We start from the raw sequence: 72,089 nt of genomic DNA, 5'->3' as shown, positions 1-72,089 counted from the left end.
GCATGAAAAACCAAAGCAAATTTGATTACGTATTCTACAGCAAGATTGCCTTCTTTTGATGCTTTTGTGTAGATGTTGAATGCCCCCAAAAGCAGAGAAGTTATCATAAAAAGCCCTCAATCAGTATACTGAGAGTTAGGACACTTAATTATGAGGTTAGAAGTAGTTATTTCTGATATTCTGTTTGATATCCCTTATTTTGTGCTTAAAACAACACACAATGTAAAAGTACTACAAACCTCAAAAAAAGGCAACAAACTTCATGGCGAAGAACTTGTTGCTAATAACAAAATGCATAGGAGATAATATCCCTGATCTTAGGGGTACAAAACCTTCTGGAAAGAGATTGTCAGAGCTGTGATGTAAAAGAGCATTCTACAATTCACCTAGGTTTTGGGGTTTTTTCCTCCCCTCTCTGCTGCCCAGCTTAGAAAGGCTGATTCTGCTATGAGATGTGCACCATGGGCAGCCCAAAAGAAAGTGTCAAACCCAGAACCTCTGGCTCAAATGGGGTGTTTCAATTCAAGGATGAAATATGAATGGGACTTCCAATGAGCAGAGAGCACAGGCAGTCTGTACCCTCCAGCAAAACCACATCCATGCCTCAGGTACCCCAGCTACATGCCTGGATGGATTGGGCAGGTGTTGCAGAGTGTTGGCACCAATGGTCGCCTCAGCAGCCCTGGGAATGGACAGCTGCAGCTGAACCTCTGTGCTGATGAAAGATATAGAAGACAAAATAAGTTTACTGAAGGGCAGATGAAAAGATTTTAGTCTTAAAATATTTACTTGTCCCTTCTGTCAGTGTTTCTCACCACTGGAAATGAATGGGATATCCCAATGCGATTTGGGCTGGTTGCAAGAGCAACTGATTTTCACCTTCTCTGCAGTCTTCATCACAGGGGCAGCAGCTCAGTGGAGGACAAGAAGGCAGTTGTGCATAGAATAGCCAGAAACAGTTTTTAAACCACTGAAGGCCATGAAACATCTTGTCTCTGTCCTGAATGTTAAAATCACAATCACCAGAAAGATGCCTGATCACTGGTAAATCCCTCTGGGGCCATTGCACGCAGTCTTTGCCCTTGGGTTTGGAGTGGTTGGTCAGACTGGCCACTGTTTTCCTGGTAAGGCAGCCTTTCATGAAGGTGCATATGGGCTGGAAAGGGGTTTTGTTCTCTGCTCGGTCCATTTGTTGTATAGCTACACAGAAAGCAGACCAACAAAAGATTCAGTAGTGTGACTTCGAATGGAGAAAGGGCTCTGATGTAGATGTATGGTTGCATCTGTTTAGTCTTCACGCTGCAGTGGTAATGTTCATCAGGGAGTATGAACTGCTTGGCAGATGCTGTTGTCTTGGAGTAAGTGTTAACACTGATGTCTTGCTTATCACTAGTTTTGATCAATGGTGACAGTAATAAAGCAATAAAGAGGAATCAGTATTTATCCATTAAGATTCCTCTGTAGGGTAAAGTATGACAGACAGATAATAGGCCTTGATGGGTAGTCGCCTTTAGTTTTCTTAATAAATGCAAATCAATTGTAGTCCTTATCCAAAGACAAACCAAGCAGATAACTACAAAAGGAAAGGACTTCTATCCTTGCACACCAAAGTATGCAGAAAACAGGTTGTGCAGAGAACACAAGCACCCAGGTTGCTCCTGGTGGGAGCAGGGAACCATGGTGTGGGGCCAGGATGGAGTGAGCATGTGGATTGCACCATCAAGATGGGAGCACAGAGGCCAAATTGGTAAGATCTCGTGGAGAGGGGGCGATTTCTGAGCCCCTCTTTTCCATGAGTCAGCTCTTCTGGCTGTTTCTGTCTTGGGGGTGGGGGGGGAGAAGGATGGTGGTCAAAGGCAGGAGAAATTAAATTATAGCAACTTGGGATAGCAGAGTAGCATTTGACTTGAATTCTGAGGCTGAGATTCTTATAGAGATCACAACTGGCATCAAAACGTCTGAGCTTGGGGAAATGAAAATTATTTGTGTTGCTTAGTTCTTTGTGACAGGGAGTTTACTTCCTTACACTCTAAAAATAGGCAAGACCTCCCCCCTCTTTGAACAGCATTGTTTTAACATATTTCCCTTCACATAGCCCTATTTCTCAATGGAAGGATCTTCTTCTATAGATGACATTTTAACTTTACCATACAAGAGACGTGTCAAGGCATTTTCCCTGTAACACTTATTATTAAATACGATTTGACTTGAGAAACCATTATGTGATCTCTTTAGCACTGAAACCTCCTATTTCTTTCTCACTTTTTTTTTTTTTTGAGAGGGGAAATACCCCAGGTCATTCATGTGTTATAATAAGATGCTCATTCAATGATTTCAGACAAGCAAGTGCTTCCATTCTGGGGTTTTGCTTTGATTAGCACCCATTAGAATGCTTCTGTGCATGAATGCATTGTATTTTTCTTTAGTCCTCAAGAATCTCATGCTGTTTGGGCAGTGCTGTAAGAAAGAAATGGACCTCTTCTTTCAGTGTGTGCATTGAACGAGATAGCAGTGTTTTAAAGCACGCTTTTGAAAAAGCAAGAAGTCAGGGGACTCTGTGAATTCCATTCATAAAACCACGGGACTGACACTTTGTGATGCTCTCTTCTGGGTGATCCACTGCAATTCCAGGCATAATCCCTCCTGCTACCAATGCCATCCTGTGTGACTTATCTAGATCTGCTCCTATACAGAGCTTGCTTCTGCCTGTGTGAGAAAGGAATCAGGTACGAGTGTTCGGATTTCAATATAAAGAGAGCAACGGGCTGATGCAGAATCTGGGTCTCAGTGCACGCTGTAAGGTAGAACAGCAAGCCACTGCTGGGATCCAAGAGGGATGGGGAAGGGGAGTGTGTGTGCGCATGTGTAGGAAACAGGGACAACCAGTTATTTTGTAGGAGGACTAATGCATATTCAGAACTTGCTGACCTTGAGATGCGCTAGAGAGTCTGGAGGCTTTCCCTTCAGAAGAGGTAGCACAGCCAAATAAAGGAACAGTATAAGGTTTTGTATATATTTCATCACATTGAGGCAGATGAATGGGTGAGGCATGCTCAAACCTCTGCAGCATTTCCTGCTAGCTTAATCCACAAAAAACAATATAGAGTTTTATCACCTTGTTAGTGGCCTTTAGCATCTCCTGTTTAAATTCCCGTATCTTACTTGTTTCTGTAATAAATGTGGTGCTGCATTTTCCAACCATGTTGGAAAACGTTCAGTGCACTGTTTAGTGCATTTTTTTACATCACAAGGAACAGTGCTTTAGACTTAAATATGTGCACTGAAATAATACGAACTATATATTGAGTCAATGACTCCTAAATAAATGAGGTTCTAGTTCCCACCACAGTAAGTGTGAGTTATTCAAGATTTTTATATTCAAGACCAACTGTATTCCAGGCTTCAAACTGAACTTAGTGCAGAATATTTTTGTTAGAGAATAGTGTTATTAGATAAGTTACATGTTAGCAATAGGCTGTCAGCTTAATTATGGTAGCTGGCTGCTCTTAAAAAAACAGTGATGTTTTGTTTTGGATGGAAGTGTCTGTGTGATAACCTTCTCCAACTTCTTGTAGTTCTTGAAATCAGCACTGCAAGGCAGGAAAATGCCTGTGGCAAAGCCCTGCTCAGATGCCTTATTTATAGGTTCCTATTAGCATTTTCTTTTTTGACACGTGACACAACCATTGACTGAATAACAGGATGAGCTCCACAACTACTGAGCCACAGCTCTCTGACATGGCACTCAGAGATGCTCTGCCATTCACTTGGCTCAGCTGTTCAGTTGTTGTTTCCTTTTTATCAACCATTGCATATCAATGCCCTATGTGTGAACATGAGGTTTAAATGGTCAGGAAGCAAGACTTGCATGAAGCTTCCTGGAGATATTTTTTGCTCACTGTTAGTTCTTAAATACATTGATTCAAAAGTGAATGTGTGGCTTTTTTTCATGGACTTGTGCTCTGGGATTCACTAGCTCCTCGATTCAATTGCAAGTCAGATCCTCTGTCTGCTTCTGCACAGTCTCTTTCCTTGCTTGCTTCAAGGACCTGAGATGGAGATTATCTTTCTGGTAGGAATAACTAGGCTCTCCAGTGAAGGCCATCACCAACACTGGGTTTCTCAATAGGACTGGTAGTAGAAGCATATTGCACAAGCGTCTTATATTCTAAAGCAATTATTATAGTGCTGTTTTTAATGAACCTTGCATACAGTCATCTCTTGCATTTCAAGACTAGGGTTAAGGCAATAACCAAGAGTCACAAAACCTGACTGGAACAGGGTGCCAGACCTGGGGCAGTGGGAAAGGCACTTGGAGGCTCCTTCAGGCAAAGTGCTGCAAAGTTTGCTCAGGGAATGACCTTGTGCTGGCTGCTTGACCTGCTACGCAACTACATGACCAGGCTAAATTCTCCTGACAAACTTTTACTTAATGGCAGCTTTGCTGTCTCCCCCAAACAGCGCTGAATGAAACCTCTCTGTCTTTGCCTCCTCTTCATTCCATTTGACCATCTATGTGAAAACATCGTGTTCCTCTGGCGTTGGATTTCTGCTTCTTTCACTAATGTTAGTTACTATGCAAAATAGGAGAAAAATCAGTCCTTTCCCCAAATACAATATGAGAACATTTCAATGTTATGTTCATGTTAAGTGCTGAATATCTAGGTTCCTGAAGGATGGATATATGAGTGACAATTGTGTGAACAGCCTGTAAATGCTAAGTAAATGACGTGTTGCTCTTGCCTTTAATATATCTGTCATCATAAAAAAGTGTTCTAGGACTTTTGTTGCTGTGTACTCTGTGTCATATAGTAGAGGAGTTTCCCTATGAAATCATACTTTACCTCAGTTTCAAAATACTTGTAAAATGCACATATATTAGTTAGCTGTGACTGGCATTTTTAGGGTAATGAACAAATTCGAAGTTTCACAGAGAAAGCATACTCAGATCTTAACCAATTACTTGTTTTGACCTGAGGAGAGACAAGAGGCCACTGAGACTCCCAATGGGTCCCTTGAATGTGGTGTCAACTGCTTTTATGTGGAGGATGGCACCAGGCCACTGTTTGGAAACATGAAATAATTTTTTTTTTTTGTAAGTAGAAGTTACAAATGATTAAAAGAGATTTCAAGTGTGAAATTTCCACTTTTCATTAATGTGTAATTCATTAGTTTCCTTCTTTGGTGGTAGTTTTCTTATAGAGGGCAAATTAAACAGAGAGAAGAAACTACTAGGAGAAGTTTTCAGAACAACCCAGCACCAAAGATTTTACCAGCTGAGACTGCTGGTAATCCTAAAGACTGGCTTCCAGGTAGCCAGTGGCTGGGTCATCCTGCGTGATGTGCTGAAGAGGAGCGGGTGCAGCTCTGTAGCTTGCCTCCTGCAGACCTGTGCCACACTGCCATGAAGCAAGGTTGAGTTCTGTCTTTGGTGCTGACTTTGTTCAGACACTGATTTTAGGTATGATACAGGTTTGGTGCATGCAGAGGGAGTTGAGGAGGAAATGGGGCATGTGTTGCAGTATTGTGGTTCAACCTTCAGCTTGCCCTTGGGATGCATTAGATGTGGATTTCTGGTCTAAATTCAGGAGATGGTACTTATAAGATTAAAAAAAAATCCCCCCCCTCCACCTCCATGTCCCAGAAAATACACATACACATAGAGAAAGCAAGCTGCAGTGGAGGAGTTTGTACAAAAAGCTCCCCAATCCCTCCCCAATATCTATATTAAAAAATATGATCTAGAGCTCTGTTTTTTTCCAGCCAAGCAAAAAATATATGTAAGCTTTACCTGCTTGGCCCAGCCCTGTTTCAGTTCTATATAGAATTTCTTCCAACTGACCTTTCCCAATTCAGCATTTAGGTTTTGGGAGGGATTTTATATCTCCTTGAATCCCTCACCCTTATCCTGTCTCCTTCTGTCACTTACATCACACTGAGATGGCTAAACCAGTATGGAGTCCTTTTTCCCCTCAGACTAATGGAGAAGTAAAAGTTGGAAGTTGTGCAAAATGGTGCTACTCAGTTTGAAAAGGCCCCACCTACCAGACCGTATGGGGAACAATGAATGATGAAGCGCAGGGTTTCCAGGTGGAAGTTCTTGCTCCTATCTGCCTGCTTTTTCAGAGGGCTGGCAGCTCGGGCTGGAGAGTTACTGCTGTGGCCGTGTTCATGGATGCAGGATGAGGCGCACTCCTCAGGTATTCTGTGGGGTTCCATGCAGGGCCTCTCAGTTTGTCTTCCCCAGTCCTTCAGTGAAAGTTCCAAACTACAGTTCAGCCCAGGGAATTTCCACATCCAAAGAAAGTCATCCCAAAGCATTAAAATATTTAATTTGCCCCTTTTTGTTTCAGGAGAAGAAAAGATGCTCTTGCTTTGAGTTTTTCCAGTGTGAATGGCGATGGAGCATATCCTGGGCCAGGAGCATTTTTATGACCCCAGCTTTACCCAAATGTAGCCAGGTTGAAGGGCTGTTTCAAAATAACTATGAGAAATATTTGTGGGTTTTTTTGTTGTTGTGGGGTTTTTTTAATTGCATCTACTGTAGAGAACCTTCCCATTGCCTGCCTCTGATACTGATATAAAGCTCCTCTAAGGTTTTCTAAATGTACAGTCTTTCACTTTTTATATAGTAAGAATTCTGATTGAATACTTTACTTCACTGAACCACAGATAAGATGAATGGGGAGCTGCTGGCTAAGAAAAGGCTCTCACAATGTGCTTTAGACCTCTATGTCCCTGAGCACTTGATCTATTGATGGGTTTTGTAATGCTGTTATCCTGCTGATATAGTTGCAGGATTTTACCTCATGCTACAGAGCACTTGCAGAAGACAAAAGGGAGGAAGGAGTAGTGGTGACCCAGTTTTTCTCACGTGTGTGCACACAGTATGTCCTGGATGCCCTACAAGTCATTTTGGTGGACAGCATTCTTTGTGCTGGGGCTAGTCTCAGGGTTTGTTACTCCTGCCTTTATGAGGAAAAAGTAGCAGGACAGAGTGGGATGGTATGCTCTGTGTTTGAAGTATATCCTGTAAAGCTTTATTTGGAAATATCCACAGGTGTGGCCCTTGTACTACCTTGTAGTAGGTGAAACTGGATCTTTAGTGCTGCTTTAGGAATGTCCTCATTGAGGACATTGAGACTTAATGCCCCTTGATGTGAGCTGTGCAGTGAGGGAGGGAATTGGTTTTAACAGTCCTCTTAAAAAAATTGTGGTGGCTAACCATCAGAATCCTAATATTGACATTACATTTAGTTTCTTCCAAATGCTTTCTCAAAGTATAAACTAAATATTCTCTTGGAGGGAAACCAGAAATACTTTTAACTAGAAGAAACCAGGCTACAGGGAAGGGGCATTTAACCCCGGGACTATGAGCACTTCTTGGCTCCAGCCTTCCTGAAGGGAATTATTTGCCTTGTTTTTTTACCAGTGTGGCAATACAGTATCAGTAACAGCCTCACTACATCCTGAAGTTCTCCCAGCCTACATATTTCTTTAAAACATAGACTTACTGGGCCAGATTCCAAGTAGAGTACCACTTATTAGATATGCACCCATATGGATCATTTACATTTCAGGCACTCTCATTATACATTATTCTTCATGAAACAACTGAGAAAAATCCATAACATTAACTACTATCATGATATCCAAAATCTGTACAAGTAATGAATGTTTTGGTCCTTAGAGAAATCTGGTCTCATTTCACAGGCAGGAGCTATACTGAGTCGGACCCCACTGTGCAACATTTGTGGAAAATTATGCGTGACTGACCCAAAGCAAGGTCCTGTTCACATTCATAGCAATCTTGCCATTTATGCCAGTGGTGAAAAAATTGCAGGGCTGATGTGTAGCTTTCAGTGTCTGTTAAAGTTTTTTGGGTTTTTTTTGTCAGATACAAAGTGCAGTTCATACCTATCTCAATGCCTTCAACAAGTTTTCACAGCTGGCATGTGAATACACATATATCAATCCTTTCTGGTAACCCTGGCTGACTGCCAAAGCAGCTGAACACAGATACGGCCCTGTTTGAATTTGAACACCCATCTTGCATCCTCTGAGATGCTAATAAGGCATGAGCAGTTGCAAGAGTCAAATTGGAATTTATCTACCCTCTTGAAAGCTGTGCTTGGAGTTCTTCACAACTTCCCAGCACTCTGTAGGTTTTCTGTAGGGCTTCTTGGTGAAATGTTTTTGGAGGGGGCAGAAAATCTCTACACAATAATTCTGGGGTAGTGCTGTGAGAGACAAGTATCTTCACTAAAGTTTTATAGTAGCACCACTGATTTGGTTGCAAAGCTGAACATCATTGTTGTTTGGTTTGGGTTTTTTTGTTTGTGGTTTGGGGTTTTTTTTACTGCCTCAATGAATTGATGCTATCTGGTCCTAAGGTAGATGGCCAACAAGAGAGATCTATCAGGAGTCACTGGCTTGCCTAGCCTTCCCTTCAGCAGCAGTGGCCTGGGACATCCAGATTTAGTGGCTCAGGACATTGGAGGAATTATATTATCTGCCTGGCTGGTCTGTCTGTACCTTAGACAGAAATACTTGCAACTAAAATTAGATGATGAGGATCACTAGGGTAAGTCTCTGTCATTGGCATTACATTTACATGTAGTAACTGGCCTTATTCCAGAGAATATGGACATATCATAGCACAGAAACAGATGTGTTTGAAAATATTTCAAAACTGACGCTTGCCAATATACATGTTCCTTTCTGATCTAGACATCAGCCTTTGAAGTTACCAAGAGAGCTGAATGAGCTTTTCTTCTAAGTGGGGCATTTTTTAGCTTGCTTCTGTGGGGCTTCCCTGGTTTCTAATCAAATGTATATTAAGCTAGAGCAAGAAAAGGTCTCTTTTGTTTGTGGCTATTTATTGTGATTATCTGTTTTTAGACAAGTGTAAATAGCTGAAAATTACTGAGACTGTTTAAAGGCATTTTGCTCTCTTGTCAAATTTTACTGAATTTCATCTGTGGGTTTAAGAAACCCATAGCACATACACACATACAGACAGTGATTGCACTGGTTGTGTTTCCAGGAAAAAATTAGACTAAAAAGATCAAGCTGTTTTTAACCATGAGGTCAAACATCATAGGTTGGAAAACGTGCTTCTGTTCTTGGTTTACTTTTAAATGAAAAATATTACTTGTTTCTAACTTCTAACAATTCCTAGCACTGCAGTGTTTCCCTACTTTATTTAAGGTTTTCTGCAATTAGAAGAAAATGAATAATGCAAAAATGATTTGCAAATTAATATGTTGAATTTATGGTGCTAAAAATGAGGCCGCATTATGAATTATTCATGTATACCTGAATAAGCATTAACTTTTCTTAACATGTTTGTGAAGTCCAGAAGATTCAGAGTTTCTTTCTTCACCAAAATAGTTTTCTTGGTAGACAAAAATAACAGCATCAAAATCGCATGAGAATAACAAAAAAAACCCCAGATGAAATAGATTTTATGAGTCACAGTCATTAAATATGTAGAAATGCAATGATCTGTTTTAAATACAGACTAAATTTGAAGGAAAAATATAGTCTAAATATCATACAAATCAACATAGATGTTAGTCTTTGTAGAAAGGAAAGGATTTTAGAGGGTGTCATGAGTTATTTGTTCAGAAACTTACGTTAGGAGATGTTTAAAAAGGTTCAGTATATTTTACAAAAGAGTAGAAGCCATATTGCAGCACAACTAGCTGAGTGATACAGCCAGGTTTGGGATCTGAGAGCAGTTATCTATACAGTTCTAGCACACCTGGCTTCTGTCAGTGCTGGAATCCCAGTCTGCCGTGTGCTGGGCAGTGGATGACAAATTGTTTTACAGCCTAATGAAGCCAAGATACTATGAATGGACAGGGCAAACTGTTGAAAAGAATGGAGAAGCATGAATGGAAAAAGCAGCTGTGGGAACAGACGTACACTTGCAGGCCAGAAGCAAATGTAACTAAGAGGCTTTGAATGATTTGTAGTACTTGCATACAAATATCACCTCTAACTTGCTTTGCTCACTTTTTCCCTAGATGTCAGCATGTGGCATATCAAATGGACACTGAAATGGAATTTTGTACAAAAGGATAGAGGAAGTTAAATATTCTAATTTTGTTACATCTGGGAGACTCCTTTCATCTGTTTTCTCAAACACTAATTGACAGGAGGTTTTCCAAGTAGGAAGAATTTGGTTGATGCCGAGTTATTGCTCTGTCAACATTTTGGGGATTTGAAAAACAGCTGTGGGTTGTATTTGAAGCTAGAAGGAGGGGAGAGGAGCAGTGTTAGCTCTGGACTGGGAACTACTGAGAAAAGAAATCATTTCTAAATCACTCCTTTTCTAAAATGGCTTCACATTAGAGACACTAACTCTTTCTGAAACATCTCTGTTCATTTTTCCCTTTTGTAATACTAACCCATTTCTGAGACACCTCTTCTCTGGTTTCCTCCTCTCTCTCTCTCTCTCTCTGTTTGTCAGTGCTTTTGCAGCCTTTGGCAGCTTCCCAGCCAGAGCAGGTTCCCTGCCAACGGACTCCCCTCATGGCAGCTCATTTTATAAAGGGCTCACCGCTTTGATGGATGATAAGGCTAAGTAGAATAAAGGAAAAAGGGATTTTTTAAATTTTTTTTTTATTTTTTTGAGAAAAAAGTCCCTCTCACTTGCATCTGAAAGACACATTGTAAATAGAGTCAGTCAAAACCTTGCATGGTTTTATCTAGAGGGAGCCCATCAGGGGTGAAAGCCATTCCTGTGATGCTCTGTGTGTGATCCTGGGTGTGGGAAGTAGAAACATTAAGGCAGGAAAGGTTAGGAAATTAAAAAGAAAACAAATTAGAATCTTAGGCTGTGAGAGAAAAATACAGTGAGTGGAGAGAAGAGGAAAATAATCAGTCAAGGGAGAAGACTGAAACAAAGAAGGAAAGAAGTTGGAAAGTAGACATGGAGAGAGAGAAACAAAGTCTGAAAGCAGAAGAGAGAAGCTGAAGAGAAGTGCTGGAGGAAAGCAAGACTGGTGGATATGCAGCCATGTGTGCATACTTGGTAGAGGAATAGGGAAGAGCTGAAACTAGGTCAAAAAATAAATCATTGGAAAAGATAAAAAAATCTTTCTGCTGATTTCCCTTCTCACGAATCTAGCTTGTACCATACAAATGGAGCTGGTACCCCTCAATGTTGAATTACTATTGATGTTTATCTCTGCAGATATCTGGTTGAGCCTTAAAGGTCTTGATTATATCCGTCTTGTGGAGATTTGCCTCAGTGCTCATAATTATCGCAGACACAGAAGGAAATACATGTTTCAAATCAGTTTCCTTCATTTTGTGTGTCCTGGCTGGATTCTGATGTTGGCAATTAGTTCAACTTTGCTTACCTTACCTTACCTTACCAGTTATATTGTTTACCAGTTATTCGCATCTTAAGAACCTCCAGTGCAATGCGAACGTCTCTTGTGGACTGTTTTTCACACCCTCTGGCTGTAGAGGGTAGGAACATAAAACTGCACGTTCCCAGTGTACATATGATCTTGCAGCAGCAGCATCAGTATGTCACCTCATTTCCTTGTTCATTCCAACAAAACCGCTCTTGAATGCGACTACTCGGGAGCATGTAAATTGCAACTGAAGGAAAAGACCTCTATAGATGTCTGGGCAGGGGCAAACCTGTCCTGTATGCTTGTTTGCTTGTGTAAAGTTCTCTCAGGTCTCAGTCTAGACTAGCTTACTACAAACTCTGCATTCACATTGCCTTTTCCAGAGGCAATGCACAGTATATTAATGGTTACTTTGTTAAGGACTTTTTCCTTTCCTGTCCTTTTTTTTTTTTTATTTCATTTCCCCCCAGCAGATGGGGACTGCAGGACTATCATTAATTCAGAATAGTGTCTAGTAATAGAGATAATTCTGCCTTTTGAACACCTTTTTTTATCTACACTTGTAGCTCCTGGTGGTATTCCCATCCCATTCACATTTACTGAGATAGCACAGACAAATGTTCTCTAAAAATGATGCATCAAGTCTTCTCTTTTTCATGGTAATTTTTCTCTCTTTGTCACTACTTGTTGTGTTCTCTATTTCCACACTAAGTCAGTGGTATTGCCTATCTGCCTGCTGCAGGTTGTGCTGTAGAGGTTGGTGCTCACTCCACCACTAGCCTGCGGCCAATGGAAATGACCACGGGCCCTGCTCTGCTGGAAATGGCTGTAGCATAAGAAGGGAGCAGTTCCAGTAGAGAGGGATTGAAACTGGGTTGAAGCAAGCTGTGCTTTTAAAGTACAGTGACTTTCTGACTAGTGTTGAATCTGGAAAAAGGTCCTGTTCGTTAAGTTTTGTTTCCCCTCGGTTACTGGTTGCAGTGTGTTACAGTGATCAGATAATGTGTTTATACCTCAGCCTGGTTTGACTCTTGTTACCCCCAACCCTCAAGATTTTGTCCCTGCTTCTGTCTTTGATCTATGCAAGTTTACAAACCAATTTCTTTAGGATATAGATAGGACTTCTGAGGTTTAAGAGGCAGTTATCTACTTAGTTGCCATTGAGGTTTTATGGGCCCAGGCACTGACCTGGGCTCCGGACTTCAAAACCAGTCCCTGGATTCTGATGAAGGTGGCAGATGCTCACCCTTTCATGCTGAAATGTAGGCATTCCAGCTTGTTCTCTGAGTGACATATACATGCAGATCCTTCCCACCACTGCCTGCATGCTGGAAGAGTCATGTCTTCTGGGATTATGCAGACTTCAGTTTCAAATGAGTTTGGTGTGAGCATCTAGTCTGACCTCCTATATTTCAGTCTTACTCCTGTAGAGTAAGCCTGGAATCATGAAAATAATGTAAATGAGTTTTAAAAAAAAATCTAACAGTAAAGGTGAAATTCTTTATATTTTGCCTGTGCTTATTTTGTGGATCTTTGCTTCCTCTATCAATCAAAAAGAGATTAAGCTTCCTCTCTTGCTTAATACTTGGTTAAACATTACACAGTCCGTCGGCCCCAGATAAATGTGTCCCAAATTACATGGGACTTCTACTAATAGAACTCGAGTTAAGTAGTAGTCATTAGAGTAAATCAAATACCCCAGTAGAGCGGCCTTCAGCTGAAGTTAGGTGCAGTGCAATCATGGCCTTGAGGGCATGGGGCTTGATTGCTCATAGCCTTGCATGTTTCTTTCTATAAGTGCCATTTTCTAAATGAAAAATGTCTTTGTTTATTTTTGCTGTGGATCATTTTGATTGATAATAAACAACCTGAAGTATGTTTTGAAGCCTCCTGGAGGGAATTCTAGTTTTACTGGGATTTAAGAAATGGAAATAAATGGGAAAACAGGGAGAATTACTGTGTTTCATCTTGCTCACCAAAATCTCACCTTGTTTGAACTCAGCAGTCATTGTATATTCAAGCATCAGAGAAGCAGAAAGTGTTCAAGTTTGTGGAATAATAGCTTTAAAAAATTCACAGAGTACTAAATATTGAATGATTAGCTGAATGAAATTTCCAGACCTAGAATGTGGAAAGATTAGTCAAACTTCCCAAAGGATATGAAGTTTGTGCAGCTACACAGTCTTTCTAAGCTGCCTATCCCTCCTCCCCCAGGTGTAAATTCTGAGCCCATCAATCACTTGAGCAGATCTGATAGAAGCACGAGGTTTCAAAAGACATGGAGTTGTTTCAGGTTCTGTGAAGGTGGTTAGTCAGACGGGAGGAATCAAAGAGGCTCTGCAGGAGGATAGCAGCTTCTCCATGCAGCACATAGGGCTCAAACCCCTTGGAGCAGGTTCTGCCCACAGTTCAGCAGCCCACAGCAAGCAGGATGAGGTGGGGGGATGTGGAGAGTTCCAGGTGCATGCGGGGAGGCTCCAGAGGGTCACTGTAGCTGAGGGACACCAGGCTGGAGGTGGAATGCTGTAACCAGGAGGTTGCTAGGACTGTAGAACATCAACCATCAGGAAACCAGCTTCATAAATCTTTTCAGGAATGGGACAACTTGTCAATGTTCTGTGAAGGAAGGGAGAGGGGGAATGAACCTAAGACCCTGAGCTCAGTTGTTTAGAGCCTGGTGCTAATAACACCAAGGTCGTGGATTAAATCCCTGTATAAGCCATTCACTTAAGAGTTGCACCTAATAATCCTTGTGTGTCCCTTCCAACTCAGAATATGCTGTGATTTTGTGATATGTGTACATTTATATGGACAATTTTAATGTGTATTTCAACATCCAGTGATGTAAAATATTACTTGAGCTTCCTTCAGTCCCTTCCCTGCTTCTGCTAATAAAGTGCTCGAGGAAGAAACAGGGATGTTAGAGCAGAGCAGGCAGGACTGGGAAGGCACAACTGAGACTATGCAGGGGGCACCCCAGGAAGGTCTGGGCACTGCAGCCCTCCTGCCTCTCAGTTCAATGCTCTAGGGACACTGCCTGCACCCTGCTGGGCCCGTGGCTGCCACCAGAGTTGTCAGCTGGTTACAGGGGTCACCTAGTCCCACAATCAGGACCTGTAACTGCCTCAGGGTTTTTTAAAAATCTCCTTCCTTGTCTTGTTTGTTTGTTTATTTGTGTTTATTTTGTGCATTTTAATTAGTTGGGGGGTTGTTTGTTTATTATTTTGGAGGGGGTGGTGGTGTATGTTTTGTTTGGTTTTTATTTGTTTTGTTTGGGGGTTTTGATTGGTTGGTTTTTTTCCAGGGGAAGAGGGTAGGATACTGCTGCTAAGCAGGAACAAGGTGCCTTCCAGTTACAGCTGCTCCTGCAGAAGCTCTGCCTGATGATGTTTTGTCTGTTATCTTCCCTGTGAGGATTGTGAGAAGCAAACCAAAAATACCAAGTGAGTTCTGCTTTAAGGGATAACCTCCATGATATCTCTACGTTTGCATCAGAAATGTGCAAATAGGAAATGACAGCATTATTTTCCTTCTCTTCTTGCTGCAGTATGGTTTCTCCCCCACTTGGCACACTGATTTGCTGGAGAATCCAGGCAGCAATCATTAAGCACAGGTAGGACTTGCTCAGCACTGCATCATGACTGGACTTTTACCAGCACTTAGTTTACCCCCACCCCTTGAGATCTCATAGCACTACATGTGTAAAATAACATGTGCTTTTTTCAACATTTAGCCAAGCCAAATGACAACAGCTAACAAATAATCTCATCAATGTTTTAGAGAACTTCCTCATCCTTATGTGTGCAACACACATTCTTTCTCAAGCATTTTTGCATACTTGAGACAGCATGTCACAGTGCCAGGATATTCTGGTTGCAAGGCCTTTTTTTATTTAAACTGAACTTTGCATAGAGCTTTACTGCTGCTGCCAAACCTTGAATTCATCAGGAGAGTAACCTAGAAGTTGTGAGTTAAATTAAAATTGTGATCATACTTCTTTTTGTTTGTGCTCTTATTTCTGAGCCCAGGAGGTGCAGTCAAGCTTGCCTCCGCTATGAACTTTTTAAAAAGGTACAATTCAGATAGAATTATAAAATTTTGGGGGAAGTAGCAAAGGAAAATTGTAGATTTAACACAGAACCTCAGAGGTGAGTTAATCCATAAAGATGTTGAAATTCCCTTACCGGAGAAATTTTAGTGCTTTTAGAAGATAATGTTGGTTCACCTAGCCCAGAGTGCTGTTTCTGACTGTGTCCATAGGTGAAGACCTATGGAAGAGTCTGAGCAAGACAAGTATGTGTGACACTTGATGTTCTCCCAGCCTTCACCTTTTTGAGCTCAGAAACTTCATGGCTAGATGTGGTCCCAGGGCAGTTCCCCTCTGTGAGAATATATCCAGTCTTCCCTTGAAGCCAGAAAAACCTGTATCATCTGCAGTGCCCTTTGTCGAGGAGCTCCTGCTGCCCTTTTGGCTGTTATTTAGGCTCCTACAAGCTTTAGCTGATGACCCCATATTACTGGTACTGTTAGGGAAGCAGACAACCAGTCTTTTTGCAGACTTTTTTTTGTATACCCAGAAGCCACCTCTTTCACAGACTGATGTGTCCTACCTCACTGATTTGTACAGAAGCTTTCTCTGCCTTTGATCTCTCCTGCCATTGTCTGAACTTTTGCCAGTTCTGCTATAAACCTTTTGAGTGATTTTCTTGCTCAGTCACATATGATTCCTCTGCAATCTTTCACAGCTGGTGCTAGTCCTTACTATCCTGAACAACTTTGTATTCTTGGTAAGCTTTCTCACTTCACCCTTTCCTAAGTTGCCTGTAAATACAATGAACAGCACAGACCCCTCTTGAACTGTTGCTTACTCTTCATTGAGAAAATGCTGCTACTGTATTTCTAATTGTACAAGAACCTTCCATGGATGCTTGGTTTCTTCTAATGCTTTGGAAGATGCCCTTTTTGAAAATCAGGGCAGTCAAAGCCAAACAAATCACCCTTATCTTCAGGTTTGTGGATCCCTTTGCAGATCTCCAGGGAGAGTAAGGGAGACCTTCTCATTATAAAAGTCATACAAACTCTTCCCGCTGTAATCATCCCAAATAGCTTGTGCTTCTCTAGCTGCCCACTAATTTTAGTCTCTATTACAACTCCTCCTAATTGTCCTGGTTCAAAGGTCAGGCTACCTTTCCCATATCTCTTCTGGTGATCTTCTAAAAATTGGTGTCACTTCCACCCACAGCCGTGACTCAATGTTGCAATTCATCCTGGAGCTGAAGAGATGGTCTCCAGTATCTCAATGCCCTGCTGGTGTTCTGGCCCCTTCTCTGGCCAGTATATGGGACACATCACACTGTTCTCAAGTGAAAAACTGTGTGCTCATAGACAAAAAAATCTTAAAGCATAGATAGGTAACATAGGCTGAGTGCTCATATGGCATGGGGGTGTTCAGTCCCTGCTGTGCCACAGCTTAGTCTCTCTCTGCCTCTCTCCCTGCATGTGCTGTGGGCATAGTGGTATTTTGCTGGCTCACAGGGTCAGGGTTGGATAAATAGACTGCAGACAGCAAGAGCCTTATTTGCTGCTGGAATCAGTGCCCTAGTAGAGCCAAAAATAGGTAGTTGAGTGTATATACAGCACCAGTGAAGTGTCGCTAACCCTGTGTGACAGAGCGAGGGCTAACATGCAAGAAATGAATGTTGTGGGAAGAGAGTGGGAAAGCCCTAGCTGAGCACAGCAGGGTCAGCCTCTCCTGATGGAAAAGGTGCTGAGTTCCCTTGTGAAAATGTTGCCTTAGGCAGGACTTTTTAAACAGGACATTTTTTGTCTGACTTGACCCTTTGTGTGTGAACTTTTGGGCCCTGCTTAGGACTGTAAACCCATACCTTCAGACATGCTGATGATCAGAAAGAAAGTTATTCATGGTCTGGAGGTGAAACTGTGATGGTAGAAAGGGCCATGCCTTGTGAAGTGCAGAGCAGCAGGAAGGGACTGTCACAGACGGGTATGTTGGCCACGAGTCTGCAAAGAGTAGTTAAAATTGGCTGGAGTACAGCTTTTCCTTATGTTGCACTACACCTCTAATTTAAAATTCCACTTCGAAATTACTTTCAGTGGGTAGTGATTTGCAGAAAAAAAAATAAATTTTTATATTTGGTATTATGAAAGTTATCTCAGGCTGTCTGAGGCACATCGGAGTGTGTGCTCTCCCTGCTTCATGGAGTGTGCATTAGTCCAGCCACACCTAACAGAGGCATTTGCATGAGTAATTAACTGCCATTTCCTGCAAATCAAATTACTTGGAATTAGAATTTAAAATTACTTTCTAATTACTGAACCATACTTGTTAATGAGAGAGAGAGCAATGTTTTTATCGTGCTGCATTTAGAAAGGGGCAGAGGCTCTTAACTCTTTCAAGAGAACAATTATTTCTAAAAAGCACAGTGTGTCTAGGGATCCCAACCTTATTTGCTTTATGCTGCTAACAACTACTGGAGCTGATGCTGCTGCTTTCACAACTGAGATAAATTAATTTGCTTCTTAAACTTTATGAGTAGAACACAATAAAATGTCCTTTATTAGTGTCATATTTCAAGGACAGTTTTATAGGCTTCTGTACAAAGTTGTTCTTGTTTTTAAAGTATACAGCAAGGTTGTTCAGAGCCTTTTCCTGACAGGCTATATAACTGTATATACAGCTGTGCATATAATTCTAAATGAAGATGTCCCTATTATCACTTATAGAATCAATTTAAATCACCAATGGGAATGTTCCACTAATATCAGAGAATAGTATTTCCTAAGAATATTCTCTGAAAAATTTACAGGCCCTTTATTTCCTCATGTCTTGTGTCAGACGATGATCAGAGAGATTGTCTGTCTTTCTGTCTACCTGAAACACAACTAAATAATAAAAGAGATTATGTAAAGCTGATGAAGCTAGGACATCTTATTTTGAAGTTGTGTTATGGGTTCTTTGGCTGGTATTCCACATCAATGCACTGAAGTAAATAAATGTATTCATGTTTCTTGGTTCCTGCAAACTAGATCTTGCATGTAACTTAAATGACTTCCTGGCTATCTACTGTGATTTCAGAGAGTCAAAGCCTTATTATGAATATCTGCTTGAAGAACACAGTGCCCTTTTAACTGTTAATAGGAGTCAATGAATCCTGATTGATTAAGTGCCCAGGGAATATTTGATGTTCAAGATCATAAAATTTTGCTATCTGCTGCCTAGGAAAGGAATGGATTTCGTTAAAAAAATGGATTTAGTTAAAAGGAATAGTAGAAGTTTTGTATTGGTTTTTGTATTATAGAAAAGCATAATGACGCGTAGCTAACTTGAACTAACAAGAGCAATGAAAAGTAAGGTTAAGATTCTCACTACTCTGGGGGTACTGCAATGCACTAAGCAATAATACTATGGAAATAATGAGATCGATATAATTGTAAACCAGGGGGATGGAAAAGGGAGAGCTTTACTAGAACAATCCTTTCTGAAACCAATAGAGGTCCCCAGATTAACAGCAACAAGAGAATTTGCCTTAAATTTGCCTCATCTCAACCCAAATGCCACCTTTAACTTATCCTATCAAGTTAGGGGATGGGCTTACTAGGTGACTGATGACAGGAGAGGCATTTCACTAGTGGTATCTTCTTTCTTTTGCTCAGGGGAGGTCTTCTGCCAAACAGTGCTGCTCCGGGGAACCTGCAGCGCTTCCAGGAAAGTATGCATGGTATGGAGGTGACTGCTGAAGGTGAGTTTCCCTGCCAGCACCCAGGCAACTCGGGTTAGGATTTCTCTGACTCTTAAGTCCTAATTGTAAAGGAAGGCAATCTTTGGGATGTTAAAGAGTGTTTGGACATGTGACAGAGGCTGAAAAGGGAAGCACATTATGAAGTTAGACATTAGAATAAAAGGAGAGGGAAGAGGCAGGAAGATGGAAAAGCAGGATAGCATGGACAGATGGAGCAGATGAGCAGGCAGACAGAAAACGAGAAGAGCTGTTTGCTGCCAAGTAGCTCCCAGAAGGCAATACTCGGGAAGAGAAACTTGTCTCTCTGAGGCCTGAACTTACTGCCTTCCCCTGGGCTATGGCTGCAGCTGTCAGCTCGTGTAAGCATGTTGTCAGAGTATCCTCAGGAGGATTTGATGCAAGTGTAATGAACAGTGTGGAAAAGAAACCTCTTCTTATGCCACCTACTAGCACAAGAAGCTCATCAACAAAAGTGTCATGGTAATTCAAACCTTTACTTTCTGAACGGAAGGCTGACATATTTTCAGAGATCACAGTGATCTGCAGGAACTGCTGCCACGAAGGAAGGTTGGTTTTGAAGGAGATGAAGATTTCACATCATCTAAGGTATCTTGTGTCACCATTGCCAGGATGCTGGAGCAGCTGAGTTGTAGCTTGGATCAGCTCAGTCTGGTGCTTGTTCAGAGGCTCATCACACAGTTTTCCTGGACAATTAGCTCCCTTCTCTAACAGGAATAATACTGGACAGAAACCAGACAGGACAGTGCTGTGCAATATATTTAGACAGTTAAGCGGTTAACAACGGAGCTCCTGTTGTGATTCAATCACGCCAGTAGCATAATGCCAGCTTCTGTCCTCATCTGACACTTTCATGCTGCTCAGAAGGAACCACTGGGGAAATATGCTTTAACAGATTGTGTACTGCCACATCCCTCAGAGCCTTGTGTAATAAGGCATCAGCTGAGGAAGTGGAAATAACCAAGTGCTGGTCACATACTACTTCTATTTTTGCTATCAGCACAACCTCAAAGGCAGCTGATACTGGGTGGGAGGTAAATCTATTCAGAGGTCACCTCAAGTAACAGCAGGGCTTGGACAGGGCCCCCCACCTGGTTTCACAGATAAAGCTCTGCTGGTTTTACATTTACTGAGATGAACCTGACTAAAATGAGCAATTGGGTACTTAAGCTGCAAAAATTCACTGACAAACCTCTAAAGCAGGATCCTCTGTGTACGTGTGTACCTGATGGCAAGCATGTTACGCGATGACAGACTACCTCACAGTTAGCAGGGGCAGGGGGAATCTGTAGCACAGAGAAAACAGTATATAGGTCCTAATTATTTTTTAATTTTGGAGTGAAATCACGCTGAAAAGCAAACAGTTGTGCTCAATATTTAAAAATGAGCTTACTTATCTTTTTGGACAGAAGATGCTCTAGCACTGACTAACTGTAATGGTCTGCAGGGCACTGATTGCAAGGGTAAAATATGATTGATCACTGGTGGGAAGACACTTGATATTGGGGAATCACCTTGGTGACCTTTAAAAGAGCATCGGCCACGCGTGCAGAGCTGTCCTAAGCTGAACTCCATATGAAGTAAACAGGGACTCCGTTGTTGCTGCAAGATATTCTGGGAACATTGGAAAGGCAGCAGCCTATTCTGTCACTATATTGGTGACAAGGCAAGGTGAGGATAAGGATGCTGGCAGAATGCCTTGACCTCTGAGTTCATTCAGTCTTGGTGCACATCGCATTTTTTAGAAATACCCATTCATAAACTTTTAAGTAAAATAACCTCTGTGGAGTCTGAGTTTCCTCTTCCTCGTACCAATGACTACAGTTATAATATATCTGTGATGGGGCAGCGTGAGATCCTCCAGATCTTTTAGATAGCACCGATCATTATTTCTCTTTGCGAAGTTTTCCTCTGGTGTCAAGGACCCTGTTCCTATTTTAAAAGGAATGAGGGAATACTTTTTTTTTTTCATTCAGAAAGTAGATCTCAAATGGCTGTCGTGGCCTGAGCTTTTATGTTGAGACAAAAAAGGAAAGATTTTCACAATGGGATGTAAAGTGGATTTTGCTTATGTAGTTAGTATGAACTTTTCAATGAATTTAGATCCCAAAGATCCAGAGGAAAAATTTCAGACCAATGCATTTCCAAGCTCTGTATGCTGAAATCAGATTTATGCCCATCGGAGAAACCACATGTCGAGTCCACTGGCTGGTGGAATAGCAAACTTTGAAGAGTTTAGTTGTCCCATATAGTTGTAGTTTTTTGAACAGTCCATTAATATCCAGTCTCATTTCAGAGAGCAACTGTCTATAAAGAAGTGTTAGCTGAGTAAAGTGAATTGTTTGAACAGTGCTAGGATTTTGAACTAAGCACCATTGTGAGAAAGGCTACTTTGTTTTCTGGACCACTCAGGCAAAGCTGCAGCTTCTTTCTCTTAGGAAGGAAGATGGTGAATATTAATCACCCCTTGGCAACCTGTCAGGTGGTGGACTACAACCCGAGAAGAGTGATTTACTGATTATCTGATGTGACAGGTTGTGAAATAAATATTTACACATAGGATAAAAGTAATAGTAGAGTTGGGCAAGAGATCTGAATCTCCTGAAGTCTTAGATCAGTGATTCAGGCAGAAAAAATATTTTCCTTTCTGGCCTTAGGGAAAAGGGTGAAAATATCTTTATCAGGTTCTTTGTGGTGGTCCTTTAAATCTTATGTGTGCCTGGGATTTCTCTGTAAAAGGATCACTCACGACGTGAAGAAGATCTGTAATTCTGCGTTCCTTGGCATGTGACTTTCAAGCCTCAAGGACCCTTTGGAGCATGCTGACCTAACCACCCAGCTATCCCACCCTCCCTGGATACCAAGATATTTGACATTATCAGACACTCTAAAAACATCTTCCCACAGTGTCTGGTGTCTCTGTGGTTTACCTGAGAGTTGGGTCAGCATATCTGCTGATCTAGAGTTTGTGCATTGCATGGGCATTTACTTCCCAGCTTCCTTTAAAAGAAACAAATACTGGAGCAAGGGAAAGAGAAATGCTGGAACACCATCATCCTTGATGCAGAGTCACAGTGACAATTAATGCTTGGCCACTATTGATACTATCAGAAAGGAGGAGGGGTTTCACTTGGAGATAGTTCCAGGGTGCTGCAAAGGCCCCTTAGGGAGGGAAAAGAAAGGGAGATGCTCACTATTAGGCTGTGCAAGGAGCCTGTGTGGCCAATCCACTGTCCAAGCAACACTGTGAAGGAGAGCAGTTGGAATTGGAATTGGATTGGAGCTAGTCATGGACAGACTCACCTCGAGGAAGAGAGGAGGCTGTGGATGCCCTTGGAAGTAAGGACAGGGCTTCAGCCTTGTGATAGATTTCTTCAGGAGGCTGGGAGATGAAACTCACTGAAAGCATGTAAAGAAGAGAAAAAAAAATTCAAAACAACAAACCCATAAAAGCCCCGAAATCTTTGAACACTGCTATTTATGATTACATAGGAATTCAAGGCTTCCTTCATGTTCTAGGCTTAGAAACTGTTTTCCTAGATGAAGTTTTTAGAGGCTCAGACGTAATCAGGTAAGATACTCTTCAAACAAACTAAGCCGTGTTTTGATTTGGTGCAAATAAAAAGTGAAGTAATAGGAATAGCTATTCCTGGAATAGTAGAGGCTTTGAAATGCTGATTTAAAATGCTCCATGCTGCCATTCAGCTGTCCTGTCATAATATTATGGAAGGAAAGACAATTTCCCTCTCTGTGAACATATGAAAAAAGATATATTAGCAATTGGAAATAAAAATCCACCTTTAAAAAGTAGGCAGTGTGTGTGTGTAATTTTTGTCTTCTTTTACCTTTTGTTTTATACTTTTATTCTTTTGTCTCCCTGTATTTCTTTTTCACATCAAAAAGAAAATTGCAGTGTTTCTGACATCAGCTACAAAGGACATCCAGTTATCATTTCTCTACTGCTGTTACCTCACTTCACATCATGATTTGAAAAGTCTGATCATGTGGGACATGACTATAAATTTGCTATAAACACTTACTTTCCTACATCTTGAACAGATGGGGAAGAGAGATCTGGGATGATGCCTGTGCTGCAATCAGAAGCCCAGGTAGAGCATGTACAGAGTCTGAACCTGGGGATGAAGGCTAGAGAGCTGCAGCTGGAGGGGTGTCAGCATGAGGAGCTGTTTGAGTCCTTGCCTAGGGTAGTGACTAAGCTGATAACCTCCTGCCTTTGACATCATGGAAACGATGTGGCTCTGATTATGGAGCTGGTTTAGGTCTACCTGTGCTTATGCTTCAGCCCCGTGCCTCAGGCAGTATGGTCATACAGAATCTGCCTTTTGAATTTCTGTCTCTGCATTTTGCCCTTGCCTTCCCTTCTTTGGCCCAATGTGCAGAGAATTAGTTTGCTATGATATTTTATCTGGAAGAGGCTACTCTCAGCTTGCTGAGGGGGGGCCATTGCTAGCCCTCCTTCCTGTTCTCTAAACATCCCTATTCTGAAGAGGTTATAAAAATCTTTATTAGGCTGTGCACTCCCACCTACCATGGGGCTATTCAGAAATGGCCCTTACTTTTCCCCATGGACTTGTATCAAAGGTTACTCACAGAAAAAATGAGATTTGAACATAGCCTATTATGAGTCTGTCTAAAAGTGATTATAGAAAAATAATATTTTGTCTTTATGTATTTATGTATTTGCCCCATATTTGGGGCAAATAACTTTCAAGGTCTGTGTTATCTGCAGTCCCTTGGTGATTATCATGTAAGTTCAGTGGTTTTCAGGACCTCTGTTTACAGAGCTGAAAGTTTTAGTGAGTTTCTGAAAACTCACCCACACAGTTTTACTTCAATGAGTAGCACTACTATGTCCATCAGATTCCTGCTGGGGGTAAACTCAGTCCTACAGATTCATGGTGGTAACATTGGTACAGCAACAGCAAACTGCTCCTTCTGTTATGATTTTGGGGGTAAACTAGTCTCTGGGTTAAAATCTAAGTTATTTTCTGAATTCAGGAATATTTTTAGGACCACTATTGTCCCGTTGAGCACAAGTAATGGTTTACCTGATACCACAGATCCTAATAAATGGATTATGGCATTTAGAAATATATTAATGAATCACGTTGTCTATAGCTAGGTTATTTCTTCTACCTCTAATACATAAACACAGGGAGCTTGCAACTTAAGGGCGGTATACTGAGGACAAATGGAAAGAATTGCTCTGTTGCATGGTGCACTGTTGTCTTGTGCTTTTGTTGCTATGGGACGTAATTGTATTACTCACTGTACTGTTAGATTTCAAAAGGGTAGTTCATAAGCGCTAATAACATTTGTGGCAATCTGAGCTAAGTTAATGAAAGAGATAATCAAATCCAATACTACAGGGCAAGATATCTGATATCTCCAGGGGTCATAAAGAGATCATACAGCTGTCTTGGCTGCAAGGAGTGGTTGTATATGTGAGTGCAAGAAGAGGCAAGAGACAGCAGAAAAGTAAGGGTCACCTTGCTCAGAAGCACTGTGTGCTGGTCACTGGTAGAGGCAGGAAGGGATGTGCTAGATGTATCACAGAGATGGAGATGCTTATTAAGCTAATGATATTTTTAGTAATGCTAATACCTGATATGTAAGTTTCAGCTGATCCCAGACATTTGTCTCTATGTGTTGATGGAGAAAATGGATTAAGCAGTTCACAGGTGCTTCTGCCTTGACATAGCAGGTATATACTGAGCTGGGAGCTGACCATGGATGGCATTGAAATAGCCTTTGTTTGTTTTTTCTTTTCAGTAAACACCAACTTCAGTCACAACCTTACTTCTGAAGACAATGTAGTACTTTATTGTATCTCTAGACAATACCCAGTGGTGACTCTTTCTTGCTTCTAACTATAAACACAGATTTTTGTGTGGACCCTTTCACCATCACATATTGGGATATCACTCAGAGTTCCTGACAGTGGCTTATGCACTGACTAGCAGCAGAAATAGTGCACATGTTCCTTATAGGTATGTAACTGATAATGTTCAGCAAGCCCCAATTGCAATGGGAATTGCAGCCAACACTCAAAAACTTGTTTTCTCTCACAGACTTGTGCTATATTTATTGCAAGTGCCTCCTTCACCCTACTCTGCACTCTTGTACATTTCCTGTTAACATTCTTTGTTTCTACTACTGCTTTCTTTTATACAGATCTGCTTTTGACTACAGTAATACTCCTCATACCGAGTCCTAGCCATCTGAGGACATTAAGTGCTATAACCCTTGATGTGTGTGTACATGGCCAAGGATAGGTGATTAGGAAAAAAAGAAGGCTAAGGACTGCACAAAAAGGTCTCTCCATCCATATGTCTTCCTCAATCTCAGATGCTTCCTATGTTACGTGTTTTAACTACCATACTTTGCATTTGACAGTTAATCCAATCTGAATAGATGTATTGAATACCTTTTTGAATGTCTAGGTATTATTATTTTTCTCCAGCATCCAATAAGAAGTCTTAAGAGTTCTCCAATAAAGTACCAATAGAAAAAGACAGTTGGAAAGACTGTGGGGGCTGCTGGTTTTGGTTCAGCCCAACCATTTACAGTTTCTTTACCTGCTACCTCTGCACATTTATGTAGCTCACATTCACCCACTGATAATTCTTTGATAATTTGTGCATTTGGAGGATCTCCTACCACTTATGTCTTTTGTGTAGCTCTTCTGTTAGACCTCATATGCATGTAAGAACTCACCAAGAGACTTGCTCCTGCCTAGCCACGAGACAATCTCACAGTAATGCCATAAGACTGCTCCAAAAAGGATGAAAGAGGTATGCTGAGGTCACGGAGAATGATGGGAAGAACCAGTGGGAAGCACCCAAAGCACAGGTGGAGCTGCATAATTTAGAGCTCACATCTGAGTGCTGAAAGGTGGTTTGGAATCATACGGTGCATCTACAGTAGGATGGTAAAATAGGAGAAGTAGTAAGTCCACAACCTCAGCACCAGAGTTGCATGAGCTTAGTGCAGAGCTAACATGGTACCAACTTAGGTAGGCATGTTTTAAACACTCTCAAAGGACACAGACCATAATATTAAAAGCTTTTGGATCAAAACTTCTCTTTTTAATATTTCCCATGAAATTCTGTGCATGGTTGTTGTTGTTGTTCTGAAAGAAAAAAATGTACTCAGTATCAAAAGTAAAAATGTGCGATGAGCAAATGCCATTTATAGGCTACAAATGTCATAGAATCATAGAATTAGCCAGGTTGGAAAGGACCTCTGAGATTACCAAGTCCAACCCTTAATCCACTACTGCCGTGGTTACTAGACCATGGCACTAAGTGCCACATTCAGTCTTATCTTAAAAACCTCCATGGACGGAGAATCCACCACTTCCCTGGGCAGCCCATTCCAGTGCCTGATTACCCTCTCTGTAAAGAATTTCTTCTTAGTATCCAACCTAAACCTCCCCTGGCAGAGCTTAGGACCATGCCCTCTTGTCTTATTGCTGGTTACCTGGGAGAAGAGACCAACCCCCACCTGGCTACAGCCTCCTTTCAGGTAGTTGTAGAGAGTGATGAGATCTCCCCTGAGCCTCCTCTTCTCCAGGCTAAACAACCCCAGCTCCCTCAGCCTCTCCTCACAGGACTGGTGCTCGAGTCCCTTCACCAGCCTCATTGCTCTTCTCTGGACCTGCTCCAGCACCTCAATATCCTTCCTGAACTGAGGGGCCCAGAACTGGACACAGTACTCCAGGTGTGACCTCACCAGCTCTGAGTACAGGGGAAGAATCACTTCCCTGGACCTGTTGGCCATACTGTTCCTGATCCAGGCCAGGATGCCGTTGGCCTTCTTGGCCACCTGGGCACACTGCTGGCTCGTGTTCAGCTTCCTGTCAGTACAAACTCCCAGCTCCCTTTCTGCCTGGCTGCTCTCCAGCCACTCTGTGCCCAGCCTGTAGCACTGCAGGGGGTTGTTGTGGCCAAAGTGCGGGACCCGGCACTTGGCCTTTTTGAACCTCATCCCGCTGGAATCAGCCCAACTCTCCAGCCTGTCCAGGTCCCTCTGCAGAGCCCTCCTGCCTTCCAGCAGATCAACACTCCCCCCCAACTTGGTGTCATCTGCAAATTTGCTAATGGTGGACTCAATCCCCTCATCTAAATCATCAATAAATATATTAAACAGGACTGGGCCCAACACTGATCCCTGGGGGACACCACTAGTGACCGGCCACTAACTGGATGCAGCACCGTTCACGACCACTCTCTGGGCCCAGCCCTCCAGCCAGTTCCTAACCCAGCACAGAGTGCCCTTGTCCAAGCCGTGGGCTACCAGCTTTTTCAGGAGTATGCCATGGGATATGGTGTCAAAGGCTTTGCTGAAGTCCAGGTAGACCACATCCACAGCCTTCCCCTCATCCACCAGGTGGGTCACCTGATGATAAAAGGAGATCACCATTGTAGATTTTGTTTAAGTTAATACCAAAGGGACTTACATTTAGCTTTCTTTCTTTCCCTGTTCTACAAGAGAAAAATTAATATCACCTTTAAGGAAGTCACAGGTATTCCAGAGGAGGGAGCGATTACAAAGTTCCCAGCATTCCAAATAGAGGTAGTTATTCTAAATAACATCAGCCATCTATATTGCTTTCTCTCTTTCAGCACAGACTTTTCTCTCCACAGGATGGAATCTCAGCTGCAAAACATCCAGATCCTAGTTTATGTGTATGTGAATATTTAAGGTTAATATATTCCATGTGGGAGACATAGTCAGCACCATTCAGACCGCATTCCCTTTCCCTTTCTTGCTACAGAGTGGGATGTTGAAAATGTGCCTTATGAAATTGCAGGTTCCTTCTCTAGTTGCATGAATGAATTCATTGTTTCTAATTAGAATAAGGTGAAGTACTTCTCCCCATGACTGGATGTCCAGAAGGCAGGACAAATGAGTTTAAATAACTACTCTAAATCAAAGATAGAGAGGATAAATTTCCATCTGTTTTTTTCCCCACATGATAATTTTTGTCCTTTCTGTCTCTGTACAGTGTATGTGTTTTGGGGCTTTTTATACATGCAGCCCAGTATCAATGACTCAAGCATGTGTCCTAGGTCACAAATTGACTGGAGAGCAGGAAAGTCAAGACTCATGGCTTCGGTTTTCAAGCAAGTCATCCTCTTAGCCAGAGGTAGGTGCCAGTTTGTTGCCAACTTTACTGGATTAGATTAGAAACCTAAGCACAACTGTTGTATGTCCTCTTTATTTCATCTCCGATGGACTTGGGCGAACACTTGGCTGGTCCTGGGGCTGCCCCTGATCCCTGGGGATCTAGACAGATCCCATACATTGCTTGGAAGGACTAGTACCTACAGGGACCAGGAGCCTGTGTGTTGGAGTAGGTTGCACTACAACAGCAGTAACACATTTATTCTGTTTTTGAGCTGGGCAGCTGAGAAAGCCCAGCCTGGGTACAAGTTGTGCGGTAGTTTCATTTTGCCTCTAAGTATGTCTGCACACTATGTGCACAGCTGAGCAATTTTCTTGGCCTTGCCCTTTTAATAAAAGGAGCATGACTGGACTGTTAGCCAGACTATCATTGTGTGTGGCCAACTGGCATGGCCACACATTCCTCTTCCTTTGCAGCAACTTGGTCATTAATCTGTGCTTCCCAACACACAGACCCGTCTTCAAGGCAGCTTGCAGTATCTGCTGAAGCATTGGAAGATAGGGAGCCTTTGGACTGACAATGTCAAATGGGACCAATAAGGGTGTGCCCAGTGCTGCAAAAACAGCAGACTGAGAGATGTGAGTAGTAGGGTATGAACTGAGAACCTGTCAGGATGAAACCTGTGCATATCCCAACTTCTCTTTCCCCTGTGTGTCCTGGTTTTCACATTGGGGAAACCGGGAATGCTTTAGGCTTGACCTGCAATGCCCCCTGCAGGTGCCTGTTGCAGTGCGAGATGTGCCAGGGTCCTGGGACTCACCATCTCATGGAGTGGTTACAGCCAAGACTCCTCCCTCTTATCTCGGGTAGGCTTGTTCAAAACGCAGATTAATTTGCCATGGATTGGCATGGGATTAACTTGCTAGGACTTCAGAACTGACCTCCTATAGCATGGGATAAGGCTTGGTAGGGCTGGTGCTTAGCTGATGCTAGAAAGGGCTGATGGGCACTGGTGACTGCATGCAGTCAGTATCCCTTTACCCTGCTCTCCAGAACACTCTTCAACACCTACTGACATCTGACGTTTCATTATCCAGTATATCCCAACAGTCCCAGATAAAGACATCAATTCCATGCTGCTGTGTTGATTCAATTCCCAAGCAGCTGGCTGAAGTAAAAAATGGTTAAGCATTTAGACATTGACCATTATTGTATTAAACCAGGATCATATTGATTTTTAATCTTTGATAAGAATTTGATAAAATTCACTGCAGCCCTCAAATATTTTTTACTTTGATTCCCTGTATTCTTCTTTTTAGTTCCCCCAGAATATCCAGCACAAATACAGAGTTCTGTGAATCATCTCATTCATACTTTACACAGAGGTAATGCTGCCACTGTTCTATTGACCTGTTTACATAGCCAAAGGTGGTGCTGCAAGCTGGTATTCAATTGGTAATATTCTGATTTCCCAGGACACATGTAATACAACTAATTTTATGAATTAAAAATTGAGGAGATGCCATCAGTTTTTAAAGTCATATTCCCAGTTAGCTCTTCTCAGAATCACTGTTACAAGAAAGATTACTGGGACGACCATAGCAATACAAATACTTTTGCCTTAGTCTGGAGTTTTGAAAGGTATTGGGCTTTTTAAATTTATTTTGCACTGGACAGCATTTATGTGTTTGTATATGGTCAGTGCCTCTGCATGCTTTTTATAAACTGTTTCTCCCCAGAAAATATATAAGCCTGTGTCTGGAGTTTGTTTAATGGCATGAGCTGTTTATTAACAGCAGGAGCACATTGCAGATAAGATTGTGGGGGAGGTGACTGAAAAGTAGAAGCAGGATATGATCGAGGACTGACCCTTGGGTCCACGCCTTTTTGCTTACTGCCGTTCTGCTCTTTCCTCTTCAGCCCTTCCTTTTCGTGAGAAACTACTGAACTTGGAATAAAGGCTCCATATTTCCATAGTCATGGCACTCTTTTCTTCCCTCACCCCAGTCTTTATAGCCATTATATGTCTTTTGATTGGGGTAATAATAAAGAAAACTAATGGAGAGAAGGAAAAACGTGACGTTAAAAGCAAGCTTACATCTCGCCAGAGGATGGATGGAGATTTAAAAGATGGTACTGACCATACCTTAGATGAAGAAGGTAAGAAAAATCTTATCCATCTGAACACTGCATTGTTTGAATTTTATCTGCTGACATGAATAAAGGAGATGCAATCCTCTGAACTTCTCCACAGTGACAGTAATGTATAATGCTATTCTGCTGCTGTGCCCTGAGCTTGTCAGCTCCCAGGAAGGAGGCAGTCCTCATGTCATGTCACTGTTGGTGTAAATCTCTAATTCCTCCAGATCCAGGTCAGAGAGCAAAAAGAAAACACATTTTCAAAGACCCCTGTCTGTTCCTCTGAACAGCAGATCTCAAACCTATGAGGGACTTTATGGGCAATGTAAGGAAAGAAAGGAGATCCTGCTAAAGTCCCCCCAACCTCTTCCCAGGTCTTATAAGCAAAGGGAAGACCTGAGCAGACAGTTTATATCTGCAAGTTGATTTTGTAGATATCTCATCCCACTTTACCACCCAGTGCTATATATTTGGTCTCAACACCCCTAAAAAGTTGGAAATGGTTTTAAGTCCTCCATTCGTGGCTTCTGAGAATGTCCCTGAGAGCTTTAGCTGAAACTAGAACCATTTGAAAGCTATGTTGATCAAATATTCAAGAACAGAATGTGGTGATGCTGCTAATCTGTTCACTCAACTGCCTATTTGAAACCGTACAGAATGACTCTTATTTTCAGTAGGTGTTTCTGATGCACAGCTTGGACAAAAGTCTAAACACTATATGTACCCTTCCTTCTTCTTGCTTCCTGACTATCCTCCATAAACTGCCTTTATTTCCTTGTGAAATAAAAATCTACAGAGTTCTATTCCTATGAAGCTTTTAAAGTTGTAGTTAATACAGCTCTCTTTTTTCTTTTTCCCTTTTCCTCAAGCTGGCTTCAAAGGCTTTCTGTGGGGATTCTCTTTTTTGGTCCCATATGACACATTCCCTGACTCCACTTCTAGAAATCTTGAAACATATTGTTCTTCTGTACATATACTTATTCCTAAGATCCGTTATTTCTCTTCTTTTCTCAGTGTTCAGTGTACTTTGAGTTAGTGTTTTGTATCAGTTTCCGGAAACAGTTGATACCTGGAACATTTTAAACCATGTTGACTAATTCCCAAATACATAAAATTTCTTTAAAAATTACTTCATGTGTTGTATCCTCCTTTTTTTCAATGCAAAATAGATTCTGCATAAAATTATTGCATAATTCCTTTGTCACTGATGGCTTGCTAGTTCAGTTAAATTGCTGCAAATTAAAATTCCTGAGGGTAGTTCAAATGATAATTTATGAATTATCATCTCGGACTATGCTTGTTTCTATCAGTTTAAAAATTTAGATCCTCTAAATAAGCAAACCTATTAGTTCTTAACAAGGAGCCTCACTGCCACAGCTGCATATATAAAGTCATTAATTTCTGTGCTAGTTGCTTACCATTTTATTCAGGTGCTAAATTCAAAATTGTATTAGTTTCAAATTCCTTGCAAAAAATTTGACAGGTAGACATATTGGTGCTGTTGCTAAAAGATTTATTTATTTTTAAATAAAACCTTTCTCAATTTACCATGTTGTCTAATGTTAAAATTGGTTTTCTTGCTATTTTGCTTTTAATAATAAATAATTATCTTTCCCTTAATGGTATGTGATTCAAACCATGTCTTTTATCTCTAGAAAAATTAAAATAATTTCATCATGCTCTGGGAAGCTTTTCTTTAGCAGGGAAAAGTCCAGCTTAAGTGAGAAGAGTAGCAATGAGAAGTAGAAGAGCTGGTAAGGAAATTTGCTAAGTAGAGATCAAAATGTATTCCCCTTGTTAAAATTTAACATTTGTCAGTGTTAAAATTTTCACTGACTGTACTAGATGCTGAAATGGAAACATGGACGTAAACAGAGATATTATAATAGTAAAGAATATTTTACATGCTGTGTAAATTCTACTTTATTAACGTATCTTACAGAAACAAGCTCGTTTCTATTTAAATGTCTCAATGACATAAATTACTTGTATTTAAAGATAAAGTTCCTCTGAAGAGAATTGGAGTTAGGTGAGATGAAACATTCCTAAGGCCTTGTCTAAAGCTAGAATCTAGGGCTGCCCTAGGTGAACAAGCTGAATTTTCAACAGACTCCGGAACAAGAAGGGATAGCTTAAGACCAAGTTGTTTGATTTGTATCCATTACCAAAACAAGGTCTATTTGCCAAGCATGAGAAGTACTCTGTAAGAAAAGCACTGACCTTATTTGTAGATATCATGAACCTTCACTGAAGTGGCACCGTCAGGGATGTTTGACCTGAGAGGGGCATACCTTTGAGTAGCAGAGCATTTAGTGTAATTAGCTGAACTGCTTGGGCAGACTCAGTAGGGCCACTTATTGGTAATGAAGGGTAGAAGTGCTCTGGAGCTTGTGTTCTGCTTTCAGTAGCTGAAGAGATGAGTGTTTCTTGGAGCAGATAAAAACCCAGTTCCTTCACTAGGTGCAAAGCACTCAGTCAATTTGTTTAATGCTTTAACTGGCAGCACTGCAGCTTTGTTTACATGCCTATCTGTCCTGTAACTTTCCCCTTCATTTATAAGATCCAGAACAAGCGATTGTTGTGCTGTGGATTGGCAAGAATGGTCTGTGTATGTATATGTCTGACTGTGTCTTGCACTAGGCCATTGCACTACATACAGATGAAAAAGATATTTCTTCAGCCTTGCCTTGAATGATGAGTCACAAGTGGGTATCTTGTCCCAAAGTGGTGGTACCTCATCTCCCACTGATTCAGATTTACACAATTAGATCTGGACTACTGAAAATCATGTCCAGTCTTCATGTGTATCAATCACTTTCTTGATCATATATTCAGATCCGTACAACTGATGGATAAAGTAAAGACCCAGTTTACAGCAGTGTGGAAGATGTGGTTGAATTATATTTGTCTCCTTGTTATTCCAGGGATCAGTTGCACAGATTAATAACAAAGATATTTTATTACTATATATTTAATTGTGGAGACATTGGCAATACACTCTACTTAAAGAATACAAAGCAATGTAGGAAGTTCCAAATATTCCATTTCTTCTGAAAATGCACTGTTCATTGCTTGTCATACTTTTCATAATAGACCTCTTCCACTTAAAAGCATTTCTCTTCTCCCCAATTTCAGACTTCCCATATCTTAATAATACTACTGACATGAATGAGGCAGTAGCAATTTAATTTTCCATTTCAATAACAGTTCATGTTTTGTGTCATTTAGGAACACAGGACTCAGATGTACATGATTCATTACTGTGTTTTTCTTCCTACTGCTGCAGACAAATCCAGCCTTGTCATCAGCAGAATAAACATGAAAACTGGCCGTTCATGACCCTATTTCTTTAACCTTGCTGGAAGGCTGGTCCAGAACTCCATGTATAGGTTAAAAATCCTTCTCTACCTGCTTGTCTGCCCAAACTTATTTAATACTACTGTATACCCATTTTTCCTGTTCCTTCCTCTTCATATTTTAAAGGATACTATTCCAACCCTGGTATATATCCTCCTGTAGTTTATAGATAGCAATCAGATCACCTCTTAGCTTTCCATTCACTAGGTAAAACAGCAAGTCTTCTCTTTATAAAACAGCCACTCCACTTCTCTGAAGATCTTAAAAACCTTCTGTAACTATATTCCAGTTTGAGGTAATTTTCACAATATTTTGATTCTGGCTTCTTTCTTCCAGAGTCTGCCTCTCCACTTGCTACTTCTTTTGCTTAAGATCTATAACCAGCTCTTGGGGTTTCCAGGATCAGCCTGCTAGGCACTATTTATAACCCACTGGTAAGGCAATTCATCTCTTTTAGTTCTCTTTTAGCCACACACTCAGTTCAAGATTGGATTCACTGCTGGGATTCCTGTAGTGGCAGATTTTGTAGCAGTCTGCCATTAATCAAGCAAAAAACCACAGGGTCAGTTACCCAGAATTTTATGTCCAAAGATCTGAAAGCTTTCTTTGCATTTATTTAATTGTTTTCTTTACACTGGAAAAGAGATTTGCAAAGGAATTTTATGCTTAGGAAACAATTCCTTAGAGAAGAAACTGAAAGAGCTTGGTTGGAAAGCAAACGCATTCCTCTAGACTGAAGTTTCTCAAGGATCAGTTTCAAGACCATTTGTTAATGTTATCTAGTGGTCTTTGCATAAAACCAAGGAGGACACATGAAATTCCTAATGATATACAAGTGGAAGCCAACAATACAGGGAAGTGTCAGTGTAGGTAAAATAAGTGGCCAACAAAAGTGAAATGACAAGTCGTTGTTTTCAGTGTGAGCTTATGTTACTAGGAACTCATGGTAAGATTTTTTGCTACAAAATGAGGCAAAATTTATTATACGATTTGTAGGCTGATTATAACCTCCCATATGAACTGCTGGGAAGATCGCAGTCATCATCCTAAAATGTATCCTGAGAGAAATTTCTGATAGAGTTAGAGAAATAGTACTTCTAAAATGAGATTTCATTAAAATGAGATTCATGGGATGCCTGAGCCAAAACCATTTCAGATTTTCATAAAAGGCAGGAAGCCTGAAGACTACTGTAAATGTACAATGGAATCGATGGCAATCTTGAGAATGTGGGTAACAAGGTAACAGACTTACCAGTAGCATGTCTGTTGTCCATCAAGTCATGGAATACACAGAGATGTAAACAAGACACTTGTAGTATTGTATAATGTGACCATACAAACAGGAGTATGTCTAAACATAGCAATTAAAGATATAGAGAGCATGCACTAAACAGATGGTCCTGATAATGATTTTATCTTAGCATATGGATAATGTTAACTGCTAAGAATGAATGGTAGACACATGGTAGAGGAGAATAAATACTAGATGAATTTATTAAAAAAAAAAATTGCCAGGAGAGTTTTGATTTTGTGTGTCAGTTCCCTCAATTCTGGGTTCTTCTTCTCCCTCTGCCAGTATTCCCAGTTGGAGGGTATACAGGTTTTTCATTCTCACTAGTTGCCTCACCTTTTTTCCATATTCAAAATCTTTGAAAGTACATTTCTTTTTTTACCTTATTATTAAGTTGAGACATCTTGACCAAATAGCAATTCCACTTCTTTTCTTCTCTTCTTCTTTCATGGGAAAAAAAACTCCGCACCACAAAACAAGCACACATTCATCATTAGTTTACTAAACGTAAACCACAAAGGGAACATTAGGAAGAGGTACCTTTTTACTTTTTGGTTTGATTGTACAAGATGGTCACAAAAATAATTTTTACAGCAGGTCACTGCTTCGCATTAACCTGGAGCCAGGTCCTTGCAGACTGTGACCAAGAGTGCTCAACAGAGGCATGAAATGCTAAGCAAAGAGAATTCTCTGGGTATGCAAAATGAAATGTGTGTTGTTTGGGAACCGGAATAATTCTGTCTAGATTCAATATATGAAACTGGATTTATTTCACCCTCTTGCACATGCTGAGATACACTTGTGAATATTTCATTGCTGTTTATAAAACGAACAAAAAATCAGCCTAGTCTCTAAGGCAACTTCATACTACTAAAACACAGAAATGATTGCTGTTTGAATTTGCACTGGAAATTGCTAGGATTCTGGAATAATAGCCTAATGGTGACTGAAAAAGAACCAGAATATTTTTCCTGACTCAGCTCTCTGTTGTAAATTGCTCAATACTATCGACTAGTCAAAATGCAGCATTTAAATGGCTTTAACTTCCACATCATAGCTGCAAAAAATGCTATCTCTGCTGATTCTAGGAATAAAGGGGAGAAAGAGACCTCAGAGACAACAGAAGATTCATTTTGTGATATAAAAAACCCCAGAGAGACAGATTTCAGTGAAATGGGGAACCATTTAGAGTTCTTAATTTAAAGATAAGAACACAATATCCTACATTTGATATATTGTTATCCTAAGTAGAGATGCCTGTCATTTTTTTTGTCTTATGCTGGAAGTGTTGGGAAACCAAAGAGCTTAACCACAAAGTCACATTTCTGCAGAGCTAAGACTTGCAGTGCTTTGGCTGTGAAACATGAATATTGAAGAAGTTGACATTCAGCTCTTCAGAGGAGATTTTTCACATAATGGTAGTTAAGCTCTCTCCTTAACTTCAGTAATTTGACTGGGTTTTTTTTTTTTCTTATTAGACTGCTCAAGAAGGAACATACATATTCACATTTACTTGCTGAGAAAAGTGGGCTGAAGGCCTAGCCAGTTTTTCACTGCTGTTTCAGCTTGTAACTCATTTTTGCAGGCAGGCTTGCAGGCTGAAGCAGAGAAGGCAATGACTTCTTTGTGCATCACACTTGCAACAGCCAGCCAGGACCCTTGTGTCTCTTGGTATTTAAACAAGATGTTTATTCAGCAGCTGGAGCTAGGGATCAATGAGTTGTGTCAACTGGAACCTCAGACTTTGCCTTAGGAGTGATGTAGAAGTAAAGTGTACGCCAGTGCAGGACAAAGTGCGTTCCAGTGGTGAATGCCAAGGATATCAACAGCATTCTCCAGCAAAAAAAACCCTAACCACTTGTGTTTTCTTGCAGATGTTGATGAAGAGTGGCAAGGGCTTGAAGAAAATGTTGCCCATGTCCCCTTCACTGCAGAGCGCTACTCTGAGGCTGAAATGATTAAGAGGTCACAGACATTTTATGAGCTTCTAAATAAGAGGCGATCTGTCAGGTTTCTTAGTGATGAGCCGGTCCCCAGGGAGGTTATCGATAATGTCATCAGAACAGCAGGTATGGTACTGAGTGGTTCAAGGTCTGAAAAAAACAAAAAAAGGATCACCATTGTTGTTCAACTGCATAACTGTGAAAAGGTGGTGTGGAAAAGCCAAGAAAATTGGCATTTTGCTCATGGTTTTACCAGATTCATCTGTAACCAGAATGAATTAGCACCCATTGATTGATCAGAAATTACTCAGCTTGAACAACAGACAATATGTTGGGGAATTGTTTGGAGCATTCCCAATTCCTTTATATTTGCAGTTCACCCATAAGGGAAGAAGAGCATTTCAACAGCATGAAGCAAAACACTTAATTTTCAACCTTTAAAAGATGTTATTTAAAATAAAATTTGTGTATGGTTTAGTGAGACATCTTTCAAATAGAACTATTAAGTGTTTTCTCTTAAAAATGTCAAACCATGTGTACTTCGCATGCTTTAAAATGCAATGCATTATAATATCCAGTGTGGGTTGTGATGTTTGGGTTCCCCCCACAAACATAGTGATGACATTTTCTTAGGCAAGCAAAATATTTCAGGTGATATAAATGGTTGGAGTTTATTATAGAAAAAGAATTTCTGTCTAGAACAAAAAACCTTTTCCAGTTCTTCTGACATCAGTCCAGATCCTCGTTGCATATGACTGGAGTGTTATGATGAGGATCCTGATCAAGGTTATTTGGTGGAATGTCAGAAATTGATTATTTTGTTGTTGTTGAGAATTTATGCATTTCAAATAATTACTGTCATGTCCTGGCCTAATCTCATCTCTGCTTTAGTAACATTGACTTCAGCCAGAAGTGGGTTTGACCCTCATTATTTCTCTTATTCTATGAGCCAGCTGCTCCTGCTGTAGCAAATATTCCAGGCTGCCTTAGAAAACAGCTCAGTGGCCTTTAGCAGGATTAATAATATAAAGATTCTCAACATTTGAGGTGCATTGTTTTCCCTTTAAAAACTGTAAGCAGCTTTGTTACTGCACTGTAACGAGTCTCTGTCTCCCTCTAATTAACTAGGAGTCATTAAAACACTGAGCATGTTTTGGCAAAAGCAGCAAAGCGAACAAGCCTGGCGTGCAGATGAAGTACTCAGTAATCCTTAAAGCTTTGGGCTGTGTAGAGAAAAAGAAAACAAAATGAAGCATAAATGTCATCAGTTTTTACCCAAACCTGAGGAGAGGCAAGGTTCACAATATAAAAACATTTTAATATATAAAGGTAGTTCAAGCTGCTTATTCAGTGTTTCTCAAGCTAAAATCAGTCCTTAGGAAAGCAACTATTGTATGTGTTTAAGATCTTCAAATATTTTTAAATGTGTGTGAGGGATCAGAGAGATCTAAGCAGTCTTTTTAACCCATATATATGTGAATCTGTGCAGATAACTATATCTTTCAGCTTCTGGTTTTTAACCTCTAGGTAGTTAAAATATTCTCCTATGGTGGTGGTGGGTGAGCAAGCGCAGACTTTATATGTGCACACCTACATACACCAGCAGCCTTTGGGACAAAAAACTCAAAGCTGTATGCTATATGGCAGATGTCTTTGTTGTGCAGCTCCTTATTTTAGTCAGTCAGTGACAGGTTCCCGCGGGTGGTCACTTAGCCTTGTTTCCCTGAAAGCCATTAGTTTTGTCCTTTAGCTAGAATCAGGTCTCAGAGTTGGCTGCATATTCAGACAGTGCATTGCTTTCCGTATAATTACTATGGGCATATGTTGCACCATGTTACCGTTTCATCATGAGAACCAAAAGGAACTTTTAGAAATCCTTAACTTACCCTTCCTGTAAGATTGCTGTATGAAAGGTCTAATCTCTGTCCTTGAATGGCACTTCTCATTCTTTAAGAAAGAAATGAATAGGATTGTCTGCCAGAACTTGCCTCAGTCCTTTTCCTCCCGTCTCATTCACTTGCTTTCCCATCACTCTTGGTCAGCCTGAAAGCTCACAAGGAATAGCTAAAACCTCTCACTGCCCACCCTCCTTCCTGGGTTTTCATCTTTCCCTGTTTTTGTACGAAGGTACTTCACCTAGTGGAGCACACACTGAGCCCTGGACCTTTGTGGTAGTGCAAGATCCATATTTAAAACGTAAGATTCGTGAAATTGTAGAAGAAGAAGAGGAAATCAACTACAAAAAAAGGATGGGAGACAGATGGGTTAATGACCTGAAAAGACTGAGGTATGAAAAGTCAATTGGCTAAGGAGTTTGAAAGGAGATATATTTTAGTCTAGGAAAGACTTATATAATTTTCAATTTCTTCTTCCCTCTCACTTTTAATATATTTCTAAGATTCACACTTAGAAAGAAAAACTTATAAATATGCATAGAATTGTGCCTTGGTGGTTTGCTTCCAGCAAAAGGTACTATATGCTCTTCATCTTGAAAGTTTTCCAAGCATTTGGCTCCATCATTATTTTTTCCTGTGTAACCTCTGTCGCTGAAACTCTTGTCCCAGATTTTTCCTGTTGTTTGCCAAACAGTGAAGCTCCCAAAGTCATTGGAAGCTTTGCTACTGACTGAGGTAGCCCCAAGGCTTGACCCTATCCAGGTGCTGAATTATGCAATATTTAATTGTTCCAAATACCCTCCGAAGTCTGACTGACTTGCTTAACTTCTTGCAATGGGAAGATGTTTACTGAGTCTTGGCTCGTCAAATGAAACATATGCACAAAGCTTTGTAGGGTTTATTTGCCCTACCTATTTCATAATGTTATTTTACATGTGCTTAGGTGCTATGCAAATTTATGGGCTATGCAAACAACTAAACCCCAGTATTTTTTATATTTTGAGTGCAAACAGTAGAAAGTGCACATTTTCTTCTCTAAATCCTACATCATAATTAATATATTTAAATTTTCATTTAAAAAATTGGGAGCCAAATGAATTCTGACAGGGCTGAAATACTCAGAACCAAAGTAACATTTTTTTTTTACCATGAGAATACATTTAGGTTTAGATCGCAGACAAAAAAGTTTTGAACTTTTTTGCCAGCAGTTTTCCCTGCAATCACAAGAAAGTTGGCACTGCTAGTAACAAGCAAATCTGCAAAATTCCAGGAATTAAATAATCTCACAGGCAAATGCCCATGAGGCCAGTCATAGATAAGAGGTAGCTTATTTGTATGCAATTCTACTCTTCAGAGTGAGCACATCAACTCCTCAGCCAAATCTGCTAAAATTGAGAACTCTATTCAAGCTTTTTTTTTTTTCCAAAAATGTTTCTATTTAAGCTGATAATACTTAATCCTTTGCAGTAAATGTTCTAAGCTTTAGTCTACTGCTATAATCATCATGTACCTTTAGTCCCCTCTGCAGACAGTAAATGTGGCTTATGGGAAAGTGAAAAGGTTGCAAAATAAATGTCTTAAACATTCTTTTGCAGAACAAACTGGATCAAAGAGTACTTGGACACTGCTCCATACCTGATCCTCATTTTCAAGCAGGTATACGGGCGGCTTCCAAATGGCAAGAAGAAGACGCATTACTATAATGAAATCAGTGTTTCTATTGCCTGTGGTATCCTGCTTGCTGCACTGCAGGTATGTTGACAGAACCAACACACTAGGAGTCAATTTATTAGCTTGGACTACATACCAAGACTATTCTGTTCAAATGAGAGTGGAACCCAATTTAAATTTTAACATTATCAGTCCTCTGGAATACTCCAATTCCTGGCAATATGTCTTAGTTTTGAGTTTTAAAGTTATCCCATATAGGTCTATATCTGAGAAGGTAATTCCTATCATCAGTACTGGTTAACAAGAAGAAAAATGTAATGTAGCTTCCAGAGTTGTCACTCTTTTCTAGGCACCGACTTCAGCTCCTGTGGTTTCTGCCTTATGCTAACAGGGCTGACAGCTCTGCAAACTACCCAAGCATGGCTGTGTGGTGCCACACTGGCCCCTTTTTTTCAGTAATCGCTAAAAAACAGCCTGGCACCAAATCACTTTTAGTACACAATGCTGGAAAAAATAAAAAACTAGGGACATACTCCACAGAACGGGCTGTACTATTACAATCAGTCTTTCCAAGGCATTTCTAAAAGTGAACTGATTTCTAAAGCTCAGCATGTTTGACACCAGCCAGTTAGATTTTCTCAGTGGTTTCTCAGTGCTCAGTTCTGCTTCTTGTATCTGATGTACTCACACAAGTGTTTAAATAGCAAAGCTATTCTGATGGTTAACTTGGCCTGTCAGCAGGATAACAGTAAGGTGCCACCTCTTATATTAGGCCAATTTCCTACCAGGCACTGCCATTTCTCCTCCATTCTGTTTTGAATGACACTTCCTTTCATGCATTGCTGCTCCTCAGGCACCATTTAGCACCACCACTATTAGTTCTTCTCCTCTTGAGAAGATCCTAGAGATTACGAAACATGAGACGTGCATTGCCTGAGCACCTTTCACCGGCTCGCTTTTATATCTCAAAGACTCTCAAAATTCTCATATTACATATACAGAGAGACCGAAATCCACATATGCAGTTGTCAGGAAGTGAGTCAGCTATGTGCTTATACCTTGGATGATGTCAGCTCTTTATTGTTTGTCAGATTTTTTTGGTCTTTTGTGATATTTTGTATGAGAGGAGGACTGATATATAGACCTACTTTGCGCTTCTGATATAAGTTGTAACAATGGCCATTGTGAGAGACAGAAACAGACTACTGTAGCAACTTTTGAGACAGTGCCTGTGCCCCCTTTCCCTGTAGGGAGCAAATGTTCACAAAGTTGTAAGGCATCTTCCTGTCAGCTCTGTGGAGGCAAGAACTGAAACATTTCTCTGTGCAAGCCAGGTCATAGAATCAGAATAATTTGGGTTAGAAGAGAGGTTTACAGGTCACCTAGTCCAACTCCCAACTCCATGGGATGATATTCCAGTAATATCCCCACAACTGCCTCTCAACTTCAGTGTAACCCTGGGTCCCCCTCTAGGTGGAGCATTGCGGGCAGGCTCCGGCTGTATGGCACGCAGACGTGGCAGGCAGAACGTGCCTTTGCTGCGGTCGAGAATAGCTGCACTTTTCCATAAGCAAAGTAGGCTTCTCTTTTATGGTACCATTAAGGCTGTTAGTAAATCACATGTTCTAAAGACTGGAACAGGATCTAACGGAGCAGCATTTCTGGGCTAGTCAACAGGACAATACAGGTCTGGTGGGAACAACTGCTACACATACAGAGCACAGACCTCTGTCTCACTCTACTGCTGTCTGTCTTGCTGCAGAATGCAGGTCTGTACACGGTGACCTCCACACCCCTCAACTGTGGCCCCCAGCTCCGGGTGCTGCTCCAGCGCCCAGCAAATGAGAAGCTACTCTTGTTGCTCCCCGTTGGCTATCCCAAGAAAGATGCTACTGTGCCTGCGCTGACCAGAAAGCCGCTGGAAGACATCATGGTGGTCATGTGAGCCCAGTGCCAGGAGGAAGGAGTGCATCCCTGCTGACAGCTAGGAAGCAGCGGCCTGATGAAGTTGTCATTGCTGTTTCTTTGCATCATCCCCCTATGTCACTGTTGCTCTGGCAGTTTACATCTGTATTTGTTTTAGTGCTACTAACAGCAGTGAGCAATCAAGCGCTGTGCATTTGACAGGTGCTGTTACTTATGAAACCAGGCAGTTGCTCCAGGGGACAATGGCATTTAAATGACCTTCATCACTTGATTTTTCTCATGCATTGGGGGGACAAATCTTTCCTTGAACTGGAATATATATTCTTCTTATACTTTTCTGATTGCCATTACACAGTTATTTTAAGAATTTTAATGAAGGTTGTATTAAAAGATTTAAAGAGGTCAGACTCAGCTGTCTTGATCACTGTTTAAATGACCCTTCCCCCTCTGTGTAGAAGGATGCTATTTTTCTTTTATATGATAGGATCTCCCCACTTGGTTGATCTCAAATACCTTGTCTATACCAGGCTTTCTTAAACTATGGCTGCTACAAGTGTCTTAGATTGGGGAAAATGTAGTAGGAAAAAGTCATCCAAGTAATTTCCTTGTTATCCTTTATTTATACATGTTCCAGGCCCAGTTAGATCATATGGTAGCTATCAACCATGCCCCCTGTATTTGCTGTTTCCACTGGAAGCAGCCCAGAGGGAACTACTGTTCTGGTTATCCTGTTTATTATACCTACAACTATACCAGGTTAACACCCTGAAATTTAAACTGCTTTACAGACCCTGACACGTTTCATGTCACACCAAATCAGGCATAGTCAGGGATATTGCTTCCCACAAAAGCAACGCTCCTTACTAAAAGCGAGATGTGAGGGGTGCCAGTGGGAGCTGCGCCCTGGAAGCGCTGGTGCTGCCGATCCCTGTGAGGGCAGGGCCCCCTCGTGGGGCGCGGGTACCGCCGACGCTGGGAACAGCGCAACGTGAAAACGCTGGGAGAGAGCCATCCTTCCTGCAGGTCTCTGTTCTGTGAAACACTTTCCCACCCTGATCTCTGCTGCAGGCAAATTCAGCCACATTGGCTTCAGCCCTCCTTGGGCGTTGGTCAAGATGACCCGCTGCTCCTTGTCTGAAGTCTAACCTGAGCTAGAGGAAGGTATCCCTGCCCACAGCAGGTGGATTTGAGCTAGATGACCTTTCAGGTTCCTTCCAACCCAAACCATTCTATGATTCTGTAATTCTATAAGTCAATCCCATTTATTATCACCTGTTGTCAGCCTAGCAAGTGGAGGGGATAATGTTTTACAGAGGTACAGATTTTAGCCATGTCAATGCCTCAGTCACCCAGTGGGAAAAATTATTTTTCTCTTTAGCAGACCATTTTGCTGGTATTTAGCAGGCATGCCTAAATGTGTTCACCTATTGTACTAATCTTGTTTCACATCCTCAGTAATACAGCTATGGCAGGAAGCTCTTAACGCAGGCCTAATCTAAAATGAGCTCTTATAACTAATATAAAATAAAATAAGGAAGTCCTGTGTCTACACACTTGCAAAGTCTAAAAGGTAGTCAGAGAGAGAGGGATGGGCTGAACTAGCCAAGGCTGACCAGCTACAGGTGCCCGGTTATCAGGAATACATTTTAAAGTTACTGTTGCAAGCTTTCCTTCTGTGCAGATGCTGCTCTGCCACATCAGGCCCCTTCACAAGCAGTTTTTACCTGCTGTAAAAACTATGTTTGTTTTAATTCAGAGTTCACATCAATAGAGGGAAGATGAATCTCTGTCTTGTTGCAACCTCTCCTATAGCTACAGAAAAAACTGCTGCTTCCTGGTCTCAGTCTGCAAAATAGACAACACTCAGAGAAGCTTTACCAAATGAATTCAGTTTCAAACAGCAGAATCTTGCATATATAAGACCATTTTTAGTATGATTTCATAATTAAAAAACAAAGAACTAAACCAGTTTAAAAATACACAGAAAATTGTCACAATAACAAGCATTGGTATATATCACTTATATTTCTTTGTGTCAAAGAAGATTAATGGTGTTTTTTTTCCCCTGTGTTGATTCTGGAAACTAATATACACGTAGTAGTTGAAAAACTCAAGCCCTCACACCTACTAAGTCAAAAAGATTCTTCTTAGATCACGCAATGTAAGTAAAATAAGCTTCTTTTCTTTTTATTTTTCCCCTCCTGTACAAATGCTTATTCAATCAGAAATTCTTCAGTAGTATTATGCTGGTGATATTGCAGAGTTTCTTGTAAATCATGCTAGTGTTCCTATAGTGACAAGCCTACTTAGAATTGCAGGTGTTCTCTAATAAGTGAACTGCCTTTACTTAAATCACAATTAAATAATAATAAATTTTGCCTTTTCATACAGCACATTATTAAAAAAAGGTTAGCATTTAAATTGTTTTACACTTAATAAGCAATACCTCTATGGTATTTGTTCAATTTCAAGGTAAAAAAATGTTTTTCTGCTATCTAATTGGAGTTTCCCATATTTCAACTTGTGTTGGTTGCCTCTTGACCTGTCGCTATGCATCTGCAAGAGAAGTCTGGCTTCATTTTCTCTGCATCTTCCAATCAGGCAGCTGCAGACAGCAATCAGGTTTCCCCATTTATGGGATCTTTCTTCCTTGAACCGCGTGGACAAATTTGTGTGCATTCAAGGATTCTCACTGTCTGAAGTTTGTCAAACAGGCTTGAAGTCAGGTACAACACAGTGGGTTGCATCACAGCCCAGATGATTAAAGGAATAAGTATCACATGTTGTTGGAACCATGGCAAACTGCCCATCTCCTCCCTCTCCATGGATGACTAAACTGGCATTGGTTTTAGTATGCCCTTGAATACAGAGCTGTAAGCTGTTGCAGTTCACCTGGTACCTCATTAGCAATCCAGCTGGTCATCAAGTGTGGCAGGAAAGCATTACCCCTGGGTAAGAACCCAGTCCACCATCTTCCTTTCCAGACAGGTGAGCCAGAACCCAAATGACTCTGCTTGAAAATAAATATTTTTTTAATCTTAGTGATTCAAAGGTCTGAGGAAACAATTACACTGGTATGTATGCTATCTCCTTCATAGCTTAGAACTCACCTATGTGACTGAGTGCAAGATTCCCACAAGCTAGCTGGGCTGTAGTAACCATCTAAGTGAACAGCTCTCTGCTTGAAGAAAATAGCAGGTTGTCAGCATTTAGCTTCTTTGCAAACAGTTTAAAACTGTGTTGCTATCTTACATTTGATGGAAATAACTGCCCAAGAACAGCTACTGAACTGGTCTGAGCTGGTGCACAGTGATGTGCTGTAGTTTATCAGCTGTGTATTTGAGCATGGATAGAGCCTTCCCCAAATCTTTGTTCATGAAGCCTACCCATGATGATGATGATTTGAGCATTTCTTACCATATAAATTTACACTAGCACAATAGAAGTAAAGTGAGGAAGTACTAACATGGTGCTCTGTAGCCCAGATGAACAGAAGCATGCAAGCCCCAAACTCAGGTTGTGGTTTTGCTTTGATTAAGTTGCAGCACTTCAAAGATATTTAAGCAAATAGATGTGCAGTCAGCATCTGATTGATTTATTTCTTTAATTACTACATAAACTTGGGCCCATGAAAAATGAATCTTGAGAAATAATCCAGCTTGCACTCCAAGGCACGATCAGTTGTATTTGAATGCCAGGTACTGACAGAACATGAATTCACAGCACTAATCCAGTGCTCCCAGCAAAACACTTGAAAGAAATAAAAACTCAAAAGCTAATTCTGCCAGCACATGCAAGTCCTAAGAAGTTTTTGTTTCCAGAAGGGCTCAGCCTTGGCTTCTTGTTGCTGTCACTGATGAGACCTCCATGGAGATCATTAGGAAGAGGTTGGCTGTTGTATTTTTTTGAAGATTTCCACCCACCTGAGCTTAGCCAAAGAACAAACTGCAAAAGTAGAACAGATTCATGACTCAAAACTCTCAAGGCATTTAATTATTGTTTTGGCTAACACTACCAATATCAGACGTCTATGAGAGCCCAGTTTTTGCCCACATAGACAGAACTCTTCTATGCTTGTGGATTGTAAATAATGAGAACACTTAAAGGCATGAAAGCTGGGCAAAAAAATCCATTCAAATTTAAGATGGAGGAGAGTTCTTGAAGCTTGAATCAGTGCAGCAGCAAGTTACCAGTTAAATAGCACATACTGTTACAGGTTTTGTGTGTTTAATCACTGTTAACCTTAGCTACAAGATTGGAATTGAGCTGAACTAGTTCTGGTAGAAACAATGAAGGTAGTCCAAGACTCTGGTGACACAGTCTAAGGCATGGGAAAAAAATACTGATCAGCGAAATGGGTAATGACTAAAACCTCAAGGCATGAGTTACCAAGTTTTTCAAGACATAGCATTAAGAGAGGTTGTGTTTGAAGGATTTTTAAGAGGTGACCTATGAAGCTTGAAGTTTTTTATGAGGAGCTATCCTGTGCCTGAGGCTAAGTTCTTGTCTATTACTAAAGATCTTGTCATTGAGATCACAAGTGACTCGGCTTGAAAGGGTGAGACCAGAGTTGGACAGTTTTGCCCTACAATGTGATAGTGTTCGTGAAGTTATCCTGAGGAACACTTCTTGCAAATACTAAGTTCAGTGTGTATATTGGGAGTCAGATAGTGACAAGCACAGCTGTGGAGACCCACAACAGTCACAGATATGCTTCAAAGAGAGAATCTGCTTTAACAGGCTGACTTTTTTTCCATTGGATATACAGTAGAGACACTGCTCTGTAGACTGTGCACTGGATTTTAATGAAGTTTTTGTGTTATTGTTTTTGTAGTGCAAATTTTCTAAATATCAGAAGGCTTTTAACATCTTCAAACTACTCCTTTAGCTCACTCATAGGATGGTAATTATTCATTCAGCCTGCAGAATTCTCTGTGCAACCAATGCCAAGGTACCACTCTTAGATGAAGAGAAATATGTTCTCTAGCAGCTTACTGTGAAAGACATCTCTAAGCAAGTAGTACTACCAGGTGTAAGGGGCAGCAAGGACCTCCTGAGTTTGCCTTCCTGGAATAAATAAATATGAGATGTGATGTAAGTCACCCCTTTTTCACTCTGAAGATCTTAGGCTGCTTTCAATAACAGTGTAACCTTTGTGTAGCAGTAAACTTGTTTGTTGGGCTTTATGACAGGAAAAAAGAAACAGAGGAAGACAAGCCCCAACTACTATGCAATGCATAAGGAGTCAAAGAGCTGAAAAGAAAAAAAAAACTTTCCTATGCTAGCCAGTATGTTTGTCCCTGTTTATAAGCTGAAATGCATAAAATTTAGAGCTCACCAAATTTCAGGATATTATATGGCTCTTGAAAAATCTGTATCGCTCCTGGAATTATGTGTAAAAGCTACTAATGAGTGATGACTTAGCTGCTGCCAAGCAGGACAGTTGTGGCACCACTCCTCTTTGGTATAGGGCCTTTTATTATTCAGAACACTTCTCAGACTTAATACAATACAGCATCTCATTCTCTAATTTTGGTCTCTATTTCCCTTTTTGCTGGAAAATGAAGACGGAGCACATGAAGGGAGAAGAATAATTTTAAATTCAGTGAAACATTCATCAAAGCAAAAAGGCAGTATAATCAATAAGCAGAGTACTGGACAGTTATATGTAGCTTTATAAATTTAAATTTTAAATAATCATGTATTTTACACAGTTTTGCAAAATGGTATAAAGTAAGAGCACCCTTGACTTTAAACCAGGGTGAATCATCAATAAACTTTAGTAGTAGCTGGTCCTGAAAGAGAAGAAAAACAAACTTCAAAATTACTAATTTAAACATTAATAAATACACTATCTATTTAGCAATCAAAATGGAAATACTGAGTCATTTTGATTAATTTTCAAAAAGCATGAAAAGAATTGTGATTATTTCCTTTCACTGCTTTGGAGACCAAAGCAGCATATGCAAGTGGAATCACTTGAAAGAGAATTAGGATCTGTTTCATGCTGAACTGTATTTCAGATTGTCCTTGAAATGAGAAATTGTATTTCCAAGCTGTCTACTAGCCAGGATGTCAAGGCGACAACTGGTCATCTGTACGTGGGATTCCAGATTGTGTTTCAGCTTAAGGATATGTTATGTATTGAACAGGGCCTGGTAGCTCATTTCTGTGGCTCAGTGAGGTCTGAGACAAACGTGATGCACAAACCTTAAATACATTATGCATTGCATGTCTCAGTTTGCTACAATAGCATCATAAATCAGAGGTGATCAATGGATGGTGCCAGATGGAGATTTCTTGTTGTGACCACTAACTCTGGCTGTGCAAGTATGTGTAGGTGTGCACGCATAAATGGTGTATCTATACATATAAAGTATAGGTGAATAATGTGGCACAGCAGAATTGTTTTCACCTCAAGTGGTTGCAGTTTTGCCACTTTCCCAGGAAGGAAATCTTAGGCAAAAACCAGACATTGCTGGTTTTGGAAAATAGCAAATTAAGTCTAGGAAAAAAGCTCTAAGGCCAGAAGGACTGCTAAAAAGTATCTTGCATCTTACCAGAAAGTAGGAATGTTTTATACAGGATAACCCTTAACTACTGCTTCCTCTTTCTACATGGTACAACTTGAGTGCAGTCATGATGCTGTTTGTTGTTTATCCATTTTCTCATGTTCTTGACCTCAGTTTCTTTTCTGTCCTTCATTTCACATCTGTCACATTTGCTATAGATACTTTTTGAGCTTTGAGCATGGTGTTCCTTTAGCAGAAACACAAAAAGTAGCATTACATACAAACCAAATGGTACTGAACATCTCATGAGTTTGACTACTTCAGGGTTTTGGAAGCTCTAAGCTACTTGTACTCTGTTTACAGTAACTGGATTTCTTCAGCTTAGCATCCCAGAATGAGAACTTGATCAGGTTGGATCCATGTTGTTTGTATGCTCACAGGTCTGACTTCTCCCTGCCTAAACATTGTGTTGTCTCATTACTGACTGGATTCAGAACAAAAGCTGACATGTAAGAAATATGGGTAGGTCTTTTGATTCTAACCTTCAAGGTGACATCTCTCTATATAGCTACTGTTCTGTAATATCAAATAATACCTGATGGGGAATTTACTGCAAAGAGGACCAGAGCTATAGCATGATTCTTAGGTTTTGTGTTTGGGTTCTGGATACAAATCTCAGCCCTTTTGCATTACACAGGGTAACACTTTGTGTTACCAACTTTCACTATGCAGCAGTCTGCTGTGTGTGGTTTTAATAACAGAATAGAAATATCATCTTTTCCAAGCTATGGTCAGCCCACAGAGGTAAATGACTTGACCTTCTCATACTTTATGGCACTAAGGAGGGCTTTAGGAAGGATGCCGGAGGGGCATCTTGGGAAATGAAGTCCCGAAGTACTCCCAGGCACATGGGTAGTGAGATACCCATGGTGATTGGTCAAGGGAGTCACGTGTTGCTTTGTGGTGCATATAAAAATGTCGTCTCATTTGAATAAAGGGATTTGGCTGCCGAACCTTCAGCGAAGCTGGGTCCATATGGGTTTATTTATTTATTGTATTAATAAGCCGTAATATATTGACTCCATTAGCAAAGCTGGTAAGTTGAGAGTTTCCCACATGTAACTTATTTCTGTTTAAAGGTTGCGTAAATTTACACTTGAAGTACACATGCAGAAACATTTGACAGAAAAAAGCATGGGTACTATGCAAAATGTGTTGAGCTGGCAGAAGAGCCAGGAAAACAGTAAGCACAGGTCAGTAGCAAGATCTTAACTTTTGTGTGCTTATTTCTACTGTGATTTTTCTCTCTATGTGGGTGCAGCACCTGAATTCCATTAGATATGTAACAAAAAGTGATTCTCACTCCCAAGTTTGTGTTTTCCTTTTAGCTGGATTTGCTATATTATCTGTTTATAATTTGATGACAAAACACAAATAGAAGTATGAATCAGCTAATAAACAAAGGTTAGAGCAAACTGCTGTCAACTGTTGTCTATTTTAACTGCCACTGGAAATCTGGCAGGTACCTCCTTTCCTACAAATCCAAGCGAGTAACACACTCTGTGAATATTACCCTCCCATTTAATTTACTAAATTGTTCATGAACAAATTTCAAAGTTCAAGAATGTAATTATTTGGAATTAGTAGTGAATTTCTTTAACACACAATTGATATTCTATGGAACATTTGATTAGCAGCTGAAAACAGTTTGTAATTAATGCTGTAATTAGCTAGCACAGTACTCACTCCATATGAGACTGCAGTGTTATAAAGTTGCGTAGGCCCAGAATACAGAGCAATGCAGCCTGACTTCTAACTAACTTACACAGAACAAATGTTTTGTAGGAGAAGACTGCATGTTCACCTGCAGAATCAAATATAGCAGACTTGCAACCAGGTCTGGATCAGAAATTTCCTCAGAATTCATCTGCTTTTCATGGTGTGCTGATGTCAGCTGTCTGTGGACTTCCAATTTTTGGTTTTTCATCTCACTGGAGTGACAGGGTAGAGTGGACTAAATGTGACTGATTTATGAAAATCCACATGGAGAGTAGCCATGAACGCTGGAAGATCCTCTGCACAAATGCCTGTTATCTGTGGAATATTCTTTGGAGCATGACGGTCCCTCTTGGCTGAAGGCTGGTTTTTTTCACCTGTACAATCATGCAGCAGACCCCTCTCGTGGAGGAACGTTTTTCCTTTCTGCCCCTTTGATCCAGTAGAGCAGTCCTCCTGTGAGCAGCTGAATGGGGAAATACGATTTTCTGCATGGATTATTCGGAGTGAACTGATGTAATAGGAGGCAGTTTTGCCTGAAGGCCAGTATCCCTGCCCAGAATTAAAATACCTTGTGTAAGAAAAAAGTAAATAGTGTTTTAAATAATCTTTCTTTTCTTCAGATGTTTTAAGAACTGCATGCCTAACCTGGCACTTGTGTTCTGCTCTATAAGGGCTGGATACATAAATGCAATTCCGTTGTTTAGCTTCTCAGAGTATTCATATGAAATGAGCTTTCCCTTGATCTTTTGTACATACAATCATCTTTTTTTATCCAGCTGCTTCTAATTGGCAAGAAAATACATTAATTGCTCCACCATGTTTGCTGACGTTCTCTGACTACCACTAGGTGGCACGAGAATACCATGTAGGAGCAGAGGTCCTTAGCTAGGAAATGAGTTGGCTCCTAATATCCCCTTGCTCCTGTAACCTTTACCCGTACTCTGTTACCCAAACCACAGATCTAGGAATATGCATCTGCAAAGTTTTATCCGTGATCAAAAAAGGACTGCACAGAAAGTAAAAATTTGTCATGTACTTAAATGGCTTAAGAGTTGTCTGTAAATGCAAAGGGCCAGACTCACTTATCCAAACTCTGAGACGCTTAGGTAGGTGGTGGTTTTTTTCACTGTAGAAAGGACCCAATTTTATCTGGTCACATATTGTCATATGCTTTTCAATGATATAGACACAAAGTTTCACGTTAGTCATCCAGCAGGCTGTCATGTTCTCGGGTGTCTTTAAGTAAGAAAATGGTCACAGCCATTTCCTTTCACTGAATTAATTCCCCATGTATTTCCCTTTCTCTCCTGTGGGTCTTCATACTTGCTTCCAGACCTCTGCAATCACAGCTGGCCAGCAGCTAAGGCATGACACTCAGGCACTTTTCTCTCAAGGAGCAGATCCAGCTCCAGTCTACTCAAAGTCTTACTTGCTCATATGAAGCACAAGGCATGGTTTGTCATCTGAGTAAGAAGTGTAAAGATTTTTAATTTCTGCTGTTTACCTGAGAGAAGAGGGAGATCATTCACTTTTTGTTTCCCTTCAGATACAGATAAGTCATGATGGAATTATGCAACATAAACATGAGAAGAGCTGTGGAGGAAAAGCTTTCCCTCTGTCTTCTCCCATCTTGTCTCTGAAATAAATCTTCATTTTCTCTCTATTCAAAGGATTTTGGAATGAGCTGTATATGAAAACTACAACTTCCTCTTTTTCCATAAGCAGTGTGAAAATTAAGCCTAGGACTTTAAATAAATTGTGAAGTAAGCACAAGTCACCTTTTAATATGGAGTGTGGTGGCCTTAGAAACCTTATGGGAGATAGAAGGGCAAACAGGTGTGGGAGCGAAACACAGATTTGAAGGCATGTCTGTAAGGCTGTGTTCAGGCTAGAGCTGTTATATTACAACAAAGAAATTACATACTGGGGGAAGGTAGGCAGGTGCAGAGGAGTTATTTGGTTGCCCAAGCAGCAAGTCAGTCAGATACTAACATCAAATGAAGGAGCATTCTCCTTATTGAAGGTTCAGCCAGGTAGCTAGAACCAAAGACTGGAACTCCTGCCCATCTAATAGTGGATAAATCACTTAACGTATTTTTTCCTGTCAGTGCATGAATGGTGGGATTTGTGCCGATAAACTAGAAAATAAATGAAGTGGAAAAATTACTAGAGCAGCCCATGATAACCTTAATCTGATAATCTCAAATTTGCTGCCTACATCAGTTTCCCGGATTTCATATTCAACTTATCTGTTATTAAAACTTATCTGTATTTGATCATTAATCATGAATGTATTCTTTCTGAAATAATCATAGATGCTCAAAAGATACTAGGAAAGTCGGAGACTGAGAAAGAATAGATAAACACTGCAGAAATATTTTAACACTGGACAGCCTGGCAGCAGCAAACTTTGTGCACTTGAAGAAGCAAAGATTGTAGGTTTGAGCTTAAAATCTGTCTTGGTTTCTACTTTCAGCATTTCAACTCCTCCTGAGGAGGATTCCAGGTTTCCACTGAAAATATAAAGTGTTCCCCGTTTTCCCAGAAAACAGGGTTTTCTGTCTGTATTCTGTGCTCCTGTACTCGCAAAGAAGAATAAAACTTTTTACAAAGGCTAGGCACTAGATGGAATATGCAGTGTGGGTTTTTTTAAAGATGGAAGGCTACTTACTATGTTGTTTGTATGATGGTTATATAAATATAACTGAAATTTCTCCCATTAATGTGAATAATTTGTACTTCCTTGCTGTGTAACCTAATATGCACTGCCTTACACTTCTGTCACTAGAGGCAATACAGAGCAGTTGATGGAAAAGTAGACTTAGACAAAACACCTTTCATTTTTACCTTGAAAGAGTTGCTAAAGGGAAGAATTGAAGCAGAGGGAGCACAGTGAACTAGACAATGAGAGGGTCTTATGCATTCATAGCACATGTGGGAGAGAGCAGTTACTGTTCTGCATTACTTGAGAGAAACAGTTCCATAGCAATCTTACCAGCTATTCTTTGGTATTTTTGTAAATTGCAGCAATATGAAATTATTAGCTGGATGTGCCCTGGGGGCAGTCACCCTGCATGTGTCACCTTACTGACTGCACCTGAAGCTGGGCAGCAAGCCAGCCCTGGCTAGTGTGGCTATGCTCCTTAAAATTAAGGAGGAAAAATCAGAACAATGCTGAGGATTGCAGGGCTGACCACCGCCTCACCCAGTCTAACCTGTGGCTCTCAGTGATCGTGTGTGTGCTGGGTATCAGGCACCTATCAAAGCCTCTGGTAGTGCAAGGCAGAAGGAATGGGTTCTCCCATGTGAAGAAAGAAAAATGTTTGGCTGAAGGAGGAAATAAATCACTGATTCCACAGTCTTTAAAGTTACACTCCCATGAAAGACTGAAGTGTAGATTATTTTTAGCAGGGGAGAGCCTAGGGGGAAGGCTTGTCAAAATAGATTAAACCATTGTTAGGAGTAGAGCAGAATTCTCCTGCAGCACTTTCCTTTCCATCACACCTGCATCCTGATGTGAAATAAAAAGTGTGTGCGTGGTGGGGGGAAATGTGGAGGAGGGAAAAGCTGCACTTGGGAGAGCCGAAGTGGTAGCAGTTAGTGATGGAGTTGTTATTTCCTGTCACTGCTTTTACCCTATTAGTTTCTCTTATGCTGATTTCTTTCTGTTAATCCCCAGGATAGCCTCTGAGTGTTGTTTATCATCCTGGGGCAAAACGGTTCCAGCCTGCACTCACCACTCTTTCTTCCTGCACGAGGTGCTGCTGATATGTCTAAGTGTACAGAAGAGCCTGAGGACAGAGTGGGAGGATGTTTTCTCCTTTTCGTAATCTCTCTGGGCCCATTACTCTTTCTCAGCTCTGTTCTAGTTCTCCCTGCTTCTCCCAGGCACCCAGGCTGTGAGAAGCAGTGCTGTCATGCTGCAGCAAACAAAATGCTGCACAGCTGCCGGGGCATTCATCCATGCTGGGCCAGGTGCTACCTAAACTTCCCTTTTGGAACACATGTTTGAACATTGTTCAAAGCAGTCTGGCCACAGTGGGATGGCATGGGTGTGCTGGGCAGGACAGGGTATTTGCCAGCTAGGTTTTAGTAATTTCCTGGCTCTGCTGCATGACTTATCTCCCAGACTGGGACGTAATCAAACAGGAGAGCACGGTTACTGCAGAGAGAGAAGGTATTTGGAAGAGCAGCTGGAGCTTCAGACAGGTGTTGTGACAACACCTGGAGCAAGAGCGTGAGGTGCCTTCAGAGAATACAAATTATGGTACTACCCAGTTTGAGTCTCTCTTCTCTTCTGCCCTTTTGTTCAATTGTTTAGGTCAGCCTTTTACAGAAGAAAATATTTTAGGTGACAGTCCTTCACAGAAGACTTCTATTCAGGCCTGGTACCATGCCCTAGTTTTGTATTGCCCTACAAATCCTCTGCTTATGGTCTTTGAGTCTAAAAGAGGAGGCTTGTACATAAAACACCACCATATATTTCCTAGTAACTAAACTTTGGGGGTGAGGAACCAGAGAACTATACAAGCAGATAATCCATGTCTTTAGAAACCTATCAGCATAAAAGTGGAGTTCACTGGGACCCCCAGCTTTGCACGGAGAGATAGTGTGACTGAATACTTTCTGAATACTCTAGAAAATGCTCCTTTAAACCTGCTCAGATGATCTTTCCTCCAGAAGTTTTAACTTCTTACATAACAGGTTAACCTGACTTCAGGAAGCTCTTGTACAGTCACATTAAAACTTTTTTTGCCTTGTCTTATTCCCCCACCTACTTTATAATCTGAAAGGAGAGATGAGACCCCTCTATAGCCTCCAAAGTGCCTCCTGAAGGGCCCAGTGGTCTTAAGTGTGAAAACCCTCTCCAGAAATGGTAGGTAAATGGCTGAGCTGTATGAAACTGAACTATGTTCTTCCCTGCCTGATGTAGGCAGCTTGTTTTTCCCTTTAACTGTGTGTTTTTGTACAGTAAATTGCTTCCAGTAATCAAACAAACATTTAAAAGATCATGTATACAATTTCAGGCATCTCCAAATCCATCACAGATGTCTTTGGGGTTTTGTATGCTCAAGGAAAAGCTTTGGCTTTTAAAGATGGAAGAAGCAGGAAGAAGCAACTCTTTCAGAGATGAAAGGGGAGAGACTAGTTGCTTTCACTGAAATATGGGAATTATCAGACTGAGCCAGACTTAGATTGTGTAGTCTGGCTTGGATACGTCGAGTGCAGAAGGGGACTCTAATTATTACTCTTTGCACACACTGGTGGAGTACATGTCTTCAGTCATGTAGGCTCCTGGTGTCTGCATAGCTGAACTGTCTCCCTTTGGAGCTGGGATCCCTGCAAGCAGAACAAGAACTTAATTACTCTGGCTGTTCCTCCTGGGAAGGGATCCACATGCTGACGTCTGATAATAGCCTGAGCTAAGGGAGGAGCAGGGAAAGAGGAGCTGCTGCATTACTGTGGAACAGCTGCATTTCAGGCTCAGTGCCAAAAGTGGGGGAGGAAGACTTCTGGAGGCCTGAAGAGATAAAGAAAGGCAGATGCCTCCAGGTCTGAAGCTTCAAGAGACCAACGCTGTGTGTGGGCAGGAGCTGGGATGCTGTGTGGGAAAGATTTGCAGTTTCAGCCAGAAGGGGAGTTTCCTCCCAGGTCTTCATGCAAACCAAGTCCTCCCTAAATCCCAGGCTTTATCATAGATTTAGTCTAGTACTCTGGGATGGGCTGCAGAGCTACAGGTTCCACCCCTTTCCACACACTGGCATCAGACACTGGTAACCTCTGGATTTAAATGTGTATTGCTTTTGCACAGAGGGTCTCAGAACCGAAACCAGCAGTGGGGCCATCTCAACCCCTCCTTGGTAGCACGAAGCAGCACCGTATGGGAGGCTTATGCTCAGGGCACAGAACTTGGCAAGTCTGTGTAGTGTAGCTGCCTCAACTCTCAACCTTGCACGCTTTATGCTCAGCTGGGTGCACAATAAGGGTGTTCCAGTTGGGCAGGCAATAGTGGCAGTAATAGTGGCAGTAATAGTGGCAGCAGACTGCTTACTGCAAGATGTAGAGCATAAAGATATGGTCTTTGTGCATTATTTTTATTTCAGAGGGTTTGATTCAGAAAAGCACTTTGCAACTCTCCAGACATGCCTGTGCTTTCATTGACTTAATTTAGAAGTGTCTAGCCACATCTGGAGGGAGCTGTAAAGTGCTAGGCAGGATGACAGCATCTTTTGTAAACAATGGGATTTCCTGGGATTATGTTTGAATGCTTGGCCCTCTTGGAGAGGGGGAGAATGTATTTCGTCTCTGACAAAGCCATGAGAAGACTTTCTCTGTTATGTCATTAATAAGGCCACTGACTACCATTGAGCCAACAACCTGCTTCAAACTGAATGGTTTAAGGTTATCTGCATGGTTCCTTTTAATAAATTCAAGGTGCATCGGATGCAACTATATTAAAATCTTTAGTCAGTTTAAATTATGTCTTTGTCATTCTTAGTTTTGGTAAGCATAAAAAAAACCTCCATAGTGAAACCAGCTGGCTGTGTGTTATTTGCAGGAATGTGTCATAGGATTGTGTTGTGACTAATTTAGGCACTTTTTCAATGTTTCCCAGCTTTCTGGTATATTCTCCATAAAACTTTCTTCATTTTTTGTATTTAAAATTTGTTCTGTCTTATCAGAAAAGAATAAATACATCTTAAGGAACCCTATAATAAATATGAAGCCACTTTGGCAAACCAATTTAACTTTCATGAATCTAATTGTTAGTTGAATATCTTTAAAAAATTAGTGTGTGTCCTCTTTGAGGGCAAACACTTCTTTTGAAATTAAAGCTATATTTTGTGAGCATAATGCTAAGCTCTTTTTCAGTAGCAGTGACCAGATAAACCATGCTGTTGTAGCTCTAATTTGTGGTATGTATAAGTTTTCTAAGGTACACTTTAAGCATGATATCTGCAAACAATGTGTGTAGCTTTAAAACAAGCTTTGGTAAGCAATCACTCTGGCAGCATATCACTGGACAGTCAGTGAAGTGCAAGCAGGAAAGTACATGCTTCTTTGAATTTGCCTTGTTTATTGGTTGAAATAGTTCTTGTGGTATTTGTCCAGTTGTGTTACTGAATCCAATCACTGAAGAAACTCACAGATATTTTCATTAATTGGGACCACTCAATACCATTTCTGAAATTCTGAGATGCCATTTTTAGGAAAAATGTTTTTTAAAGAATAAGTTTCACTTGCCCCTGTGATTGTGGCTTCAGAGCATGGTGGCATGGCTGTTAGTATCATACTGAAGTCCATGCTGATAGGGATAGGGAACTAGGAGATAACTAGGACCTGTAGCATTGCCTATAATATTATTGGAAATCTGTTCTCCCTAGCATATACACTGTCCCATTCCAAGAAAAGTGGTTGGTTTTGATCTCCTAAGGTTATGCTGCTTCTAAAGTGGAGGACTGAAGTGTGCCATGTATGGGGTTAAAGGGGTTTTTCATTTTAAGCAGCCATTGGATTTCATCAGTCAGAGAATTTTGGGGTAAAGACAGCTCCTTTGCTGTCTGAGCTGTATCTTTTCTGGTGTGGAATGCTAGAGATAAAATCTTCTTTTTCAATATCATGAAAGGAAGTATATCTTGTTTAAGGTTGGTATCATCAGGAGATAACATTTGCTTGAGAACGAAGGTGTACTGTTCTAGCAAAATATCCTGTAAGTTAAATAATTCACAATGCAATTTCTTCTGTGGTTCCAGTCTGTAAAATAAACCAGAAACTGGCATTTTAGCTGGGTCCATTCAGTTTCAAAGTATTGAATTTCACACATAACTCAATAGCAAGAATTCTCATTTTCTTGCTTCATGTAATTTTCATAAGTAGGGGCGCTACACCACTTTCCTTCTCCATCTGAATAATGACTCTGACTTTTTTTTTTCCTTTATCATATTGGAAAGATACTGTAATATCATCATGTCCAGTATATTTGTCTCAGCTTACCTGGTTTCACTGTGCTATTGCCAGGCGGATGAACGAGTTAGAGTTTTGTCTTCTGAGACAGAAACTGCCTGAGGGTACTTGAAGCTCATTGCTGCATATTATAAAGAAATAAAGGTGAAAGAGCTTCTTCTGAGGACTGTACTAGCAGTTGCCACAGAACACTGGAGTAAGGACCAAGAGAACATGAAAGACAAAAGGCACAAAGAAAGGGGGTTGAGAAGAAAACTGAGTGAGATGGAGTTTGCCAGAGGTGCAATGATGTTTAGACCTTTCTCTGTTTCCTAAAGGACTCTTTAGGAAGCATCTCACACTGACCAAGGCACATGACAGAATGGTGACAGCCTTTGCTCTGTACCTAGATGTTCACTGAAGGGTAGTTTTCTTCCCTGAAAGAGTCTTGTTTAGCAGTAGAGGATTAATCATTGTCAGTCTTGTCTCAAGGGGTTATGCCCTTCCTCACTGTAGGTTTAAACTTGAGTGCGGAGACATGATAGTGGAGTACTATGAATTTGAAGCATACTTCTGATGTGCAGAAGTAGGCATATGAATGTGGGCTTCAGAGTCAGCAGAAGATATGCTGCTCAGGGCACAGAGGAGCTGGCCAAAATCCCTGCTTTTACTCTTGCTTGGAAACTCACTGCAGAGAAATGGACTGCCTGTGTCCATTCAGGTAAGACGACTGCCACTCAGTCCTGCTTTCCTGACATGGGACCATGGAGGCCAACTTCTCTTTTAGCCTGTGCAAGCAGATATTCTGCTCGTATGCTTCTCCAACCCACTGAGGCAGAAAAGGAGTAGAAAAGTAGCAAAATAGGCTAGAGAGCAGTACAAAATTAAGACAACTGAGAATGTGCAGTTTTAATGTGAATTTTAATAATGTTCCGTGCCCTTCCTAGCATTTAAGAGTAGTGTTTGCTAGTATTTTAGTTTTCATGAATAGCCTGCAGTAGATATGACTGCTGTGTCTTCTTGTGTACTTCTAGCTAATAACAGCTCTTTGAAGAAAGTGCTTTATGAACACAGGTTCCTTCAGTGTGAAATCATGAATGATCCTGTTTGCAGAAGAAACTTTTTATCTATGTTTTCTGACCCTTTCTACTCCAAGATTTTCAAGAGTATGTTTCTCTTTCAGCCCTATCTGCTGCCCTTTTACCTCTTCCATTATCTTTTCCAGTACGTCATTTTTTCTTAGTGCAACTTGATGTGGATCTGGTGATTTGTGTATATGCTTCCCTGCTGAATAACACGAGGCAGGAAAGTCTACACACTGACTAGTGACTGCTTGTTTCCTACTTTGCCTATTTCAGAGTAGGTTTAAGTCCGGTTTTTAATAGAGAGAGGGGTTATGCTGTGTCACCAAACTGAATGCCACTTTCACTCAGTTTTTGTGCAGGCTTCAAAGAGTGTAAGAAAACAATATGAGGAGACAGAAACCTAGCAGGTTTAGCCATAATTAGAGTTTTTTCTTTAGATCTATTATTACTGTTATAGTCCCCGTTAACAGACTACATGATACCTTCTTGTTTTTTGAACTAAGGCTTAGCAGTGTTTTGTTTATTTCCTGTGGTGACATTTGAGGGATTTGCCATGTACGGTTGTACCATCTGAAAAAGATGCCAAGGCTAAAATGGACCTCATATGTTACAGAGTTCACAGTCATCTATGTAATGTGAATTTTCCCACATATCACTACTCTGCTCAGTGCATGGTACAGCGGATTTTCCAAGTAATGGTTTTATGATGGTACAGGCTAAGGATAAACAAAAACTGGAAGAGAAGGGAGTGATTCCCAGGTCTTGTGTAAGGAGCTCTGCTCAAGCTGGGTCCTGATTCAATTCACGAGCCAGCTTCCACATCTTTCTCTCCATGTTCAGGCTCCCAAGCTTCCAGAAAAAAGAAGCCCAAGTGCATAGGCCTGAATCAGGTTTCGCTCTGTTGCAGTTAAACAGTCATGAAATTAAGACAACTGAACAAGCATTCACCCCACAGGCTAGATGTGGAAGCTATGTATTTTTTACAAGAGGATTTTTCCCTCCGAGTAATTCTTTATTCCAGAATCAGAAACCTCAGGTCCCTTCTGAGTGGCATTCAGTAGGGTTTGGGCAGGATCGAAAGGTGGGAGCTGCTGTGCCTTCAAGGAGATGACTGCAACTTCTAAGGATTTTGTGAGATGGCTGCGACTTTCAGGGATTCTCTGCTCCCTCTTATGTCTTCAGTGGAGATTCCTGTTGTGCACAAGGTAATGAATAGCTTTGGCATATGGGAGTTGGGAGTCTTTTGTCTCTTTTTGTCTCTTTGAGAAGCAGTACGTGATTTATCTCTAGTAGGGGAAAAAAAAATCTGGCGTGCCTTTCTGGAAAGGTTGCTGGGCCCTGACCTCCTTTGACCTGATTTAATTGAGGATTTTGCCAAGCTTATTACATGGGATGTTCTTTGGCAGCACTGACCAAACAAAGCAGGCTGATCGCAAATTATCATTTACACGTGCACAGAATAAGGCATAAAAATAGCTATTTAAAAAAATAATTTCCTTTTCAGTGACATATGATAACCTTCCTTTAGTAACCTGTCAAAGACCTCAAGATCTGTATAACAAAACATCTCAGTTTCCTCAGTTTTGTCTTCCCAGGCACATTACTAACAAGGTTGAATAATGCAAAAAATGTACATCATTTTTTTTTTATTCTGTAGATGTACCCATTTTGTGTCTGCCCACCAGCAATGTCAACCAATATTTACTGATGCACCTACTTTTGAAAAACACCTTTTACATATTCCCTCGTATTTCAGGAAAAAAATATCCTTTACATACACAAAGCATTTGCTTTGGAAGTGCTTACATATTAGTCAAATCAGGGGTGATAATGTCAAACAGAAAATAAAACTTACTTGACCAATGACACTAAAACACTATGGCTTGAATCTCAAGTATCTGTTCTGACTCCATAAAATAATATATTTTTTTAAAAAAAAAAATACATTTGAAAAGCAAATACCTTAAACTTCCTGATCTACTCATAATCTGGCAGAAAATGAAGTTCATCAGCTCTGGGCAGAAATCAGATCGAAGAGGTTTAATTTCGGTTTTTTTGGTCAGAGGTAAGTATACTGCTCATGAATGGAAACAGTTTGATACCACAGCCAAGGGGAGACAGTGAGTATGTAGTGGTGTTCCATCAGCAACACTGCCACTGATGGAGAGAAACAGCTGGATGCAACATATAACAAATGCTCCATCAAATTGGCAGTAAATAGTGTTTATAGGACTGATTCTGGAGCACACTGGATGAACATCTATCATATCTAAACAAAGCTCTTTGCAAGTATTAAACCTCAGGTTATTGGGCTGACAGCTACTTGCAGTGCAGTACATTACATTTCACAGCATGAATGAGTGAGACAACAAGACAGATTAAAAGGTGGAATTAGTTTTTAGGGAAAATGTCATTTTTCCAGAATATTATTCATTAAGTGAAAAGGCTGTTCCACAATCTGAGAAGTAATACTTCAAGCTTCTGAACTAAGAAGAAAACAATGTTACACTGTAACAGGCTTTGGTTTTATTTGAAGAAGCAGTCCAGAAATTCTCCTTTTTAACGCCTCACCTCCTTGATGACAGTTGTGTCTCCGGGCTTAGGGCAGCATATAAAAAAAGCAAGTTCCTTGGGTGACATTTTTCATTAGCAATTTTTATTGCCCTCATAACAAATAAAAAGTGATAAAGTCTCACAGTGACTCCTCTACCATTAACAGTTTTTCTGTGTTTGAAAGCTAACAAGATTGGAGATTTTCACTTTTATGGAATGTTATTAGCTACAAGACTGAATAATTTGCCATATCTGTGGAAGAAAATAATACTCAAGACTTAATGGCTCTTAGAGTTCTTTCTGGGATTAGCTTTGGTTTTCTTATTTAGGAGGTGTCTACATCTGAGCTAAGGTAACTGCGTACTGTATGTTGACATCAGTGGCATTCCTAAGTGTCAGGAAAGGAGACTAAACAATATTAATGGGCTGACAAAATTACTGAAGACTGACATGGGAGCTGGTTTGGTTTTTTTTCTACCTCACCTTCTTTTTCTGCCATTTCCTGTTTTCTGTTTGGCTGTTGCATGTTATAGAAAGAAACAGGTAAAGAATCACTTATCTAGGATCAATGTAAGATTCTAAAGAGAAATGGAAAGAGGAAATTTCATGTGAATACAAGACTTATGCATTGCCCATCCATGTCTGCAATTTCACCAATAAATTCTAAATTTCAATCAAATTCATCAGAAGTAGAAGCTGATGGTAGGTACCTAAAAAATGTCATGAAAATTCATTGCAAGGAAGAAGACAAAGGGGAAGTTTGACTTCATTCCTTATCTTACCTCTATGATCTGCAAATGTTGCTGTCAGCACTCATGTCTAAATCAGCTGTGATGTGTGCTGCTTCTTGCCCAGTCAAACAGGTAACATTTGTGGCGGGGAAATAGTATATTGTGAAAATAAGAGCAAGAGCATGGAATAGGTAATACTGAGAAACTAGGTTGATTACTGTGAAAGAGACTTTGGGATTTAAGAGCAATATGACAGTGCAGTGGGAGCTTCGATTAGTAAGATGGGGGGATAAACGTCTTTTAGTGACTACATGGATATGTAGAAAACATGACAGCCTTGTGGTAGCAGGGTTCATGGACAAATGGTTCTCTGGCAGTGCTGTCTGGATAGCAGCTTGGATCTGTAATACTATTTCATTTTTTGCACATTTACCTCCTTAGTCCCCCCATCCCCTTATCTTTTTTCTCCCTTTTCTGCTTGACAAACTTCCTCACGTCACAGCCAAGGTAGTCATAAGTCAGCTGAGAAATGAATAACTTCCTTCCCCTTGGAGCATTAGCACGCTGCTGCTATGAAACACTTAGGTCACCTGTCTTCCCAGCAAGAGAGCAGCAAGTACACAATGAAATCCAACAACCTCACTGCATCTCTTCCGTTCGAAAGAGCCACTCAGTGGCTACAGGGATTGGGGGTTTTATACTCTTGATGAGTTTTGCTAGTTTTTACCTGTAGGATTTTTTTCAAGTAAAGTTTTCTCACAAACTCCATGTTTTCAGATATTTCTATAGAACCTTATGGTTTTTTCTGAAACACTGCAACATTTCTGAGCTGATGATTGCAAAGAAATTAGATATCAACAGCTCTAAAACTATGTGAATCTATAGAAACAGAACAAAACACAGAATCAAGGAGGAGTTTTAAAGCAAAGTGAAAGGAGAGTTCAGAATAGAGCACAGGATCACAGCAAGGCTGGTAAATTTTAAGAAATGTAGGTTGCATAGCAACTCTGGCCTTGAGATTGCATGGCCCATCTTGGAGATGTCAGTTTGTCGTTCTCTGCGCAGTTTCACCTAGTTAGGAAAGAGGCTAGTACTCCTGTCTTCAGAAATGCAATCTTGCTGATTTAGCTCATCTTTTCAGAGCATTTTGTGATGCACAGCTAGAAGGCTCTGTAGAAATGTAAATGACTGTTTGGGAAGTAGTATAGTTCTGTTACAGCTCCTGGGAATGAGTGCACTGAGGTCTCTAAGACAAAATGGAGTTCATGTCAGCTGTTGAATAAAACAAAGAAAGAATATAATGGTGGAAATGGATGAGGAGAAGAAGAAAGTATTCAAGGTATAAAGAAAACCATGGGTGAATGACATCTACCTGCGAAAAAGAAGTTGGAGATGAATGAGGGAAGGCAGTCCACAAATGGAAGGGTGTACTCATGCAGTGGTTCTGTCTACCTGTTCTTGGTGGCATACAAAGGTGAAGCTACATCTGAATGCAGAGATGGTGCCAGGTCTTGTCAGAGAGAGGAGGCTTCAAGTTCATCAGCTACTGGCACCTTGTTAGCTCCTTGGCTGACAAGCAGCTCATGTGCCCTGAAACAGAAACAAATTGTTTTATAGCCTTAGGCTGCTCCTGTAACACAGTGAACTTGACACAAATCTGTTCCAGTGTTACCAAGCTGGAGCAAGTAGGCAGTAGCTCTTGTTTTCCTATCTCTGTAGTTACTCTGCTTTCCTTCTCTGACTTGACTGGTAGAAACAAGATAATTAAAAAATGGCTTTAAACTTCATTCATGACAGACCTTAAGAAAATTTCCTGAGTGTAAGTCGAGGTGATTTAGAGAGATCACCTTTCCTTAACTGGAGGTGTTTTAAGAACATGTTAATAGCATATAAATTAAAAAGGGATTGAAGGCTGGAGCTTTAACACCAATGCCACAGGAAGACAAGACAGTGCAAGATCAGGCAGGTGTGGAACTAAAATCAAAGCGATGTCAGACTGATTAAGAATAAACCACATCAGAAGTGCAACTGGTAAGAGACTTAATCATTCAGTCAAATAAGGTAGGGAATACACCACTACTTGTAGAAATTTTTGTGACAGGTTCAAAATGGAAGAAAGTCCAGTTCAACATGCTGTGGTCCTCAGAGGAAAGATGAAGACTAGACTTATCCAGGCTAAATAAGAGCAGATATGGGGATGTCTAGTGGCTGAGGGTAAGTAGTTTACTCTTCTATAGAACGGGCTTCTGGTTTTTTTCTTCTTCTTTTTTTTTTAAATTTCTCCTTTGCCTTTGTTGCAGGAAGTGTCTTAACTACAGCAGTAGACTAGCTTATATTTGTATTATCCTTGTTTCATTCTGTTCCATAGAGGGCTGTGTTGTCAAGGAGCTCTAAAACATGCGCTCCACATTTTTCAGGATGGAGAACACTTCTATTTGTTGGTCTGGCAGCTGCTGTGTAAGCTTTTCAGTCCTTTTTAATCACTCTGCCTCCTGTAGCAAACTACTGTGAATTACTTCTTTGGGGCTCATTATCCAGACTCCTTTACTACACTGAGAAGGAACAAGAGGTACTGAAGAAAACCCAAGGGGATATCCCCTGCCTAATGAAACTCGGCTGTGCCTGCATAGCCACAGCGCCAAGAGGAGGATGGAAGGGTCATGGCTGGGGTGTGTTGTGTTCTGGATGATAGCACATGAGAATGGATCAGAGCAGCAATGAAATTGCTTTGCATGACACTGGAAGTCAAGTTGGCTCTTGATACCAGGATACAGATGATACCAGGAAACAGAAGGATAAGGACGCTGAAAACTTCCTTTACCCACATCCTCACTTAGTCTGCAGTGCTGAAATCACTGACAGCTGAAAGAGCAGTAACTGGAAAGAGGAAGGAAAAAGTCCAGTATCTTTGCTTTTTCTTACTGTTTTCTCTGATTCCAGGGAATCTGACCTGAAGTAGTATGCCAAGGCAGGGAGGTAGAGCTTTTCATAAGCACCAGTCACCCTAATTGACAGAAGGAAATGAGCTTGTATGCCCTTTTATTGCAGTTGAAGGATATAACTTACCCAGATACTGCAGATTTAGAGTGAAGAGCTATCAAACTGAGATTTTGAATGAGGCTCTGTTTACCCCCTCACTTGGCAGATATGGGGGCAACAAAGATCCTCACTTTTACAACGGAAAAAAAATTCTTCCCTGTTCTGCTTTGTGGTTATTGCATGCTGATTAGAAACCTGCTCAGAACAAGTTTTACAATATAAGGCTCTTCTCTATTATTTACTGAATCTTCTCAGTAAAGTGCAGGAAACAGTAGGAAAATTACGATAAATGCTGAAGCTTCCAACTCAACCCAAACCTCTCCATAGACTGGAGATGCATGGTGCTGTTCCAAGTTTTTTCTTCATTGAAGCTCCAGGAATTCGGACTCATTAAACATGCTAATCCCAAGATTACTTTTTAATTGTACTTTTTAACTCACCTGTTGTGCTACCTGTTGCTCTATCAAAGTTGTGCTCACAGGGAAAAACATGAGAAAAAGAATGATGGAAAATCTGTTTCTGTGGTCTCAAGGTGTGAGGCAGTCGCTTCTCTCGCTAGTTTAAGTATCCTGTGAGAGTGTGACAGACTAAAACAGTTACATCTGAACAGACTAGGCTGTGAACATCTTTATGAAGATACAGAGGTTCTCTTACAGGTACAGTGTGTTCTTGCAGCTAGCTTCATCAATATGAAGAGTGCAGAGAGGTACACCAGCTGTGCACAACTGCACTAAGTTCAGCAGCAGAGCATTTGAATGTGAACAAGGCCCTCATTTTGGTCTCAGTCCTTTCCTTCTCTCCCTGGTGAATTAATAAATCTGCTTTGTTGCTGTTTATGTGATACAAGTGAGTGAGAATTAGCAGTTTGGAATTACTGGTTTGGGTTATTAACTTGGGTTCATGAATAAACAGAATGACTGCTGCCAGAGAATTATGCATTAATTACCCTTGAGCTCTGCTGATGGAAGAATGATAGAGAAACAGCTAATATAACAGAAATATACTAAGAGCTTTTGACTATTGTTTTATTATTAACAATATTGCTAAAAGGAGCAAAACTGGAAAAAACTGCTTTTCTTGTCTGTCTCTGGACTGTGAAGGGGACTGCAATTCAGGTGACCTCCTCTAGAGAGTGAACGACAGATGAGTTTTAGTTACTTTTCTTTTTGTTATGATCATTATTAGCCACTCAAAATGTGCTTCTGACTCCCCTGTGGAGAGAACAGATCCCATTCTGATATCTGGACATCCACTTGTCTTCCACAAAACTGGTAACTGTGGATGTTCATCTTAGTGCCAGCTCTGGTAATGAAGCAGTTAAGCAGACCTGCTGAAAACCCAAGAGAAGTGTACTGATTAAACACTTTAGTTTTATCTTCTACTGTTCTTCTTGCCTGGTCTTTTTCACCTTCTTCCGGCCTTGGCAGTCCGTGCTCTTGTGTTTTTCTGAAAAAGCTGGATGGGAAATTAGTAAACACTTCATTCAGTTCAACACATGTAAAGGAAGTGGAAACAGCTGGGGACCAAAGGGAAAATGTGGCTGGCAAGGCAAGTTGTTATTTTTATACAGAGCTGACCGGTGAGGTGTCTTTGTGTAGAGATGTCACTCGGCCCAGCTTTATCTTGATGCCTCCTATTAGTCCTCTTGCCTTCAAGCATTTTGTCTTACACACCTGTGTGTTTACTCACTGTGATCCACTGCAGCTTCTCCTTATCTCTCCCTTTCCTCAGCACTTTTCTCTTCCTTTTCCTCTTCTACAGCTGTTGCCACTCCTACAGATACCAGGGGCGAAGGGAGAGGTCTGGCCCAGCTTTGTCTGTCATCTTCCCAGCCCTTCCTCTTCCTGAGGGCAAGAGAGCCTAGGGTGAAAGCTGGTCTGAAGAAGAAGAGCCAGCCAACATCTGCCAAGTTTGAAGAGGCAAATCAAACATGAGTTGAGAGGAAATTACTGGGCAAGGGAGAGTTCAGGGTGTCCATGATACTCAGGGAAATGGTCTCATTTAAATGATTACCTTGAAGACATAATGAGACAGGACTGAAAACTTTATATGTGAGATATTTTCTACTCTCTATTATTATCTATAATTATATTTATGTATTACATTATAATATATTCTAGAGTGATAGGTGATAGAGCAGAAACTCATAATCATCTGCTTTGTGAAAAGAGAGAGGCTTGAGTGATTTCATTAGGAAAACAGATATCTTGCTCTATTAGAAGAGAAAAAAGTAATGTAGTAAGTGATGCTGTATCAAGGCAAATAATAAAATCGTCTCTTCTCTTTTCCCCTGTATGTTCAAAAATTACCTTCCACTCTATTGTTGCTTATTTCTAGTAATTAATTCAGCTCAGCAGACTGACACATTTTTGCCTGTCTCACACAATGTGGGTGAAGCAAACAGATACACTTGGGCCTTGATTATACCAAGGCCACTTTATATGGCTAGAGGGATCGCTCTTGGTGTTTTTATTCAAACATCAAAGACCAAGGCCATTCTTGTTATTTCTTCCTGGTTTGCTAAGGAAAGTGATTTAACTGCAGAGCTCCTATTGGTGTTTTATTACTGTTGTGTACAAACCTTTACAAATTCCTGGGAACTGAAAAACACTTCCAAACAAAACATGATTTTGATTGTTGGCTTCTGTGTGAGAATTTCGTAGGCTAATTCCTATGTCAAAGATCACATAAGACTTATCCAGACTCCGCATAAAAAGACTTAACTATTTTTTTGCATCATTAACTCTGAACCTGGAGCTCACAGCCTTGTGAAGAGAGGAGAAATGAGGCCCAGAGCCATCTCACTGACTCTGTTGCCACATGAGTCTTTAAAAAAGCCTTAATTCTGACAACCTCCCTGACATAGTTTCAAACCATTCCATTGTGTCACTGACAGTATTTCTCAAAATCTATTTTAATGTCTTCTAATACCTTATTTGTTGAAATATATTTAGTATCTTCTAAAGCTCAGTAATAAAATTGCTATTTTTACTTATTTCATGTGTAAGGGTGGCCTTTTGGTTATGCAGTACCTTTAAGTGAATACAGGAACATTAAGTCTAATAGTCACAGCAGTTACTTTACCTTTTTTTTTTTAATGCTTTTGATGTGTTTACTTGTTATATATTTATCATATGCAATCAAATGCCTCAAGAGCAACGAGCAAATAAGTAAAGCTAGTGCCAGTTAGTTTGACATTGCTTTCTTTTATGCTGGCATGGATCTTAACCCTGGTTGGTGCACTTCTTTTTTTTCTTTTGTTCTATTTAAGAATCCTAGGTTGCAGAAATGCTTTTGTCAGTAGTAATATGCTGTTGTTATTGATGCCAACTAATTACTTCATTCCTAAATTCAGACGTTTTCCATTTTAGAATTCTTTGATTTCCTATCAGTCAGATGGTAAAAAGAAGAGAGAGGTTCTGTAATAAAACTTTCAAAGAACCAACAGAAAATAAATCCCTTTAAAGTCTAACAATGTCTAACAAATTGTTGCCTTCTTTTTAGTTCAAAGGTACAAATTACCAGCAGTCTCTGAAAAACCAGAGAACGTAGAAGGCTTCATTATAGCCAACGATTTCAGGAAGTATTGACAGATCTAGTTTTGAGGCAGAATTTCCTGCTTCCTGTCTTGATGGATAAAATACTGACACGCTAAATTCATCTGTTCACTTTGAATATGTGCTGACAGAAGCAGTCTGACTTTCAGAGCAGTATACACTACAGGTGTACACACTTGGGATGTCCCTGATTACACAGAGCAAGACTCTTGGCATCCTGTTTGGCATCCCTAGGGTTTTACAAGAGGAAAGCACAAGCTGTCATAGATTCATGATGGCAGAGGTATGAAGGTGACACCCAGCTTTGTGTGCTTGCAGGAGAAGGAACATTGTCTCCTGCCAGCCTTAGCCCATTTCTGTCTGGATGAGAAGTTAGCTCAGTGGCTAAAGTTTAAAAGTGGTAGTACAAAGTGGTTTCTGTCACTTTCTCCACATTTTTTGGTCATATGTTACTAACTGTCTGCATCCTCTTGGTCTTCTTTCTTGAGAACTAATTATGATCATATGAAAAGCTTTTAAAGAAAGAAATCTAAACCTGGCTTGACTGTAGCAACATAATATACCTAAAACTTTATTGGGTTTTTTTTTTTTCTTTTGCAACTCAAATGGTTTTAATTAGTCCTAAAAATATCAGCCAACTTCTTATTACCAAAAGATTTTGTTTTTTTCATTAACTGGGCACCAGTAGCATTGATTACACTTACCAGACTGTCTCACCCCAGGCTTTCACAACTCCCAACAGTTATTGCATGTTGGAATGATGGATCTGTTGGTGGAAACCAATGCTTAAAAGAGAAGTGAGCAGGCAAGAGAGATCCCTCAGGAACATTTTCTGTCTGTAGGCCTTTAGAAAAGCTTGATTTATAGGAAGTAATACATTTGCATTTAAGCTGTCTAGACATGGGTGCCTACTTTGAATTAATTTTGATGGGAGTTAGGCCCTGGGATGCTTTCCAAGTGCCAAAATACCAAAATACCAAAAAAAAAAAAAAAGCTATGATTATCTTTTGGGGACTGTTAAAATAAATAACCTGTTCAGATATTGTGCTGACAAGGACAGTATTAAAAAAAATCTAGACAGACTTCAACAAAGTAACATGCAGCAAATGTAGGTGCATACTTAGTGGACATGCTAGAGGAGTATGGTTCTAGATTTGAGCATTCTGGGAGTGAAAACTTCCAAAAGAAGATAACATTAAAGAAGCAGCAAAAGTTTGGGGTATGGCTGTGGTTGTTGACACTTCATGTACATATAAGCTATGCATCTGAAAGCCAATCAAAATGCCTAACCTGGATAAGAGTGCCAAGGAATATTACTTTATTTGTTAACATCCTGGGCAGCTGTTGTTAGACTCTAAAGAAGAAGCAGAGAAGGCACAAAAAGGAATGAATCTAGATGTAATGTCTCTTTTGGACTGACAAATCTGTCCTCTTCTGCTTCTGAGATATTGTAAGCTTAACGAGACTTCAAATATCTAAAAAGCTGTAATTAGAGCCATCATTTGTTTCCCTGACGCTATGCAGGAGAGTTCCTGTTTTCCTGTTGTTTCCCGTGGCATAAACATTTATTTTAAATTTCTTTTATCATCTTGGTAGAAGCTGTCTGGAGGAGACGTGCTTTCATGTGGCTTTCTTCCTTCCCACTGCTGTTTTTGTTGCCTCAAAGGCGAACGCAGGATATTCCTCTTCCAGTTCCTTCAATGCCTCTCCTTCTTCCAGTATCTCTGATCAATCAATCTGCAGTGATGTCAGCATTTCCAAAGAACTGATATAATTATTTGAAAGGTATGTAGAACAAACTGGCCCTGAGTTTCCTAGAAAAGACTGAAACATTCTTCAAGCTTGTATAGATTACAGAGGATTTGAACAATAATGTAAGTAAAGTATTTTAAGTACTGTAATGTAAGTATGATTCAGATGATAGTAAAATGAGATAAGGATGAACATCAAATTGACATAACTTATCTAGACCCCTTGGGGTCAAGAGCAAGTTTGGCAAAACCCTCATAAGGATTTTTATCAACTGGACAGTCCAGATAAAATTAACTCTCTTTGTACAATCTCTGATCTGTACAATCTCTCAAGTCCTTTCCTTGTTGTTCTTCTGTGACACTAAATTATATGACTTAAGTGGCTTAGCAGGTGCTATCCTGTATCAACACTAAGAATGTGAAAGATGAGAGAACTTCAATTAGCTGCTGGTGTGCACTGATAATCATATTTAAGATTCTAAGTTACCTTTCATACATAATTTCTTTATGGCTACACAGCACTCATCCATACTGAGCAGTCCAGTGGGTAAGCTGTGCTAACAAAGCATTAATGGGAAAAGTCTCATAAGTTCATAAACTGAGAACTTCAGAGAA

The 72,089-nt window shown here is 40.5% G+C and overlaps 1 protein-coding gene across 1 annotated transcript; it reads left to right on the top strand.

The window, feature by feature from the left end:
• The first annotated feature begins 30,163 nt into the window (after positions 1-30,163).
• IYD (iodotyrosine deiodinase) lies at positions 30,164-43,328 on the top strand. The gene is made up of 5 exons (XM_027634161.1): positions 30,164-30,461; positions 36,963-37,157; positions 39,159-39,318; positions 40,522-40,678; positions 42,360-43,328. Exons 1-5 carry the CDS (start codon positions 30,281-30,283, stop codon positions 42,540-42,542), a joined length of 876 nt encoding a protein of 291 aa, XP_027489962.1. The 5' UTR covers positions 30,164-30,280; the 3' UTR covers positions 42,543-43,328.
• Positions 43,329-72,089: the final 28,761 nt, after the last annotated feature.

Source organism: Corapipo altera, unplaced genomic scaffold (genome assembly GCF_003945725.1).
Source record: "Corapipo altera isolate COAL_440 unplaced genomic scaffold, ASM394572v1 2b, whole genome shotgun sequence".
In the NCBI taxonomy this organism is placed as follows: domain Eukaryota; kingdom Metazoa; phylum Chordata; class Aves; order Passeriformes; family Pipridae; genus Corapipo; species Corapipo altera.
The sequence above is the reverse complement of the archived record's forward strand: the minus strand, read 5'-3'. Positions and strand labels throughout refer to the sequence as shown.

Bases quoted from the DNA above. Each gene is read 5' to 3' on its own strand.
- IYD (XM_027634161.1), top strand. From the start codon at position 30,281: ATGGCACTCTTTTCTTCCCTCACCCCAGTCTTTATAGCCATTATATGT. The intron at 30,462-36,962 runs GTAAGAAAAATC...GTTTTCTTGCAG, and splicing joins CCATACCTTAGATGAAGAAG to ATGTTGATGAAGAGTGGCAA. The intron at 39,319-40,521 runs GTATGAAAAGTC...ATTCTTTTGCAG, and splicing joins AATGACCTGAAAAGACTGAG to AACAAACTGGATCAAAGAGT.